We start from the raw sequence: 72,089 nt of genomic DNA, 5'->3' as shown, positions 1-72,089 counted from the left end.
TGTGCCTTTGAGAAAGCGTTCCTCAGTATTGCCATTTATCAGATCTCTTGCTCTTATGCCTTGACTTTGCTCCTCTGCCACCTGCCTACTGAATTCCTGCTTTGTTTTGACTACGCTACTGTGCCGCCTGCCCTGACCTTCTGCTATCCTGACTATGAGCTGCCTTATCCCTCCTGTGCCTCGCATCTCCTCAGCCGCCTGTGCGGTTGAGCCGTGCCAGGGGTAGCGACCCGGGTGCCACCTGCCGCAGCAAGTCTATCCTGCTTTGCAGAGGGCTCTGGTGAAAACCAGCACACCTTAGACTCCACTCCCTGGTACGGTCCAAGTCATCTGCCACACAGGTCCAGCGGATCCACACCCACGGGGTTTCCTGTCTTCAGAAACATGAGTGTTACATGTAGTGTAGGAAAGTACCTGAAACATGCTAGTAAAACATTCTGTTGTATACACAATTGTGCATATTTATTTCAGCAGGGAGAAGGGACGAAGCTGCTATTAGATAATTCTTATAAATATCTGGGTAGGATCCCATTCTTATGATTTCATCATCTGAACCCAATAAAATCATCAGGATCGGCCAACATATATCTAATATGACCAGGGTTAGAGAAAGCCACACTCAGTCATTCATTATTGATTATAGGGTGGGGAGTTTTAAGCTGGACAAATAAAGTCAAAGCCCTGGATTCCCAGAATCAAAAATTCCAGCTGAACCAGTATTACCAAGCTTATTTTGAGCCTTTTGTTAAGTCTTCTTCAAGATATCAAATAATGTATTCAAAAAGAGAAAGATGGAGTCTACAACCACTAAAATGAGTATACTTTATTAAATAACAAAAATAGTTAAAAACAGTACCTGTATCAGAGGTGTTCAGAAATTGCCCCAAGGTAAACACCAAACAGCTCTCAGAAACACTATAGCATCTCACTTTAAAGCAATAATAAATCACAATGAATACAATGATAGGTTACAGTGTAACATAGTCACTTAAAGAGAATCTGACATCTAGTTCACCCACACAAAACAGTGTGCAGATGAACAGCTGTTCAATAAGATGTTACTCACTGAAATCCATGGCTTCTGTGGAGAGTTATGCTTGTAAATCAATTTATTCCTAATGCTCCCCAGCGTGCATTGGAGGCAGGGAGCAGGCTAGCTGAGCTCCCCTGCCTCATCTATATTTACTCAATGGCCCGCCCCTGGCTTTATTATTCAAATTCTTCCACTCTCACGTCACTAGGACATGAGAGACCACGGGCAGAGGTGAATTGTTCTCCATGAGCCACTGAAGCCACGCTACACCCAAGTCAGTGAGCAGAGCACTCACCTCCCCCCACCGGCTCTCAAGTCCTAGTGACATGAGAGTGAAGAATTCAAATAATGAAGCCAGGGCGGAACAGAAAGTGAATCTAGATGAGGCAGGGGAGCTCGGCCAGCCGGCTGCTGCATCCAATGCGTGCTGGGGCGCATTAGGAATAAAACTATTTACAAGCATACTTTTGCACAGAAGCCACAGATTTCAGTGAGTAACCCCTTATTTTACAGCTATTCACCCGCACTTTAACCCAGTATAGTGGGTTTAGTGTGGGTGAACTAGCTTTCAGATTCTCTGTAATGAATGTTTCAAAGAATACCCCTGAAAACCTAGGTATCAATTCCAAAACTACCTAATACATAGGCAATACATTGAGTAAAAATTACTGCTATACATCAACTACCTATTCCACACGAATTATATATGTTCTGTGAATGTTTTATGCAGATGATTTGTTTGTAGTGCATTTTCTGCTGGTAAATCAATGATATAATCTGCTTCAGAAAATCTTTAGTAGACAATCTGCAGCATATAAAGTAAATAAATAATATTGCCATAAAGTGAATAAAAATACTACAGGAAGTCTGCATGACATAATGCCCCCTTATATAGCATCTGTCAGAGTGTAATTTTATTTATTTTTATTTCCCTTGCCCATACAGGGTACTGCAGTCCATATTATAACCAACTAATCTGTGCCATCCAGGAGTTGGTGACTTGCACATTAGGCCCAACTTCAGCAACTCATAAGTACTGAAAGGATTAAGATTTTTTTAATAGAAGTAATTTACAAATCTGTTTTACTTTCTGGAGCCAGTTGATATATAAAAAAAAAGTTTTTTCCTGGATAACCCCTTTAAGACTGTCATTTGACTTTCTGCTTATCAGCAGATTCTGCCAGTGGAAACTGCATTTGCCGCAGGGAAAATGTTTTGCAGGGTGGCCACTAAGATGAATGGCTATCTATGATATATACGGATGTTTTTAGATTCAGCCATACAATGTATACGCCTTGATAGGGCACATGGGCAGAGGTTGTCTAATACTATTAGTAGGTATATTATTTAAAACAAATTAACGTTATGTAGTACAAATTAACCACAGATATCTTCAACATTTGTTAGCTCTCCTTACATGTCCATTTTACTAAGAGTTTCCCAACCAGGATGTATCCAGCTGTTTTGAAAGTACAACTCCCAGCATGCCCAGACAGCCAAAGGCTGTCTGGGCATGCTGGGAGTTGTAGTTTTAAAACAACTGAAGACACCCTGGTTGGGAAAACTGTATTTACTACTTGTATTCACCCAAAAATAACAATAAAAAAACCATTGCATTGCACCATTCTTTAGTCCTACTTGACATTTTTAAATAATTTTTATAATTGACAACTGGGTGTTCCTATTCTCTGTGTCAAAGGGGTGTGTCCCTATTTGATCCAGCACTGTTTGCACTGATTGGACTGTGTCAGACTGTGTGGGGACACCCTCAGTTGTCAAATTGTCAATACATTTCCAGGAGAAATAATAAAGGAATATCACAAAATAAAAATATAAGGGCACCATATCTTATTAGTTTACAGGCTCTCCTAAGGTCTCAATTACTGTAATAACTATCCTTCTACTACATGTTTTTATAACCTTTAAAACGCAACTCCAATGATGTTGTAGTGGAAGAATACATGTTAAAAATTGCTGGCAACTCAGTAGCCCGCAATCTGCCTGCTGCTAAAGTGAGTGGTCTATGGATTTGCATAGGTAGCCAAATTAACCTTTTCAGGACGTGGGGTGTATGTATACGCCCTGCATCCCAAGTCCTTAAGGGCGTAGGGCGTATGCATACGCCCGTGGGAATTCCGGTCCCCGCCGCCAGCCGGTTGGGGACCGGACCGGGATGCCTGCTGGAATCATTCAGCAGGCATCCCGGCACATCGCCGAGGGGGGGTCCTGAGACCCCCCCCATGTCGGCAATTGCAGAAAATCGCATGTCAATCCAGACATGCGATTTTCTGCTATTCCGGGCTAATCGGGTCTCTGGTGACCTGATCACCCGGAAAATAGGGATGATCGGAGCTATATTTACTGCTGCCCTTCCTAGTGGTTGCCAAACTGCAACTCCCAGCATGCCGGGACAGCCAAAGGCTGTCTGGGCATGCTGGGAATAGTAGTTTTGCAACATCTGGAGGGTCACAGTTTGGAGACCACTGTTACAGTGGTGCTCAAACCGTAGCCCTCCAGATGTTGCCAAACTACAACTCTCAGCATGCCTAGACTGCCCAAGCATGCTTGCTGGGAGTTGTAGTTCTGTAAGATTTGTTCCTTCAGATTTTGCAATTTTCATGACATTTTTGAAAATTGCTGCTCTACTTTGAAGCCCTCTAATTTTTTCAAAAAGTAAAAATATGTCCATTTTATGATGCCAACATAAAGTGGACATATTGTATTTGTGAATAAAAATAAAATGTATTTGGAATATCCATTGTCCTTACAAGTAGAGAGCTTCAAAGTTAGAAAAATGCTAAATTTTCATGAAATTTGGGGATTTTTCACCAAAAAAGGATGCAAGTAACAACGAAAATTTACCACCATAATAAAGTAGAATATGTCACGAAAAAACAATCTCAGAATCAGAATATTCGGTAAAAGCGTTTTAGAGTTATTAATGCATAAATTGACGGTGGTCAGAATTGCGAAAAAGGGCTCAGTCCTTAAGGTGAAAAAGGGCTGCGTCCTTAAGGGGTTAAAGACTGGGCATTTATATGGAGGAAACGCCACTAGAAATCTCTGTTGACAATAAAAAGTACAGTGGGGAGAACAAGTATTTGATACACTGCCGATTTTGCTGGTTTTCCCACCTACAAAGCATGTAGAGGTCTGTAATTTTAATCATAGGTACTCTTCAACTGTGAAAGACGGAATCTAAATCAAAAATTCAGAAAATCACATTGTATGATTTTTAAATAATTCTTTTGCTTTTTATTGCATGATGCATCAGAAAAACATCACTTAGGCTAGGTTCACACTGTGGAATTTCTGGGCAGAATTTCTGCCGGAGATTGAGCCGGCGGCATTAGGATCGCACGGACTACATTTCCGTTCCCATAGATGGCAATGCATTTCTGAGCAGATCTCCCAAAAGATCCACCCAGAAATGCATTGCAGTCTATGGGGGCAGCAATGTAGTCTGCTCGGTCCTAGCGCCGCTGGCTCAATCTCCGGCAGAAATTCTACAGTGTGAACCTAGCCTTAATATTTGGAACAGAAACTTTTGTTTGCAATTACACAGATCAAACGTTTCCTAAAGTTCTTAACCAGGTTAGTAGACACTGCAGCAGAGATTTTGTCCCACTCCTTCATACAGACCTTCTTCAGATCCTTGAGGTTTCGGGGCTGTCACTGGGCAATACGGACTTTCAGCTCCCTACAAAGATTTTCTATTGGGTTCAGGTCTGGAGACTGGCTAGGCCACTCAAGGACCTTGAGATGCTTCTAACAGAGCCACTCCTTAGTTGCCCTGGGTGTGTGTTTCGGGTTGTTGTCATCTTTAATGCTCTTACCGAGGGAAGGAGGTTGTTGACCACCAAGGATTCGCGATACATGGCCCCATGTATCCACCCCTAAATACAGTGCAGTCGTCTTGTCATCTTTGCAGAAAAGCAGCCCTAAAAAATTATCCACCTCCATGCTTCACGGTTGGGATGGTGTTCTTGGCATTGTACTAATCCTCCTTCTTCGGCGAAAAACACAGCCAGTGGGCTGATCCCTCACCTTACTCATGATCATTGATGCCCCATGAGGTGATATCTTGCATGGAGCCCCAGACTGAAGGAGATTGACCATCATCTTAAACTTCTTCCATTTTCTACTAATTGCGCCAACAGTTGTTGCCTTCACTCCAAGCTGCTTGCCTATTGTCCTGTAGCCTATCCCAGCCTTTTGCAGGTCTACAATTTTATCCCTGATGTCCTTACACAGCTCTCTTTCCCATTGTTGAGAGGTTGGAGTCTGATTGAGTGTGTGGACAGGTGTCTTTTATACAGATAATGAGTTCAAACAGGTGCAGTTAATGCAGGTAATGAGTGAAGAACAGGAGGGCTTCTTAAAGAAAAAAATATAGGTCTGTGAGAATTCTTACTGGTTGATAGGTGATCAAATACTTATGTTATGCACTGTGATTTTCTGGATTTTTGTTTTAGATTCCGTCTCTCACAGTTGAAGAGTACCTATGATATAAATTACAGACCTCTACATGCTTTGTAAGTAGGAAAACCTGCAAAATTGGCAGTGTATCAAATACTTTCTCTCCCCACTGTATGTGCTCCTTTATAGATCATTAAAGGGGTATTCCAGGATTTTTTTTTATTTGGCTGTGCTACAGGGGCTGTAAAGTTATTGTAGTTCAGAATATAGGCCCTTATTTACTAAGAGTGTTGTGTAGGTTTCTTTGTGGGTTTTAATGCCCTACAATTTATTTACCATGGTATTTACTAAGGTTTCCCTACATTTTCCACTTTCCCTACACTTTCCTTTTTTTACACATGTTCTGATCTGTAGGGTTTTCCTCAGTTCAAATCCACCACATTTTATGTGGAAACCTTAGTAAATATGTAGTTTTTTTGTGAAAATGTTGGGGACATGCCACTTTTCAGAGACCACGCCACCTTTCCCCAGCGGCCACGTCCCTTTTCGGGTTTTCTTAGTAAAATGGAGAGTTAGTTGGGTTTTTTTTCAATTCTGGCGCGAATTCTGGCACAAAATCTGGCGCAGACAGAATTTCTGGCGCAATGCGACAGAATCTGGCCCACAACCCGACAAAACATGTCGGGTTTGCAATAGTAAATTAGAGCCATAGTGTCTGTACCTGTGTTTGATGGTGGTCTCTCTATTCTTATGTGATTTTTGCCCCAATGTTTATTTTTTACAGCATACAAAATCACTGTTATCTTGCCTTGGTTTTCCCAGGTTGCAGTGCAGCCCGACACAATACATTGATGAAAGGGAGCCTGTCTTTGCTTCAATGGGTGAGAGGGAGATTATTCTCCAAGTAATTGTAGTTTTGCAACAGTTGATTGCAAGGAAGGGAGCACAGATCTGTTACAAGGGGTGGGATGGCTGATGTGTGGGAAGGAGAAAAGTGACCTCACACTTACAAACAAGGAATCATGGGACTTGTTGAACTCCAACTGAAAATAGCCAATTTACAAAAAGAAAGCTACAGTGTTATGGTAATCACACAACATTTAGCCCTAGGACAAGCACAGGTCCTTCCTAAGCATGTCCATTACTCTCTGGCAGGTAATCACCTTATGGTGACTAACCATGTCATATCATTGATAAAATCTCTGAGATGAGTAGAGGCATAACTTTAAGCTACATGACATTGGCCACCAGTCGAGGTAAAATAGCGATTGTGCTGCAAGTTCACTGTTTCCATAAGGAAAAACAATATGTAAGCAACATTGCAAACATACCAATGTAAGACAGCATCTGATGGAAAATGCTGCAAAATTTTTCTGTCAAATTCATAATCAGAATTGAAACCAAACATAGGTACAAGAGGGCCCCATGGAAGTCTATGGATGTCCTGTTATGGCTCCATTCAACTAGTTTGTACAGAGTCATAATATGTTTATGTACATGAGGGCATGTGGGAATGTTTTATAGCTAAGATTTTAATTTTAAAAGAAAATATTTTGAATACTCTTCTATGATTGTCTACAGCAGTGATCTCCAACATCTCCAGATTTTGCAAGACTACAACTCTAAGCAAAGCCCTAACAGCTGTAGTAGCTGGAAAGGCACCGTTTGAAGATCACTATAACTTTGGTTTACATATACTTTCAATATAGTTTATCCTCTAGGCTTAAATGGAATGGAACAAAAAATACTCTTGTTGAGAACTTGAAGAAAAGTGACATGGGTAAGGTGCCCATAAACCCTATAATAAAGCTGGCCCAACCCTCCAGGTGGGTTCAGCTGACTGTCTAAGGTATATGGTCCCGACTCTCATCATATGTTGGTGGAGAAAATGGTTGGATGTGTTGGATATTTAACACCCAACTCTCTAGTTCTCAGAGAGATAAGCCAGTGCTAGAGCTGTCTGGCTGCAGCTTACCACTCCCCTCCCTACTGAGGACACAAGAACATTTGGTCATGTATAGGGAGAGATGTAAAAAAAAAAAAAGAAAAGAAAAATGTATAGCAGCCTTTATACTCTGTTTGCACTGCCATCATGGCTTTAGTTACAACACAAACAAGACAGCAGTTCCAGACCTATTGAACAACGGACAATTACTGTGAACAAAGTCTAATCCTTGGATTATTTTTTAAGCAGCAGGTCTGCCTCTTTTAAAAAAAAAATATTTCCAGACAACCCTTTTAATGGCATATGCATAGGATATTCCATCATTTAAAACAAATGTGACCTGGGACCTGCAGCTATCTCAAGGACAAGGGTCTCCTGACCCGAATCATACCATATTCTGTGTATATGCCAGGAAGTCTAAGGTGCTTTCAACATTACTTCATTATGGTCACCCGAACCACTGGACACATTCTACATATAAACAACCATTGTAAGATACATAAAATTGTCACAGGTGCTCATGTCACACTACCTACTAAGTACATTATAGATCTCAGATCAGCTTTCTTTTGACCGATGGTTACTCCTGAAGAGTCACACTTTCTGTTGAGGAAAAGCCTAGTCTTCAATATGGCTAGCTTACTACATTCACAGCAGCCCCAATACACATTGCTGAAAATCTGGACAATCCCACCAATTGTAGTAGGTCCGACCATCTAATGGGGGCCTACCAACTTTACAGGAAAGAAGAATCAGGCATGTTGGATTCAACTGCATAACACTTTTGTTTTTAAAAATTTAAGCTGATAGTTACCGTTGCTTTCCTCCCCTCTTCCCATTTAGAAAACCTGGACACTTGGCAGAGCCCTCCGATCACGTGTATAGGGTATACAGAAGAGATATCTCTCAGCTGTATGGATATGGGCACCTTTACAGTTGTTCAAATTGCTCAAACAATCATTCTGGGAACGTTTGAAGAATATTCAATTCCAAAAGTTTGTTCGGAGGAGAAAGATTTTTCTTGAAGTAAAGATTTTTCATCGCACCATCAGAATTTTTTTTAAACACAACTAACTTCTTTGTAGACTATGATAATCTGTCATCTTTTGGCTAACTCTGCAAGGGATTGTTCTAATTAATAATGTCCTCTTTCATGAATTTTAATCTAATTTGTATGGGCACCATCAGGTAGCTTTTGGCCTAAAGCTTTCCTATTATTCTTGTCTCCTCAATAGACTTCTGGTAGTGTCTTATCTAATGTTGAAACAATAGATCAAACCTGTGAAGATGCAACGTACCTGGTCTTTCTTTATCCTGACAACTGTCAGTGGGGACAAGTCATACAAATAGTTGGCCAATCCTGCTGATATTGGTGTGTTCGGCCAACTTTCCTCTACTGTAGGCACACGTTATTTTAGACCGCTGTCCCTCAATATCCCTCAATAGACTCAGCTGTCCACTGAGTGTTCTGAATGGAGAGAAGAGATGTTAGCCACTACCAGACTTCTAAAACAAAAGGATCAGGCAATTGAAATCCAACATGACCAAACTATAAAATCAGCACGCTTGGGCCACTTTTTTGTAATGTGTATGGGAGCACCGAAGCAGAACACCTATATGAGCAAGCCCTAAGCAGTCTTTTGTCTAAAACTATTAATTTAGACAGACGTCTAGTCCCTAGTAATGACCCTGACTATAAGTGATGCAACACCTACAAAATCCTCCTAAACACTCCAATATCTGTCACAGTTTATTAATTATGACTGCATCAAACACATTGTAAAGGACACTCATACCAAAAATATTCTGTCATTGACTAAACAGAGAGGGTGTAGCAAGTAATTATTAAATGTGATGCCGCTTTATATGTATATAAAATGACTGGAATCCTCCTTACTATTTTTACTTAGCTGAAGTTGAATCAGGAAAAATTGCAAATGTTTGGCAGCTGCATTTTTGCATCAGTATTGCAGCCACATTATCCATTCCTCAAATATTGCTACTGAACCAAACTTAGATTACTATGGGGTTCTATGGTGATATAAGCCTAGTGGCTTTTACATAGCATAGTAATATAGTAATTCAGCAGCTCTACTATGCTTTAAATTGGAAAACCATTATTTATAGATATTAAGGAAATATCTACTCATATTTACTATGACATTGTCACATACACATAGGGCCACAGTCAGGGGGGTAATCAGTAAGGGTGCCTGGACCCACGCTGCATTCTCCTGCAGCAGTCCCAGCACAGAAGCAGAAGACCGCTGTATAAATAGTGTCCTCCTGCTTCCAGGACCTCATTTAACTATAAGGGCATGTTATAGATGCACCTATAGTTAAATGCGGCACTCGGTTGATTGACAGTGAAGAGCCTTTGGCTCCTTGCCCTGTCAATCACTCTTGTGGCTGCCTGCAATATGCAGGCAGCCACAAGAGGCCCAGGCATTCTTCCTCTGCATTCTGTGCTCTGGCACATGAGTGATGTCATCATGAGGAGGAGAAGAGGAAAAGAGAGGGTATGCTATGTTGAAGCCAGGTCCACAGGTAAGTATTTTACGATTTGTGCAAAAACATGGTATCCAGATCCCAGTAAAGAAAATATATTAAAAGTCCAAAATTTTAATGAATCATCTTAAAAACTTCAAAAAGACAAACATAAGGGATATAAAAGTCACAGAAAGCTGATGCGTTTGGAACCAAATGGTTCTTAGTCATGGCAATATATGAAGTGACATGCTACTACTTAAATATCATGTAAAAGTACCGCCAGAACAAAATGGAGAATCACGCTCCCATTGTTTATCACATGATGATTAATTGTAAAAAATTTTGCTCTATAGCAAATGGTAACACTTACCCGATTAAAACCTTCATTAATTGCGAAACCCCACATGTTGTGTATTAGGCAGTTTGTAGGATGTGCAGTCTATAATATATAGGATTCACGCAGGGCCGCCATCATGAATTTCGGGGCCCCATAGAGTCATAGTGTCTGGACCCCCCCCCCCCCCCCTAGTCTTTAGCCCTAGTCCAGGAGAGGCATAATCTGTAGTGTCAGGTCTGTCCTAAATGAGGTACCTTGGTGGGATAGTACACAATATTTAGCCAAATGGTTTACTAAGAACCTCTCTCTTCTCTCTATAGCAGTAATACAATTTAAAATGTGTTATATAAATTATATATGTTAGCGCTAGCAGTGAGCTGCTCTAATTCTCTTGTTTATAGTATAGTCAGTGAGACTGTCACAGGCAGGCTGAAGTATATGTTGGCATACCTTTGTACAGGTTATACTATATAGCAAAAATGAGATGTGCATGGGGCCTATAACAGGACGCTGAACAGGCTTGTATAGATCAGCAGGGAGAGAAAGGAATGTGCATATGAACTGCTCCACAGTTATCCCAATGAAGGGGCAAAACACTTATGAGGAAGGCAGATAATGCCTTTCTATATTATTATTTAACCAGCCTAAAAAGAAAAAAAAAATTACACTATAAACCATTTTTGGTACACCGCCTTCTATGTTTAGTATGTTCGCTGAAAGATCCGACTTTTCTTGAGCATTGATTCATTAAAGGGTACTCCTCTGCCCCAGCAATAGGAACATTTTGTTCCAAACGCTTGGAGCTGGCGGCAGGGTCGTGACCTCACGGCCACGCCCCTTGTGAAGTCATGCCCCTCCCCCTCAATGCAAGTCTATAGGAGGGGGGCGTGCCGCCGTATATTTCTTTGCAGATGCCATCCAGAACTGGAAGTTACAAGATGGGTCGGGAGTGAGTATCTTAGATGACAAATCTAAATTTCAGGTATGCCTTTAAAGAGCAACTGTCACCTCCGTATAGGTACTGAGGTGCAGTTACCATTACATAGAGCAGAATGTGAAGTAAAAGCGGGCCAAAGTCAGATGGGCCGGCCGACTCCCACGCGGCAGAACCCCTCCCCACCTCTTCTACGCTCCTAGCATGGAGAGCACATCAATCATGCTCTATTTAATGGTAACTGCACCTCCGTACCTGTGTGGAGGTGACAGTTTCGCTTTAAACACCAAAAAGATATAAATACACATGTATCAACACAAAGGTTACCTTTTTTCTGAATGTTGTATAATATATACAGGGACATCAATTTGAAATAAAATCATTGATATGGGTATAAAGGGACTGACCCCTTATCTATGCAAGAATGGAGTACGGATGAAAGCCTTTGAAAGATATATGTTTTCTGAAGATACATATTTATAAGATAGTTATAAGGATTGATAATGTTATGGTAGCAGTACTAGTGAATTAGTCTATGACTCTCATATTTAGTGAGTGTTAACCCCTTCATGACCCAGCCCATTTTCACCTTCATGACCTGGGCATTTTTTGAAAATCTAACCACTGTCACTTTAAACATTAATAACTTTGGAATGCTTTTACTTATCATTCTGATTCCGAGGTTGTTTTTTCGTGACATATTCTACTTTATGTTATTGGTAAAATTTCACTGATATTTGTATCCTTTCTTGGTAAAAAATCTAAAAATTTCATGAAAATTTTGAAAATTTAGCATTTTTCTAACTTTGAAAGTCTCTGCATGAAAGGAAAATGGATATTCCAAATAAATTACATATTGATTCACATATACAATATGTCTACTTTGTGTTTGTATAAAAAAATTGACAAGTTTTTACTTTTGGAAGACACCAGAGGGCTTCAAAGTTCCGCAGCAATTTTCCAATTTTTCTCAAGATTTTCAAAATCGTAATTTTTCAGGGCCCAGTTCAGATTGGAAGTGGATTTTAAGGGTCTTCATATTAGAAATAACCCATTATAAAAACTGCACCCCCCAAAGTATTCAAAATGACATTCAGTAAGTGTTTTAACCCTTTAGGTGTTTCACAGGAATAGCAACAAAGTGAAGGAGAAAATTCTAAATCTTCATTTTTTACACTCGCATTTTCTTGTAGACCCAATTTTTGCATTTTTACAAGGGGTAAAAGGAGAGAAATCACCCTAAAATTTGTAACCCAATTTCTCTTGAGTAAGGAAATACCTCATATGCGTATGTAAAGTGTTCGGCGGGCGCAGTAGAGGGCTCAGAAGGGAAGGAGCGACAATGGGATTTTGGAGAGTGAGTTTTTTTGGGGGGCATGTCCCATTTAGGAAGCCCCTATGGTGCCAGAACAGTGGACAGTGCACTGGCGTTTGACAGATATTTGAAACAGTGGACTGTGCAAATCAAAAATTTTATTTTTCATTTTCACAGACCACTGTTCCAAAAATCTGTCATACACCAGTGGGGTGTAAATGCTCACTGCACCCCTTATTAAATTCCGTGAGGGGTGTAGTTTCCAAAATGGGGTCACATATGGATATTTATTGTTTTGCGTTTGTCAGAACTGCTGTAACAATCAGCCACCCCTGTGCAAATCGCCTCAAATGTACATGGCGCACTCTCCCTTCTGGGCCTTGTTGTGCGCCCCCAGAGCACTTTGCGCCCACATATGGGGTATCTCCGTAGTCGGGAGAAATTGCGTTACAAATTTTGGGGGTCTTTTTTCCCTTTTACCTCTTGTGAAAATGAAAAGTATAGGGCAACACCAGCATGTCAGTGTAAAAAATTTTTTTTTTTTACACTAACATGCTGGTATAGACCCCAACTTCACCTTTTCATAAGGGGTTAAAGAAGAAAAAGCCCCCCATAATTTTTAAGGCAATTTCTCCCGAGTACGGCGATACCCCATATGTGTCCCAAAACTGTTGCCCTGAAATATGACAGGGCTCCAAAGTGAGAGAGCGCCATGCGCATTTGAGGCCTGAATTTGGGATTTGCATAGGGGTATTCTATGCCAATGATTCCCAAACAGGGTGCCTCCAGCTGTTGCAAAACTCCCAGCATGCCTGGTCAGTCAATGGCTGTCCGGCAATACTGGGAGTTATTATTTTGCAACAGCTGGAGGCTCTGTTTTGGAAACAGTAGCGTACCAGACGTTTTTCATTTTTTGGGGGGAGGGGGCCTGTGTAGGGGTATGTGTATATGTAGTGTTTTTTACTTTTTATTTTAGGTTAGTGTCAGTGTAGTGTAGTGTTTTTAGGGTACAGTCACATGGGCAGAGGTTCACAGCAAGTTTGCCGCTGGAAGTTTGAGCTGCAGCGCAAAATTTGCGCCATCTCAAACTTGCAGCACTCACTGTAAACCTCCGCCCATGTGAGTGTACCCTGTACATTCACATTGGGGGGGGGGGGGCAAACATCCAGCTGTTGCAAACTCCGAGCATGCCCTTTGGCTGTCCGTGCATGCTGGGAGTTGTAGTTTTGCAACAGCTGGAGGAACGCTGGTTTGGAAACACTAAGTTAAGTAATAAACTTTCAAGTGTTTTGCAACCAAACTTAGTGTTTCCAAACCAGTTTGCCTCTAGCTGTTGCAAAACTACAACTCCCAGCATGCATGGTCTGTCAGTGCATGCTGGGAGTTATAGTTTTGCAACAATTGCAACAGCTGGAGGCACTGAGGTAGGAAACGGACACTGTTTCCCAACTAGTGTGCCTCCAGTTGTTGCAAAACTACAACTCCCAGCATGCCCAGACTGCCCAGGCATGCTGGAAGTTGTAGTTTGGCAATATCTGAAGGATCAGATGTTGCCGAACTACAACTTCCAGCATGCTTGGGCAGTCTGGGCATGCTGGGAGTTGTAGTTTTGCAATATCTAGAGGTCCACAGTTTGGAGCCAATGTATAATGGTCTCCTATCTGTGCTCTTCCAGATGTTAGAGAACTACAACTCCCAGCATGCCTGGACAGACTGAGCATGCTGAGATTTGTAGTTTTGCAACATCTGGAAGAGCACAGATTGGAGACCATTATACAGTGGTCTCCAAACTGTGGGCCTCCAGATGTTGCAAAACTACAACTCCCAGCATGCCCAGAAAGCCAAAGGCTGTCTGGGCATGCTGGGAGTTGCAGTTTTGAAACTCTCAGAGGCAGCAATGAGATCGCTTTACGGCGATCTCACTGCTGCCAATGAAGATGCCGCACTGCTGCTGCAAACTCACCTCCAGGACGCAGCGCCGCCGGGACCGCATGGAGGACGCCGGGACCGCCGGGACCGCTCGGGACACCGCTCGGACGGGTAAGTGACGCCGGGGGACGGGTCAGGGACACTTAGCAGAGCGGTGTGTGAGTCCCGATCCCCGTGATCCGGACTCACACACCTAAGTATTCTCATAGCGAAACGCTGCTATCAGCTAGTCAGATTTGACCAGCTGATAGCAGCGATCGCTGGGGGGGGGGGGGGGGATGAAACCCCCCGTGGTCGCACGGTAAGATGGCTGGCTATCAGTGATAGCCACCATCTTTCCGGGCGCTGCGGGGTGCCGCGAGTAGCGGCAGTAATGTTCATGACGTACCTGTATGTCATGGGCCGGGAACACCTTGCCACCCATGACGTACAGGTATGTCATAGGTCGGGAAGGGGTTAAAGGGTACCTCTCATCAAAAAAACTTTTGATATATTATAGATTAATGTATGCAGAATAACTTTACAATTGCATGTTATTAAAAAAAATATGCTTCTTTCTATTTAATTTTCCACTTTGAAGAAATGACCACTAGGGGTCTCCCTACCAGTCCTGGCAGCAAGCATTTCAGACTCATGCTGGAGTCCTAAACACTACGAGCTGCCAGTCTGCTTTGTTCACAAAGGAGAACACTCAGAGCTGCCAGCCTGCTTTGTTCACAGCCTGTTTGGCTGTGAACAAAGCAGGCTGGCAGCTCTGAGTGTTTAGGACTCCAGCATCAGTCAGAAATGCTTGCTGACAGGACTGCTCGGGAAAAATACAATAGAAAGAAGCATATTTTTCATTAACATGCTATTGGAAAGTTATTCAACATTCATTAATCTAATATATATCAAAAGTTTATTTGATGAGAGGTACCCTTTAATAAAGATAATAAGCACACATAAATAGTACACACTAAGAAAACTCAAGGATGCAATCCACCAATGTATGATGCATTTACTACCTACTTGTAATTTGTTCTTTGTTTTATTTATACATACCTTTTTTTTTTTGCTGTAATTTATGTATTGTTTACTCAAAAATTCTATAAAAATCATTTAAACAGAACTGGAAGTTACATCACTCAGTTTCACTGCTGGGATAAGACTGGATCACCAAGCATAACATTCCTCATTTGTATCAGTTCCCTTTAGAATTCTTCACACACAGAGCAATCTTTCAGTAGATTTCTAGCATACGCCAATAGTCTTTAGACTTGTAGAGAGAAGTGAACTTTGCATGTACATTTCAATTTACCACGTGTATGGCCAACTTAAATAGCTCTTAGAAAAGTGCGGCGGTTCTGCTTTTCAATGGTAAATCACAGCATTCTCTCTACTGACTAGAGACTTGTTACTGCCAAAATGTGTCTATAAATAGGTAATTCATTTTGGATCAAGATTAGGTATTCTGACTAGAGAGTACAGGCTGAAATAGAAATACTGGGTGTAGAATTTACAAAAATTATCAGAGAATAATAAACTGTTCTATGGAGACCACGTTTTGTACCACATAACAATTCTGGGAACCATTTAAATAAAGTTTAAAGTTTCTAGAACACGGTTCAGTGAGCAATAGAATAAAATGTGTATGCTGGCCTACCTGTGATAGGGGAAGTAAACTAATAATAGAAAACTGGCTGCACACATTAGATTGTCATCAGATACCCAAATTTTGGGTGGTTTCCATGAACAATCTAATCTAACGCCATTTGTTTCATTTTAACTTCACCAGTAGGATTTAAAGCTAATGTATCACCTACATTCTATTGTTTGGTGGGGGGTCTGAATGCCCAGATCCTGACTGTCCCTAAGGGGAATGTGGCATCTGAAAATGAATGTTAAGCATATTGGGGGAGATTCATCGAAACCTGTGTAGAGGAAAAGTTGACTAGTTGTCCATAGTAACCAATTAGATTTTTTCTTTCATTTTTAATAAGGCCTCAAAAAAAGTGCTCTGATTGGTTGCTATAGGCAACTGGTCAACTTTTCTCTGCACAGGTATTGATAAATCTCCCCCATTAGTTTTTCTTTCTAAATATTCAGTATGCAGTATTCAGTCTGGCTACTAAGCCTAATAATAGTCTGAGACATTCTGCTCTGTACTGATCACTTCCCAGCAGTGATAATTTTTTATATCTGACAGAAGGGGTATATTAAAAAAAATAAAAAAAATATAAAACTTTGGCTGCAAAACCCCTTTAATTTTTGATGACACTTTCCCTTTAGGCTAGGATTCCACTTGGGTTTTTTTCTGGCAGTTTTTGGAAAACTGCCACTGCAGTTTTTGAGCCAAAGCCAGAAGTGTATTCAAAAGGAATAGGACATATAAAGGAAGGACTTATACTTCTCCTCCCTTATGGATCCACTTCTGACTTTGGCTCAAAAACTTCAGTGGCATTTTTCCAAAAACTGCCAGAAAAAAAAACAAGTGGAATCCTAGCCTTAAAAAGGGTTATTCAGGTTTAAAAAAAAAAGTTGGGTCCCAAACACATTAAAACAACAACCCAACCTCTCCGATCCAGCAATGTCAGGGTAGACACACATGTGTTGTTTCCTGCATAGACAGTACAGCAGGTTGAAGTCAATTCACTGAAAATGTTATGGATTATTAAAGGGTTACTATCATTTGAAAATGGCGCATGGCTCCAAGCAGCATGTCCTTTCATTTCCACTCTGCTTAGCTAAATAGTATATGGAATTGCTGGAGTTGCTAAGACTTAGAGTTTGGAGCCGTGCATCGTTTTCCAATGATAGTTACCCTTTAATGTCCTCAGACAACGATAGAGTACAGTCCTCCCCAAGACACCAAGATACATACAGAGCCTTAATTGTGTGTTGTAGATTGTTGCTATAATACCTTATCCAGACCTTTATAAGGACAATAGAGCTGTGCATACACATTAAATTGAAAGAGTTTTCTCAAGAATAAAACATATCCTGTATCCACAGGATCTAGCTGATCAGTTTGGGTGCCGGTGGTAGGTGTCCCATGGGCAGGATGTACTGTCAACAGCTGATTACAGTAAAGGGCCACAAACCGATCCAGCAATCATTCATGTAGCCTTCCCCACCCAAGACTTGAGCCATGTTCAAACTATGACGTTTCCTTGTGGTATGTCTGCATGGATCTGTACCAATATGGACATCAGCTTCATTGTTCATGAGAACAAAAAGTTAAATCCTACATGCCCGACCCTTATCTCGGAAAGGTCATCAAACGTATTAGATAGTTGGCCATACCTGTTGAAATTGACACTCTCAGCCATCTTTTTATGTGTATATCATTACAGCTAGGGAGAGTTTTAATGGTTGGTCAAAAGAAGAGTCAACAATTGCTTGTCTTTGGTCCACTTTCTTTACGAAATCTAGCTTAATCCAAGATTTAAACTTATGTTATGATCCTCAGAACAAGTCCCAGGCTACTATAATTCTGAAAGAAAATCCAATAAGATTCTGCCTATGATTTGTGGGAGGAAATTGAAAATAAAAAGGCATGTTTCCTACTTTTCTGAGGTTTTGCTTTTACGCAGTGCCCTTTATAAGAAAAGGGGACAATCAGTGGCCGGAGGTAAATATGGGCATTCTAGACTGCATTTTAATTAATCGCTAGCTCCCACCCACCTTGAAATCCTGCTACGGGGGGAGTTTGCGATGAGTCAACTGGGATAGCTAGGGACCATCATTGTAGGCTTTAGATGCATTGATCAGCATTGATCAAAGTGTCTAAAGTTATTGTCTTAGTTCCTGAGCTTGCTTCAAAGTCCTTTAATACACCCAGGGCATACATATACTCGCTGTGTCGTTAAATGGGCACTGTCAGGTACAAAAACTTTTTATATGTTGTACATCTTGGCAAAACATTAAAGAGGTACTCCGCTCAGCGTTTGGAACACGCCCCCCCATAGACTTGCATTGAGGAGGCGGGGTGTGATGTCACAAGGGGGAGGAGCCATGACATCCCGAGCCCCTGGCACCGGCTCTAAGCGCTCGGAACATTTTGTTCCGAACGCTGAGAACCTGAGTAACCCTTTAACCTTTCTTATATACTTCATGAGAATTTTTTTTTTCCTTTTTATAGAAATCATGACTTAGAAAATCATGGCTTTGTCCAAGCTGATGCACAGGCATGGACAAACAGGACAGGAGAGAGCACAGATGAGTCCTATCAGACAGGAGAGAGCACAGATGAGTCCTATCAGACAGGAGAGAGCACAGAGGAGTTCTATCAGACAGGAGAGAGTACATATCAGACAGGAGAGAGTACAGAGGAGTCCTATCAAACAGGAGAGAGCACAGAGGAATCCTTTTCAGACAGTAGAGAGCACAGAGGAGTCCTGTCAGACAGGAGAGAGCACAGAGGAGTCCTATCAGACAGGAGAGAGCACAGAGGAGTACTATCAGACAAGAGAGAGCACAGAAGAGTGCTATTAGACAGGAGAGAGCACAGAGGAGTCTTATCAGACAGGAAAGAGCACAGAGGAGTCCTATCAGACAGGAGAGAGCACAGAGGAGTACTATCAGACAGGAGAGAGCACAAATGAGTACTATCCCACAGGAGAAAGCACAGAGGAGTTCTATCAGACAGGAGAGAGCACAGAGGAGTCCTGTCATAAATATAAAAAGTTTTTGAATCTCACAGTGCCCATTTAAATAGCAGACGATAAGGGTGTACATGTACGCCCAATGTCAGGGTTAAAATAACGCCCATATTTGCAATGTTGGAATTATGCACATTTTTGTACACAGTGGGGGAGGATTCAAGAAAAGTGGAGGAGGAAAATGTGCTTTTACCCCATTACTTCATGTGGTGGAAACTGTGTACCTGCACCAAATTTATAACATGGTGCAGGGCATGTGATAAATCTGGTGCTGAACCCATATCTTACATCAGTACTCCACTTTGTATGGTGATTTCAATGCGACTTTTTGCGCAACTTTTTAACCCGTGAGACAAATGTGCTACTTTCTATTAATGCTGTCCACAGTCAGTTTAACTGAGAACTGGTGTAGATTAACGCCTCAGTTAGCACAGTTGCGCCAAACGCTGCGACAAACTGAAAAGTCGCAAATCATATGTTTCTGACCACTGCATGATTTCAACTGAAATCACGACTTCCAACGTCACTTTGAAATTTGATTTGTGGCAAAACTTTGAGGGGTATGTATAAAACTTTGTACTCCATTATTTTGGCTGTAGTTTGTCTCTATTTTGGGTGCAGTTGCTTTTTAGAGACAAAGTTTTGCAACAAATCAAATATAAAAAAAATTTTCAAAGTGACATTGGAATTTATGATTTGCCACTTTTCAGTTTGTCGCATATATTGGTGCAACTTTGCTTATTTACACCAGTCCTCAGTTGGCTTAGAAACATGCTGTGGACAGCATTATTAAAAAGTCACACATTAGTCGCACAGGTTAAAAAGTCACACAAAAAGTCGCAAAGAAATGTGATCAGCACCAGATTCATCACATGCCCTGTGCCGTGTAATAAATTTGGTGCAGGTACACAGTTTCCAACACGAGAAGTAATGGAGTAAAAAGACGTTCACCTCCTCCACTTTTCATGCATACCCACCCTTGGTCTCTAAAAACAACTGCATCAGAAAAAGAGACAAAAAACAGCCAAAATAATGGAAAAAGGTTTTATAAATCCCCCCCCCCCCCCCTCTCACACACTTTTAAAAAGGACACTATTGGATTTAAAACCTGTAGAAGGAGAGAAAAAAAAAGAGGCGAGGACAGCGCCTCGTGTATTATCCTAGACACCAGGGTCCCAGCCGGGACTAGAGTAGCGAGGTCTCTTTAAATTAGTCGCTCACCAGATGTGGAGAAGGAGCGAACTGCAAAGCTCAAGGTCCAATAGGAGAGGATAGAATCTGCCAATCTGAGGAAGGAGGAAATACCCTCCGAAACGCGTTATTGGAAGTTTGTTAATAAATATAGTGTCTCCTGACACTTTTCTCTGACACAATTGTGTTTGAATACTATTGGATTTACGCCATGTTCACAGGGCAGAATTTCCAAATTCTGCATAAGAATTTGACATGGGATTCTGCTGCAGCAGAGTCCCATTTATTTCCATGGGATTCTGCTCCACTGTTCACACAGTCTCATAGACGGCAATGCATTTCCTTGTGGAATCCACAGAAAGAGTAGACATGTCTCTTCTTTCTGTGGACACTGGAATTGGAATTCCTGCAGCAGAAACTTCGGGCGCAGGAATTGTACAGTGTATTTTGCGTATTTCCGAGCGGTCCTAGCGCCCGCTGGATTATTCAAATGTGCGGAATGTCATTCTGCACATTTTCCACCATGTGTAATAAAGCTGCACAAACCTAATTTTTTACTTGTAATCGACTTTACGCTCGTATTTTTCTTTTGATCTTACAATGTGTGAACCCAGTCTCAATGTGACAGGTTCCCTTTAAGAGTTGTCCTGTAACAATGTTTTGATAAAGTCTACTTTGTACACATTGCACATCCCCCTCCTCTTGCTGGATGCACATGTGAAGTAGAGATGTAGGTTTCTAGACAGGTAGGACTGAGTAGCCATTAGGATCACTTATGGCTGCATGTCCCACATGTCTCACATGCCCCCACCCCATGTCAGCCCAGATAATGCTCTGTCTTGTATAGCTAAACAGATGCAATGTAATCAAGTTTCAAAGGGGTTTTCTCATTTTATAAAGTAATGGCATATCTTTAGAAGTTTGTTTTGGTGTTGATCAGATATCTGTCTAATTTACAAACCTGTATAACTTTCTGGCAACAGTTGATTTGAAAAAAGTTTTTCCTCTGGAGTACCCCTTTAACATAGAATACAATAAGAAAGCATGTAAACAATGCCCAATCAACAATAGAGCTTGATTTCGCCTTTGTCATTTAATTTCTAAATAACAAAAGGAAAAAAAGCAAATAGAGAGCTGATTTCATTTGATGACTTTGAGACTGAGGTTGACAATGGGGCAGACAACAAATTGAGTCCAGAGAGTCTCTGAATCTCCAGAGTGAGCAATTTTTAGTATGAGGGAGGTAAATCATATTTATAGGTCCCCAAACAATATAAAAATGCCAGCTGAACTCAGCAATTGTTGGCATTTAATATGTATGGGGACCTCCCAACTCCCCTCCCCCCTACAGATATTTACAGGAAAGAGAAGGATCAGCCATGTTGGATTCTGACTGCCCAATTTTGATCGTCCAGGATCTGGGTGCTTCTATAGACGTCTTGTGCAGTAAGCAGCAAGACTTGGAGCAAAGCACTTTTGTGCTTTTGTGTTCTAGCTCTAGATTGATGGGGGTCTCAGCACCTGGATTCCAACCAATCAAAATTTGTGACATGTCTATTTAACACGTCAAAAAATTTTTGTTTGGTTTTTTAAATGACAGTAACACTGTAAGACATAATTGCTGTTCCTAAGGGATTACGCTGGCTAAGCACATTCAGGTTTGGTGGGATGGGCTGACAATCTAATAGGTATGGGGCAGTCTGACTTTTCACTATTGGCAGGCGTTCAGGAGCCAAAAAGTTGGAGATAAAATTGGGAAATAGTTACGTTTCTGTCTTTTTAACATCTAAAGTATATGGAGATCTTTAGGTAATAAAGGGGTTTCTAAGTGCAGGTTCATGTCTATTAGCTCAACATGCACTTATAGGCCTTATGCTAAAGCTGGCCCTCTAAAATGTTATGGTTAGAAACAGTTATAATAAACTTGTAACATGACAAAAACGTGGTTCTTATTCAACATATTTCCAGCTAAACCAGAATTTCTGACTTATTTTGTATATTACACAGCAATCTTCACATATTGCATCATGCAACTTCCACAATTCTCATAGAACAACAAAGGCATCTGGGTAACAGCAAACATGTCCATATGCAAAAATGGTCAATTTCATATTGAGATCCAGACATTTATCGCTTATATATCAGCATATCAGTCCATTTAGAGTTATGCAAAACTGTAGAAAATAGCAAAACACTATAAAGTGCACATCTTTATCAATATGATTCAAAAAGCTATATTAGAAAATGACACATAAGATAATCAAATAAAAACACATTTTTAAACATTTCGAAAGTTTTGTACCAGTGCCTGCGGATATTTCTAAGTAACACTGCGCTCTGCGCATGCGCTCAGTGAGAGCCCGCACTACACAGTTTGTGTACGTAAAGCCCCTTTTCAAAGTGGTCTTGCACTCTATGCATGCGCTCAGTAAGAACCCATGGGGGGGGATTTATTAAAACCTGAGTAGAGGGAAAGTGGGGTAATTGCCTATGGCAACCAATCAGATTTTTCTTTCATTTTTAAAAAGGCCTCTAAAATATCTCCCTAAATTTGTGGATGTAAATTCTTATTCACAACCACTCTGTGTGCATCCAAAAGAGAATGCACAGGTCATCTTAAGCCAGATCCCATGCACAGGAAGTAACAGGTACCGTAGTTTTCGCCGTATAAGACGCACTTTTTCTTCCCCAAGAAAAAGGGGGGGGGAGTTGGTGCGTCTTATACGGCGAATACACACCTATCGTGGCGGTCCCTGCGGCCATCAAGGGCCGGGTCCCGCGGCTAATATAGGACATCACCGATCGCAGTGATGCCCTGTATTAACCCTCCAGACGCGGCGATCAAAGCTGACCGCCGCGTCTGAAGCGAAAGTGACACTAACCCGGCTGCTCAGTCGGGCTATTCAGGACCGTCGTGGTGAAATCGCGGCCTCCCGAACAGCTTACAGGACACCGGGAGGGACCTTACCTGCCTCCTAGGTGTCTGCACCGTGCCGGGATCCCCTGCATGGCCGGCACTCTCCTTCGACGTCATCACGTCATCGCGCACGCCTTCCCGTCATCCAATAGGAGCAGCATGCGTAGCGACGTGATGGCAGCGACGGAGAGCGTGGATCCCAGGGAAGAAGACGTCCGGAGCGCCGGGGACACCGATGGAGCGACATCCAGGGCAGCGGTGACGAGCGATGACGGGTCCGGAGCGGCGGGGACACGTGAGTATTACCTCCTATACCAGTGGTCTTCAACCTGCGGACCTCCAGATGTTGCAAAACTACAACTCCCAGCATGCCCGGACAGCCAACGGCTGTCCGGGCATGCTGGGAGTTGTAGTTTTGCAACATCTGGAGGTCCGCAGGTTGAAGATCACTGTTGGGTTCAGAATCTTTTTTTTCTAGATTTTACACCTTTAAAATTGGGTGCGTCTTATATGCCGATGCATCCTATAGGGCGAAAAATACGGTAAGTATCTGGGCAACCACATAATGTATATCAGAAATAAGCATCTCTCATGGATATATGATACAGACATAAACATACATGTACAGGCAAAGATACGCATGGGTAAATGAATATATAAGCATACAAAAATAGGTGTATAACATATAGAGACAAATAGTGAGTAAACTATAAACATGCAATAAAAAGCACATAAGTATACTGTATAGATAAAAGGTACAAGAAAATGGTGCAAGAAAGTGATACAAAAAATATTAAAATGTAAAAATAAATAAATAAATAGAAACATAGAATGTGTCTGCACGATATTTTGAATACGGTACTTATGAATCATACCTTGTCCCTACCTTATTTGAAAGATAGCCTTATGCCTATCTATATCTTATATGAAAAATAGTCTTATACCTATCTCTATCTTATATGAAGGATAGACTTATACCTATCTCTATCTTATATGAAGGATAGCCTTATACCTATCTCTATCTTATATGAAGGATAGCCTTATACCTATCTCTATCTTATATGAAGGATAGCCTTATGCCTATCCCATGTATGCTTAAACTCCTTTACTGTACTTGCAGCTACCACTTCTGCAGGAAGGCTATTCCATCGGTGATCCGTATGGAAGGTCGCTCCCCTTCTTTATCATCCAATACTTGATGCCTAAAATACTAATGGGACACTGCCAATGAACCCCATAACTATAAAGGCTCACATTGCTGTTGTGCTGCACTAAATGGATCTCCATTGGCCAGTCCGTAGGGAGTTGTAGGGAGTTGATCGGAGAAAAAAATAGCATGCACATAGTATTTTTTTTCTCTGCTCAACTCCTGTAATATAGCATATCCCCGATGGACCCCATTCAAGTCAATGGGATCTGTCAGGACCTGGCTATGTTATTTGTGCTCCAAGTTGTTATAGGTCTGTTCAGCGAAAGAAAAAAAAAACAGAGCGGCTCCAGAATGGTGCAGTCTCCCATGCCCTCCAACCTCACCTAGCCAGACCAGTGTCAACTATCAAATAATAAGCCAAGTAATGCAAAAAGCATATAATCAGCAATTTCAATTGGAAAGCAGGTTCATACACAAAAAAAAAAAAGTAACCTAGTAAGTGCACTATGCAATGCACAATCTTTATATAACAATCTAAGTCACCTGTATCAAAGTCCCAAAGGTAGAACAGAAAAAAAGTCCCTCATATGTGTAGGGCAATCAAAATGTCCTATTTAAGGTCGATCAGTGAACTTAATAATTCTCAGCCCAATAAGTGTGGATATTGTCCTAGGGAATACTGTATAGTATCACAAGCAATCCAGAAAAATGTAGGGAGACCAACAATATTTTCCATAACTATGAGATTAATCATCTCCAATTGGAATCTTAATAATGATGGATTAAGATGCGGCATGTACTGGAATGTCTACGTAACATGTTATTATGATATCCTGACTATACACACACACACACACACATATATATATATATATATATATATATATATATATATAAAATTACATTTGGCGTGTTGAGCTCTTTATAACAAAAATGTCAAGGACAACTGTATACTGAGTTGTTTGTATTATACTCTGAATGTTTTACAATAGCAGGTTTGTAGGTCAAGGCTAAGCATTATGTAATATATTTTCACATCTGCGTCAAAGACGCTGTCAAATATCACAGGAATGATAAACCCCCAACCCAACAGCCCCATTGCAAGTCAATTGGGTCCATCGGGCATCGGTGGTATCCCATGTGTGTCAGATGCAAATATTTATATAGAAGCTACAACGTAAGTGTGAACAGAACCTTACATTACATAGGTTATAAAAGCATATATGACTGCGTAGGGTGGTCTATAAATGTTTTCATTGATAATAGTGCAAAGTTACAGGTTGGCTGAGCTTGTAAAGCTGGCGATAGAATAAAGATTACAGATGGCTATTCTCTGACCAACTTTTTAGGCTGTAGAGCAGTGTTTCAAACCAGGGTGCCTCCAGCTGTTCCAAAATTACAACTACCAGCATGCCTGGCTTGTTTTTCGTTTTTCCAGAGCAGCCTAAGAAATGAGTGTGGATTGGTTGTTATGGGCAACAACCATTTTGTTTCAGATGCTTTCGAGATTTGGCCTATACATAGGTGAATAAAAATTAGGTGAAAATATACAATAGGCGAAAAAATTAGCTTTTTCCCTACTACCCACATAGTGCACTCCCAAAAATCACTATGTAATCATTTTGTAGCTTTCTTTTTATTGTAGGGTGTTTGTGTGTGTGTTTTCTTTTTAAGCAATTACTTTTTAAAGTGACCAGGCTTTGTTCTTGTGTTTGTTGTTCCTTGTGGTTGGACCCCCTACTTTTATATGTATTTATTTTTATAGAACACAAAAGGACAAAGTGCTGGGGAATAGTTGTACTGTACACCAATGGTGTTACAAAAAATATGTATATATGGTACTATCTAGTGATACCCCAGTTCAAAGTATGGGCCGTATATTTATGAACTCCAATCTAAAATATCAAAAAAACAAAAGAGCACAACGGAGAATAAATTTTTTTATAAAAGGAGTACCCGGTATGTCTCCGAAAGACACAAATTGTATTATTTCCGTAGAAAAAGACAATGCAATGGTAAAAAACACATACAGTAACCCCCCGACCTACGATGGCCCCGACATATGATAAAATCGACATACGATGCTTTTATATGTCGGGGCCATCGCATTAACTGCTATCCGACAGCGCAAAATGCTTAAGCTGCTGTCGGATAGCAGTGTAATGTGCCCCAGCAGGTTCACTTACCTATGCCCGCTGCTCCGGGTCCACTTCGTGATCCTCCGGTGTCTTGCGCATCTTCTCCAGGGTCCGGGCCTTGCTTTCCGGCGTCGTTATTACGTCACTACGCACGCCGCACCGGCGCAGCAGCGTAATAACGTCACCAGAAAGCGAGGCCCGGACCCTGCAGAAGATGCGCAAGACACCAGAGGATTGCGAAGAAGACACCGGAGCAGCGGGACAGCATCGGGAGCCCCTGGAACAGCAGCGGGAGCGGTGAGGACCTGGTCCGGAGCGACGGGGACAGGTGAGTACAGATGTCTATACTTTACATTGCACGGATCCCTCAACATACGATGGATTCGACAAACGATGAGTCGTTTGGAAAGAATTACCATCGTATGTTGAGGGACCACTGTATATTGAAAAGAGGAATACAACAAAAAACTGTGGTATCGCCGGCTCTGCACAGATGATAAGAACAATAATTATGGTTATATAAATATAGGGTATATCCCAAGATAAATGTAAGAATTATGTAAACATTAAGAGAGGTGGCAGTAGCACACCTATTGCACATACAGAAAGTTACTGCGCCGCACTGATTGCATATAATCCTAGATTATGTGCAATCAGTGCGGCACAGTAACTTTCTGTATGTGCAATAGGTGTGCTACTGCCACCTCTCAAGGGGGAGACTTATCAAAACCTGTCCAGAGTAAAAGTTGCTGAGTTGCCCATAGCAACCAATCAGATCTCTTCTTTCATGTTTAACAAGGCCTGTGCAAAATGAAAGAAGCGATCTGATTGGTTGCTATGGGCAACTCAGCAACTTTTCCTCTGGACAGGTTTTGATAAATCTCCCCCCTAATGTTTACATAATTCTTACATTTATCTTGGGATATATATATATATATATATATATATACATATATATATATATATATATAATAACCATAATTATTGTTCTTACCATCTGAGCGGAGCCGGTGATACCACCGTTTTTTGTTGTATTCCTCTTTTCAATATATGTGTTTTTTTTACCATTACATTGTCTTTTTCTACGGAAATAATAAAATGTGTGTCTTTCGGACACATACTCCTTTTATAAAAATGACTTTGTTGTGCTCTTTTGGTTTTTTGGTATTTATTTTTATACCTAAATTTTTATTCTTGGGATATATCGCCTTGATAGCCCATACTAGGCTCAAGATCAAGGCTGAAATTTTGTCCGGTCTCACATGGGGACAATAAGGCTGTATTTTTGCATTTATATTATGGCCACAAGTCCCAGCATGAACGTGGATCTGATGACCCAAACGGGTTAGCCACTCTATAATAACATTTCCTAACACTACTTTGGTGAGTAACATTAAAGTATACAATCCATTAACCTTTACTTTACTGGGTGTTTCTGGGTGTTTCTCTTAAAGGGTACCTCTCAGCAAATAAACTTTTGATATATTTTAGATTAATGAATGTTGAATAACTTTCCAATAGCGTGTTAATGAAAAATATGCTTCTTTCTATTGTATTTTTCCCTTTCAGTCCTGTCAGCAAGCATTTCTGACTCATGCTAGAGTCCTAAACACTCAGAGCTGCCAGCCTGCTTTGTTCACAGCCAAACAAGCTGTGAACAAAGCAGGCTGGCAGCTCTGAGTGTTCTCCTTTGTGAACAAAGCTGACTGGCAGCTCGTAGTGTTTAGGACTCCAGCATGAGTCTGAAATGCTTGCTGCCAGGACTGGTAGGGAGACCCCTAGTGGTCATTTCTTCAAAGTGGAAAATTAAATAGAAAGAAGCATATTTTTTAATAACATGCAATTGTAAAGTTATTCAGCATACATTAATCTATAATATATCAAAAGTTTTTTTTGATGAGAGGTACCCTTTAAGACCCCCTGCTAACCATGAATGAATTGATAGGAGATACATTTAAGGGGCTGGAATGCCTCCTTTGGGAAGCCATACACTTATTTGCCCGACAGCTATATCGCCCAATTGGCCTGTTGGCTGAAAAGTTCAAGGTTTTTGCTAGCACTTGGAATGTTTTTGAGCATTTTTTGACTTTTTTCACAGAACTTTCATGTATTTTTTTCTTGTAACAACCAATTACAGCAGTTTTAGTTCATTCTGCTTTATTTGTCCATAGCCACCAGCCAGTAGAGCTAATATTTCAAATGTGTTTGTTGCCGATAGAAACAAATCAGCATTGCTTTTGTTTGATATTTTAGTTTGTTGCCCATAGCAACCAATTAGCACCAGTTTCACTTCGTTTTTCATTTGTTGCCCATAGCAACCAGAGCGTTTTTATTTCATTTGTTGCCCATACAAACTGAACAATGCTGCTTTTATTTCATATTCTTAATTTGTCGCCTATAGCAACCAATAAACACTGCTTTATTGGATATTCTGGTCCGTCGCCCATAGCAACCAATCACAGCGCTGCTTGCCTTTTTCAAGAGCGGAATGTGAAATGAAAGTAGCACCGTGATTGGTTGCTCCGGTCAACAAACTAAACTATGAAATAAGAGCTGCGCTGATTGGTTGCTGTGGGCCTCACGGGGTGTTTCCTTTATCTCTCTAGCTCTCCTATTGTGTGTAAGTGAAAAGTGCTCTTTTAGACCAGTAGTCAGCAGTCTCGCACGATACGGTCGCGCACGGGATAACCGCGACTTTCCTGCGACAACTACAAGCGCTTAGCTAACCGCCTCCAATTCCCGCCTCTCGCCTCAGCAAGCGCGCAGGCGCAGGAACGGCTGCCTGGTCGTGAGACGCCGAGTGACGTCAGGGCAGCGGTGGGCGGTTCCTCGGAGGAGCTGTTCTCCGTCACTCCCGGAGCGGGCTGCAGTAGTCTGGAGGGAGCGTACCGGGGAGGCCGGGGCTGACCTTCCCTCCTCCTCCCTCACCTTCACGGATACTCCGTGTCTATACGTCCGGTGTTTGGCAGGTAAGGCGCCGCTGCTCGTCGCTTCTCGGGAAATGTCGCTGGTTCCCCTTTCTTTGGGGCCTGTTCAACATGGCTCCCGGTACCGGCTCGCTGGCCTATCGTAGTGCGTGATTCCCGCCGGCGGAGGACGACGTTTATTCTGGGTTGGGGGATTAATACCGGGTGACCTGACACCTGCGCCCTCCCGCCATTACCCGTTACACCTTTATCGGCCGACCTGGTTGTATCAGAGATTATCGTTCTAAAAAGGCAAACTGCTCTTTAATGAGAAGACATGGTGCTTAAGTGATGGGGAAGAAGGGGCCCTGCATTGTGTCTTAACAGTGACGAGCTATGAGGGTCCCTTTGTTCCGGTGGTCGATGGGGGTCTCAGCTGTTGCAAAACTACAGCTCCCAGTATTCCTCCTTGACGACCTGGGGGGGGGGGGGGGGGGGGTCTTCAATCTGTGACCTCCATTTCAGGTAAACCTGGTTGCCATTGGTTACACACTGACAAATACAATGTCGCAGTTTTGTTGTTTGCATTCCATTGAGGCAACATCTTTATAAACAGTGATCCTCCTCCGGGCATGCTGGGAGTTGTAGTTTTGCATCAGTTTAAGGACCACTGGTATAAAGAATAGATTCTCTGATTTGTGTCGGTGAATAGAAACCTTTTTATTGTATGTATTGGTAGTGGATAACTAATGACAATCAGTGGGAGAGAGAAGGGTGTCAGTCACTCTTTGCATTCACTGACAGCAAGCAAAGATCCTACAGTGGTTAGGCTACCTAGATCAGTGTTTCCCAACCAGGGTGCCTCCAGCTGTGGCCAAACTACAACTCCCAGCATGCCCAGACAGCCAAAGGCTGTCTGGGCATGCTGGGAGTTGTAGTTTGGCCACAGCTGGAGGCACCCTGGTTGGGAAACACTGACCTAAATACTTGATTCTGTTTCATTGCCCAGTGAAGTTCAGCTCATTATGCCAAGTTTATGTAGACAAGACTGTCTGCATTCACTGACAGCAATCAAAGATCTTACGATGATTAGCCTACCTATGCACTTTAGTTTATAAGTGTATCAAAACTCTTGTACCAAGTCGCAGATGGTATTGCATTCACTGACAACAAGCAGAGATCTTACAATAATTCGGCAACCTATATTGTACAGGGATATCCCAGCTCATTACCATGTATCAAAGCCCTCTCTTCTATCAAGTCATAGATGCCCAATGACAATCAGTGGGAGAAATATGGGGGTCTCTGACTGATTGCATTCACTGACAGTAAGCACAGATCCTACAGTGGTTAGGCTACCTATATACTTGATTCTGTTTCATTGCCCAGTGATGTCCAACTCATTACTGTATAAAAACCCTCCCTTATACCAAGTCATTGATGTGGGCAAGACTGTTTGCATTCACTGACTGCAAGCAAAGATCCTACAATGGCTAGGCAACCTATATACTTCGGTTATATTGCATAGTGATGTCCAGCTGATAAGTCTATCAGAGCCCTATCTTGTCTACAACCATGAATTGCCTTGTTACAACTGTTTGCGTTCGCTGACCACAAGCAGAGATCTTATAGTGCTTAGGCTACCAGTTTATTTATGTCCCAGCCCATTACATTGTATCAAAGGAGTCTCTTATATCAAGTCATTGATGCAGACAAGAGTGACTGTATTCACTGACAGCAAGCAAGTAGCCTAAAATTCTTAGTCTACAAACTTAATTTCATTCATTGTACAGCAGTGGTCTCAAACTGTGACCCTCCAGATGTTGCAAAACTTAAACTCCCATGCCTGGAGTTGAAGTTTTGCAACATCTGGAGGGTCACAGTTTGAGACCACTGCTGTACAGTGATGCTCTCTCTATTACAGTGGTCTCCAAGCTGTGGACCTCCACGTGCTGCTAAACTACCATTGGCGCTCCAGGCATGCTGGGAGTTGCAACATGTGGAGGTCCACAGTTTGGGGCCCACTGCTCTATTGTAACATGAATGTAGACAACCGTTTGCATTCACTGACAACAAGCAAAGATCTTTACAGTGGTAAAGGAAGAATATATAGAGAAGTAACTTTTGCTTGTACAATAATACTAATCTGAAAAGTGTATCAGACCTCCCTATTTTAACAAGCTGAGGCTGCGTTCACACGGCCGTCAAGACCTGTCCCGTTCTTTTCCCGTCCAAAAAAAAAAAAATGGACAATAACATATGCAAACAGATGTTATATGTTTGGATCCGTTATTGTTCAGTTAATAAACCAAAAAAAATATTTTTTGATTTGTTCTGAGCATGCCCAGAAGTCAAAACGGATCAAAAAAACGGATTGAAATAATGGATGCAAACGGATGGCATCAAAGGCTCATCTGTTTTCCATAGACTTCAATGTTGAATTTATTGTATCCGTTTTTTTTTCCGTTTTTTTTTTACGGAAGAAAAATACTGTGTGCCATTTTTTCTGCTGTCAAAAAAACGGAAATGAATGCAGGCGGGTACAAACAGATGTAAACGGATTGTAAAAAAAAAAATGCCATTGACATGAATGGGATTTTTTTAAAACCGTTTTTAATCCGTTTGCAGCCTGCAAGAACGGAACCGAAACGGGGATAAATAAAACTGGGACAGACGGCCGTGTGAACGCACCCTAAGTCATAGGTGTGGACATTGCTTTGTAGTCACTGACAACATGCAAAGATCTTAACAATGGTAACAAAAATAAATAAAAAGATATATATCATTTTTTTTTCCAATATAAATGTATACACTGTAATAAGGTGCACATATTTGTACTAAAAAATGCCAATACATGCTAAAATCTCTTACCATTGTTAAGACCTTTGCCTGTTGTCAGTCAATACAAACAGAATTGTCTACATCCATGACTCGACGCGTTACGAGAGGGATTTCGATAGATTATCAGCCAGATATTCACAAGAATGTACTTGCTTCAGCAAGCAGAGATCTTACAACATTTAGAACATTAAGGGGGAGATATATCAAGACCTGTCCAGAGGAAAAGTTGCCCATAGCAACCAATCAGATCGCTTCTTTCATTTTTAACAAGGCCTCTGCTAAATGAAAAGTGATCTGATTGGTTGTTATGGGCAACTTTTCCTTTGCACAGGTTTTGATCTCCCCCTAAGGGTTTAACTGTTCATTGTACAGTAGTCCCGGCTCATTCCAATGTATCAGTCTCCTATTATAGTCATGGATGTACATGTGACTGTTTGCATTAATGGGCAATTTATTCCAAAAACTGCACCACCATCTGTCCTCAGGTTGTGTGAGGTATTGCAGCTCAGTTCCATTGGGGTGATTGGAGCCAAGTTGTAATATCCCACAGATATCCAGGAGATATCCAGTGGTGAACAACTTATCCCCTATCCTAAGGATAGGGGATAAGTTGCAGATCGCGGGGAGTCCGACCGCTGGGCCCCCCTCAATCTCCTGTACGGGGCCCCGACAGCCCGCGGGAAGGGTGCATGTCGACCCCCGCACGAAGCTGCGGCCGACACGCCCCCCTCAATACAACTCTATGGCAGAGCCGGAGCGCTGCCTTCGTCAATCTCCGGCTCAGCCATAGCGATGTATTGAGGGGGCGTATCAGCCGCCGCTTCGTGCGGTGGTCGACACCCGATATCTGTCCGGAGAGCCTGGCCCCCGTACAGAGAGATCGTAGGGGGCCCCAGCGGTCGGACCCCCGCGATCTCAAACTTATCCCCTATCCTTAGGATAGGGGATAAGTTTTTCACCACTGGACTACCCCTTTAAGCTAGCAGAGATTGCCATGGTAGGAAAGTAAATTATTCACGGACAACAAGCAAAGATCCTTCAATGGTTAGGAAATAAAGTACATGGGTAACTTTTTATTGTACACTGATGCCTGGCTCATTATAATGTATCAAATCAAGGGATTAAGGTGTATAGATTACCTTTTATTCTGCAATGATTCAGCCTTGTCTATGTGTAAGGCAGTTTTTCCCAACCAGTGTGCCTCCAGCAGTTGCAAAACTACGACTCCCAGCATGCCTGGACAGCCAAAGGCTAAATAGCTGATAACTTATACCGGAATATCGGTTTACATGGTATATATACTTATATACATCACTGAGGTGTACAGCACATGGTATATATACTTGTATAGATCACTGAGGTGTACAGCAAAAACATAGTCCATGGTGTGTGTGTGTGTGTATATATATATATATATATATATATATCTCACTGAGGTGTTGAGCACATTGTAAATGGTATTCATATATACTTGTATTATATACATCACTGAAGCGTACAGCACATTGTACATGGTATATATACACTTATATACATCAGAGGTGTGCAGCACATTGGATAAATAGCCGATAACTTATACCGGAATATTGGTATAAGTTATCGGCTATCGGCCTTAACCTCCACAGAGTATCGGTATCGGCCCTAAAAAAACGATATAGGTCGATCCCTAATATATATATATATTTATATACATCACTGAGGTGTACAGCACATTGTACATGGTGTGTATATACTTATATACATCACTGAGGTGTACAGCACATTGTACATGGTGTATATATACTTATATACATCACTGAGGTGTACAGCACATTGTACATGGTGTGTATATACTTATATACATCACTGAGGTGTACAGCACATTGTACATGGTGTATATATCCTTATATACATCACTGAGGTGTACAGCACATTGTACATGGTGTGTATATACTTATATACATCACTGAGGTGTACAGCACATTGTACATGGTGTATATATACTTATATACATCACTGAGGTGTACAGCACATTGTACATGGTGTGTATATATTTATATACATCACTGAGGTGTACAGCACATTGTACATGGTGTGTATATATTTATATACATCACTGAGGTGTACAGCACATTGTACATGGTGTATATATACTTATATACATCACTGAGGTGTACAGCACATTGTACATGGTGTGTATATATTTATATACATCACTGAGGTGTACAGCACATTGTACATGGTGTGTATATACTTATATACATCACTGAGGTGTACAGCACATTGTACATGGTGTGTATATACTTATATACATCACTGAGGTGTACAGCACATTGTACATGGTGTGTATATACTTATATACATCACTGAGGTGTACAGCACATTGTACATGGTGTGTATATACTTATATACATCACTGAGGTGTACAGCACATTGTACATGGTGTATATATACTTATATACATCACTGAGGTGTACAGCACATTGTACATGGTGTGTATATATTTATATACATCACTGAGGTGTACAGCACATTGTACATGGTGTATGTATACTTATATACATCACTGAGGTGTACAGCACATTGTACATGGTATATATACTTATATACATCACTGAGGTGTACAGCACATTGTACATGGTGTATGTATACTTATATACATCACTGAGGTGTACAGCACATTGTACATGGTGTGTATATACTTATATACATCACTGAGGTGTACAGCACATTGTACATGGTGTGTATATATTTATATACATCACTGAGGTGTACAGCACATTGTACATGGTGTGTATATATTTATATACATCACTGAGGTGTACAGCACATTGTACATGGTGTATGTATACTTATATACATCACTGAGGTGTACAGCACATTGTACATGGTATATATACTTATATACATCACTGAGGTGTACATCACATTGTACATGGTGTATGTATACTTATATACATCACTGAGGTGTACAGCACATTGTACATGGTATATATACTTATATACATCACTGAGGTGTACAGCACATTGTACATGGTATACATATATACTTGTACATTATATGCTTCGATCTTAGTGCCTCATCATATGATTATGCGCTGATGGAATGAGTCACCCTCCCTGCCCTTTCAAGGGTTAATGAAGGACACCTCTCCCCCCCCCTCCCATAGTGTAAACACATTGTTTGGGTCAGGAGAGGATGGAGGGGGGAGGCTGCTGTACATTTACATTCCCCGATCCTGTCCCCCTCCCCCATCAGTACAAGGAGCTGATGCAATCTGACAGTGTGAAACGGGTTCTACAGCTCATCATTTGGAGACACTCCTCTCCCCCCCCTTGTGTCATCTGCGAGCAGCATCTCTCCGCCTCCTTCTGCTGGTCATCAGCAGCACCACCACCCCCTGTCCCTGGTGTACAGGAGGAGGGGCCGCATTGCCATCAGACATTTTGTATGTGTGTTATTCCCTGGCATGTTGAGTTCACGTGAGGTGAAAGCGAGGAATGAGGTACAGGAAAGGGGGATAGAACCCACTCATGATGGAGACGCAGCCATGTAGTTCCTGTCCTCTCTTGGTCATGCTGTACTACACGAATGTAGCAGCGTCTTTATGTAAATCATCCTAATGTGTTTTCTGTGTGAATTTTGCATGGGACTGCAGGTGAATTAGGACAGCTGTACAGTATTCTGTCATGCTAAATCTTCATGATTAGTGGTATGGCCAAATGCAGTGCATGCTAACCATGGTGCCTCCAGCTGTTCAAAACTACAACTCTCATCATGCTAAAGCATGCTTTGTCGATCATGGCATCATGAGCATTGTAGTTCTGCAGCAGCTGAAGTGTCGTAGGTTGGAATACACAGGACTAATGTTCAAAAAAAAAAAAGCAGTCTCCCGCAATGCCTCTGGCATGCACTGGGTGTGTGTGTGTAAGAGATATGTACCTTCCCCAAGTTGCAGCCGTTGGAGTAAAGTGTTGGGTCCTTGCATCAGGTTTATGAATAAGCCCTGAGGCCCCAGCTCTGGGGAATCCTACTGGGATAGTGGAAAACGCTCAGTTTGGCTGTCTGGGCATGCTGGGAGTTGGAGTCTTGCAACAGCTGAAGGCACACTTGTTGGAAAAACACTGAAATAGAGTCTTAAAGGGGTACTCCGGTGAAAACCTTTTTTCTTTTAAATCAACTGGTGGCAAAAAGTTAAACATATTTGTAAATTACTTCTATTAAAAAATCTTAATCCTTCCAGTACTTATTAGCTGCTGAATGCTACAGAGGAAATTTCTTTCTTTTTGGTACACTGATGACATCACGAGCACAGTGCTCTCTGCTGACATCTCTGTCCATTTTAGCAACCATACATAGCAGATGCATAGCAGATGTATGCTAAGGGTAGCATGGTGGCTCAGTGGTTAGCACTGCTGCCTTGCAGTGCTGGGGACTTGGGTTCAAATCCCACTAAGGACAACAATAAATAAAGCATTATTATTATTATGTCAGCAGAGAGAACGGTGTTCGTGATGTCATCAGAGAGCATTCCAAAAAGAAAATAATTTCCTCTGTAATATTCAGCAGCTAAGTACAGGAAGGATGAAGATTTTTTAATAGAAGTAATTTACAAATATGTTTAACTTTCTGCCACCAGTTGATTTAAAAGAAAAAAGGTTTTCACCGGAGTACCCCTTTAATACCTCACACCTCGTCTGAACATCCAATGAAGGACTTCAGCGACCCACCCATAGGACTGCAGAGTGAAATGTAGACAGCCAATGTGTCTATGCGGCATCCAAAGACGCCTTGGCCCAGACTTATCAATCTGCCTGAAACATAACAGCCAATCAGAGCCATTGGCTTTGCATTCACTCTGATCAACCTTTTTCCACCCCATGAAGCAACCTGCAATGTTATTTAAAAGAGAACTCCAGAATATAAAAATTGTCCCCCATACTGCCGGCAGAAAAAAAATAAAGATGTACATACCTTCGCTCCCCCCCCGGGGCCTCCGATAACCGGCTTCAGTCTCCGCCGCGATCCTCTTCCTGGTTGCCGGTGGTCGGCGAGTCATACTGCGCTCAGCCAATCACCGGCCGCAGCAAAGTCCCAACTCGGCAGTGTGAGAACGCCTCAAGACACAAAATCCTTCACTACATCGGCACCTACTGCCGGGGCCGAAAACGTCACACTGTCGCTCAGCCTATCGCTGGCCGAGCCGGGACTTCACTGCGGCCGGTGATTGGCTGAGCCCAGTGTGACTCGCCGACCACCGGCAACCAGGAAGAGGATTGCGGTGGAGACCGAAGGGAACAAAGGAAGGTATGTACATCTTTATTTACTGCCGGCAGTATGGGGGAAAATACTGTGGAACCGCCATAACTTACAAAAATACCGTGATACACATTTTTGGTCATACCGTCCATCTCTATGTACAATGGAATAGAGCAGCAGTGCTCATGTCTGACTCAATCCAATGAGGGGCAGTGGGGACTCTTGATCTCATGATTGGTGGGGGGTCCCAACAGTTGTAACCACTCCCAATGGGTCACCTATCCTGTGGATGTCATTTTGCGGGAAAACTCTATTAATATAGTTGTCACCATTATCACTTAGAGGAGAGTGGGTTCCCCAAAGCTACCAACATCATACACCAATCCTCTATCGTTTGGTTAGGGCAGTGTTTCCCAACCAGGGGGCCTCCAGCTGTTGCAAAACTACAACTTCCAGCATGCTCGGACATCCTTTGGCTGTCCGAGCATGTTGGGAGTTGTAATTTTGCAGCAGCTGGAGGCCTCCTGGTTGGGAAACACTGCATTAGGGCATACTAAAATATAATAAAGGCAAAATATACAGTGGTTTGGTATTTGGCATGTTTTGTTTGTACTTCTATAGGCTACTCCTATTGGATTTAAAAATAAGTAAATAAATAAAAAACAGAAAAATCATGTTAAAAATATTTATGCAATAATTTAAAGTTGTTGACAAAAGGTGTCAAGTAGCCCTTTCATATGTTAGGGTACGGTCTCTTGTAGAGCTATAAACTGCATGGGCTGGGTGTTCTCTGCAGTTTTTGTGACATCCAGTTTTGTAAGTAAATAGCACTGCCTTTCCTAAAAAAAAAAAAAATAGCGTAACCGTTGTTGCACAGCATAAGCATGTTTCTTGCATACCCTAAAGCTGTGTTCACATGACGGAAATGTATTTTCTGGGTAATAGAATGCAGCGCCACCTATAGGCTGAGAGTCACTGTAGGTGACATTTGGTTCATTTGTTATAAAGTAAAGTAATAGACATGCCATACATTTCACATGTTATACAGTTGTTTAGCTGCTTACGATCTCTCCCTATTCCCCTCCTGCATGCTCGGCTCTGCTGATTCTGAATGGGGCGAAAGCTGCTGACAGGTTTTTCTTGTGGCAGCTTATCTTCCTGAGAATTAAAGGATGGGGTATGTTGAAGTCCAATTTGGCTGACCATTTGCTTGTTGTGGCAGATTATCTACTTCCATTGTGTATGGCAGTCTTTGGCTGGATTGAGAGGGGAAAATTAGAAATCTGTACATTTATAGCGGTCTGGCGGCGGTGGTTATGTCACGACTTGGCGTCCGTCCATTGTTAGTCTTGTGGGTTCGTAATTACATGCTCTATTGATTTGTCCCACAACACACATTAGAGCAGTGTTTCCCAACCAGGGTGCCTCCAGCTGTTGCAAAACCACAACTCCCTGCATGCCCGGACAGCCGAAGGCTGTCAGGGCATGCTGAGAGTTGTAGTTTTGCAACAACTGGAGGTGCCCTGGTTGGGAAACAGTGGATTAGAGGTCACTTACCTGCACCATTGCTGTGGTGTGCAGTAACTGGTTGGATCAATGACAAGTTCCTGGTTTGTATGCTTATAGAACACATGGCTTACATAAGAACGGAGTGCAGATCCTATTTTTTTAGTGTGCAGATCTGTGACCTACATACAGGTTACTTGTGCTATTTTTACCTCCATAATTACATATAAGCTTTCTTTAGCTTTGCCCGTACCCTTGGCAGCTGATGGTTTCCTGGCATATTCTGCTTATCATGGGGGAGTTACAAAGCAACACGTGCGCTGGATGGACCATCATAACCCAACATTTTGCAATACTTCAACACTTAGGGCGTCCTGATGTCTGCTGTTAGTACCACACATGAAAGTAATGCTGCCCCCATTTCTGATCCATTATGTGCAGTTTCTGTGTAAATGTTGGAAAGGTATCATTGTAGCAGTATGCAGGACTTTTCAGCTTATTAATCTATTTTTTTTCTTCCCATACATATGCACACGATCTACAGCTGAGCATGCATGTTTTTTCATCCATTGAGGACAACCTCTTTATGGCTCTGTTCACACTGCATTATTTGAAAACATTTAGCATTCGCTCTGGGAAATCCCTAGCACACACAGCAAAGATACTCATAGGGTCCCATGTACTTGACGTCCAGGTGCCTGGAAAAGATGGACTGAAGACTGTCATCCCAGACTTTTCCAGACAACCGGGACTTTTTGGAAACTGAACTCATTTATGCAGACTAAAGCGTTCAACAGACCTGTGAGGTTCAACTTTGGGTGAACTTACTGTAAGTTTGCTCAACTAGTCATGAGTGTCGGCTGTGCTTTCCTTTACTGAGACGTACAATAAAGAAATGATATAGAATCAGTATGTGTATAATATATAGGCTTTGTTCAGCATTATATGTCATGTGTGCATTGGAGTTATGTTCTGAATGTATACCTCCGATGGAAGGAACAAAGTCTAACACTTACTGAATTTGCATGATACTCCTATAGACCCATCATATGTTTATATGCATGTTGGTAGTATATGTGCTTAGCCTTTCCTAATCCTCTATTAATTCTGTTTTCCAGGTCCTGCCATAGAGGTAACCCTTCTGTCAATGTGAAAAGAGCACATCTTCATGTGTGTCCACCTAGTAAGATGTATGTCGTCAGTCATGCCTGAGGAATGAGAAGTCTCTTGAAGACTAAATGTCAGCAATGGTAAATGATCTTCCTGGCATTGAAGTGTTTCACCAGATTCCTGGAATGAAGATCCCTTCCACCTTCTAAAGCAACATCCTACCAAAAATGCTTCATATTCTAGGGATGCCAACTACCTAGATTCATGCGCCCTATCTGTACAGCTGTGGATGGTTTACCATCAGAAGGCATCTTAAGCTCTTTTCCTGGCCCCCTTTCTGTCTTTGAAATGTCGATGCTTCGTGCTTTAGACCCAGTCCAGACATGGCTGGGGCAAGAGCTGGAGAAATGTGGTATTGATGCCATGATATACACTAGATATGTCTTAAGTCTTCTGCTGCATGACAGCTATGACTACGACCTTCAAGAACAGGTATGACGGCTGATGGTTTTTGTGGTTATTTTGTTCCCTTTTTTTTTTTTTTTGTTTTTTTTTTGTAGTTGTTGTATTCACTTAGGTGCTGTTCACATCGGTGTGACAATAAGCTTGACTAAGAGCTGGATCCCTCCCATGACAGACACTAACAAAGTATAATAGACACCATTGACTTCTAAAGGGAACCGCTGGGTTCCTTTGTGGTCTGTCAATTTGACAGGAAGAATAAGGCTGCATGCTGCACTATTATTCCTGTAAAATGTGACCAGATCTGTGACTGAGCCTCTAAAGCGAATGTAGACGGAGCCTAGCCTGCATAGTCGTTAAAGGAAACCTGTCATTCCTTTCATGCTCCCTGAACCACAAGTTACTGGGATGTTCCCTGATTGCTTCTACTTGCTGTGATGGCATTGATTTATCGATCTCTCTCTATACAAAAACAGGGAGATATCTATCAATAATGGGTGATCGGGCAGTGAAAAGCCACTGGAGGATCACCCTGATGACTCGTGGATCAGGCCGCATTAAAGTGATCATAGGTTCTCTTTAAAGTATTTAGACAACGCCAATATCTAAAACTAAATGACCACAATCTTTAACAAAGTGCAGCAGCCGTTCCAGAGAATCTATAAAACTATACTTCCCTCAGCTAGGTATTGTGATACCTTTCAGTGCAGTCATCTTTTCGTTGCAATTCCATGACAATGATTGAAAGAAGCATTGAGATTTGCATTGTCTGTGGTCACTTTTTTAGTCATTGGAGTTCGCTCTGTGATGAGACATTACTGCCTTATGCCATAAGGGTTTATCAAGACAAAAATTGGTCCATGATTTTGCTCTGTTCAGCAACACTAACAAGTTTTTCCATGGAGGTAATTATGTTATGTTATGTTACAGTAGGCTAGAATTGTATGGGTATATGTTAAAATTGTCCAGTAATACTCCAACCAATAAAAATGGTTACTGACCAGTGCCCACCATGGTTAACCCCCTTAAATTCTGATTAAAGAAGGGTTGGGGATCATGGCTTTAGTAGATGGTGCAATCTGTGCCTACACAATGCACAATTATGTCAAGTACAGTTATAACATTTCGCTGTAGTGTTAAGTGAGAGACTTAAAGGGGTAGTACATTATAAGATGGCTTATCCCCTATCTGCAGGATAAGTTTTAGATTACAGGGGGTCCGACTGCTGGCCCCCCCCCCCCCCCATGATCCCCTGCACGGCACCCTGGCTCTCCCATGCACTGAGCTGTGTTGACCGTCGCAAGAAGTGGAGGGCGACAAGTCCCCTCCATGCATCTCTTTAGGAGAGCTGGAGATAAGCGTTCATGTTTCTCCGGCTCTCTCAAAGAGATACATGGAGGGGATGTTTCAGCATCAGCTTCGTGCAGGGGGGGTTGAAACTCACAACGGTTGGACCCCCCCCCCCCCCCCTCAATCTAAAGCTTATCCCCCTGTCCTTTGGATAGAGAATACGTTTACCGGACTGCACTGGAGTATTTCTTTAATGGGATAACAGGGATGTGGAAATCCGATCGCCCGACGCCCGGGACATGCAGGGGGGGGGGGGGGGGGGGGGCGGGCAATCCACTGTAGAGAAAGCCGGAGGGCTTACCTCTGCTTCCCTGGTGTCTGTGGCTCTGTCATTGATAGAGCCTAGATGGACTAGGCTCTATCAACGGAGCGCAGAGCACACAGATCAATGGAGTTCAATTTAACTCTATTGATCTGTATGAGGAATCTAATGATTCCTCCTAAAAATCCCCTAAGGGACTAATAGTGTGAAAAAACATTTTTAACAAAAGTTTAAAAGACACACATTAAACCCTTCAACATTAAAAGTTCAAATCATCCCCTTTTCCTATATAAAAACATGTAAAAATTATAAAAAATAAACACATTTGGTATGGCAGCGTGCGTGACTGTACAAACAGTTCAAATATAACATTGTGTCCCATACAGTAAATAACTTACAGCCTTGTATGCGGGAAAAAAAAAAAAAAAAAAAAAGATACAGGGGTCAGAAAGAGGCAGTCAAAATAAATTTGAAAAGGTTCAGAATTTATTTTTATTTTTTTTAATTAGTAAAACATGACAAACTATACAAATCTGGTATTGCTGTAATCAGGCGGCTTGAAGTATCAAAATAACAAGTTAGTTGACCACAAGGTAAGTGGCGTAGAAAAGAAAACCACTAAACTTGCTAAATTATCTTTTACTATTTCAATTTCACTTCACCAATTTTTTGTTGTTATTATTTCGGAGCATATGTTATGGAAAAACTAAAAGGTATCATTATAGTAGTTACTTATGGCTATTATAGGGCGAGGAAGAAAAACGAGTGTGTGTAAAAGCGAAAATTGCCCAGGACAAGTGGATCATCCTGAGTGACAAGTAGATTTTCCTCTGTTTTAGTCCCGTGGATAAGTAGTTTTTTTAATTTCCAAATTTTTGGATAAATTTGAAGCTTAAAGTTTAAAGTTGTAAATTCTGCAGTTGTAAATTTGAAGCTGTAAAATCTGCAATTCTGGATTTTACAAGGCAATACTTATGTATATTTGACTGCTTTGTAAAATCCGCAACTACCGTTCTGGTGTGTGAATACACTGATAAAATACAAGGAAATGAGTAAACATTATGATTATTTTGTTTCATTTATTGAATAAATTTTCCCCCCCATATTTTAGGAAAATGACATCTTTGCGGGCTGGGAAAAGGGAGCTTGCAAGAAGTGGGGGAAAGGCAAGAAAAAGAGTTCAGATCTTTCCATGGAAGAAATGAAGAAACAGGCTGCAGTTCAGTGTCTGCTTTCAGCTTCTGATGAAGTAAGTGCTGTCCCCACTGCCCCACTTATTTCTATGGGACGCTCCTCACTTGTTTTTGAATCAGAGCCATTATCCAGATGCAAAATGTAATTTTGTAAGTAGTTGTAATGCCTTTGTGAAGAAAAGAGCTTTCAGACCCAATGTGCAGCTTTTCCTTATATTGGGGGTAATAGGCCTCATTGAAATGGCAGCATCTTGGGGTCCAGGTTGCAAACTCTCATCCCATTCTGACGGCAGGTCTAGTGATCCAAACATACAGCATCATAGTTGGGATTTGTATTCATATTATAGATGTTAAAATGTGGAAGTCTGAGTAGGGCCTTATAGACCTTTTTCATTAGGCAGCAACATTTATATTTCATGTCTTTTTACTGATTGTGCCAAGCTACCATCCATATATATCATGAACCATGATCCTGAGTATATCCCAAGCATGGTAGTGAATGGCTATACTTTGGTACAAATCTAAATTTGAGGAGGCAACTGGAACTTTGTCTTCTTTAGAAATTTCCTTTAAAGGACAACTGCAGCACAATATACACTTATCCCCTATGTGCAAGATAGGGGATAAGTGTTTGATCGCGGGGGGGTCCGACCGCTGGGACCCCTCGACCTCTCTAACAGGGCGCCGCCATTAGCGCTCATAGTGAGTGCTGAAGGCGCGTATTGTCGACCTAGAGGTCGACGGTGATGCCCCGTCTCCTCCCCGTCCCAATACAGTTCTATGGGGGAGACGGGGAGGCAGGAACACTGCCTCCCCGCCTCTCCCATAGAGATGTATGGAGGAGGCGTGCCGGCTGCAACGTCATGCTGCGGCTGGCACGCTCCCTGCATGGGAGAGCCACGGCATAGCCCAGATGCATTGTGAGCACATAGCAAGGCTGCGTTCCTGCTTAAGATCTTCAGATGAGGCATATTGATAATCAGGCATATTAATCCGCTAAGTTATATTTACCTGGGTGTAGAGATGTTGGTTTAGAGGGAACCTGTCGCCACTTTCATGCTACCTGAACCACTTTGTGATTGGTGCCCCACCAGCCTTAATTGATCATCCCTTATGAGTCTAGGGACAGATCAGTGAAGGTTGGTAGTGCAGGGAAAAGCCACAGGGTTCTGCTCTGATAAATTGTGTTTTGGGCAGCATGAAAGTGATGACAGGTCCCCTTTAAAGTGTTATTAGTAGGCAACCTGATGGCTATGACGTCAGGAAGTTTAAAGGTCTGAGATGCCAAGTGCTTGTAGCAATGTTTCCCCATCAGGGTGCTGGGAGTTGTAGGTTTGCAACAGTTGGAGGCACCCTGGTTTGGAAACACTGGCTTTTAGAGTAGTGATTCAGGAGAGCCTGAAAGCTACTTGTGAATGGTTATCCTACTGCATGTGTGACACTTACAAAAATTTGTCACAGTCGTCATATTCTAAGTGGTGTTATTTATAGGAGTTTTAGGGTGGTGGTGTTCTACTGGGAATTGTGGCCCTTTGGTTCCTCAGCCCCTGCAATCTCTTTGCTCTGCTTTACCTTCTGTCTGAGCCACTATTCTAGGATGTTACAATGCATGTGGGTCAGCCTATGTACAACAGGGCACTATGACTCCCTGCGTTTTGGCATAGGTAGGTATTGAGTATTCACATGTCTATGAACAGTTGGGTGCAATCTCTGGGACCCCCAATGATCCTTTTTAGACTTTTCTTATAACTTTAATCTCTTAAGGACCCATTACGTACGCGTTTTGGTTTTCAATTTTGTCTCACAATGATTTTTTTTTTTCCGTTTCGCGGTAGATTTTGGGGTAAAATGACTGACGTCATTACAAAGTAGAATTGGTGGCGCAAAAAATAAGCCCTCACATGGATTTTTAGGTGCAAAATTTAGAGTTATGATTTTTTAAAGGTAAGGAGGAAAAAACAAAAATGCAAAAGGGGAAAAACCCTGGGTCCTTAAGGGGTTAATGGGGCAGCACTGTAGTTCCCTGCACCGCTGGCTATGAGCTGCTCTGCATGGGGGGGGACAAAGTGAACAAGGGCAAAACACTGAATCTTCTTCATTCTTACAATTGGAGACCTATCCTACACACTTTACACTTATTGTTTTTTGGCTAGGAAGGCTTAGAGTACACGGATAACTTTTATTTGTGTTTTTTTTATTTTTTTTTATTTTTTTTTGAGAAGCCTGGTGATGAACTACATTTTAGTGCCCAAGTTTTGTGTCAAACTTTTACATGGAATGAGATTTAGCGGGCACAGTGTGCGTCTTTAAAAAAAAATAATAATAATAATTTTACTGCGTCCTGTAATGGGGGAACTCAGAGATTGTTATTGTTCGTTTTTTTTTTTTTTGTTTTTTTTTTTGCTGCCCTGTTACATGTTGGTAAAGTATCTGGCAGTAGTTTCTACTTTGGAACATCGCCTGGGCATTTTTTAAGTTATATTTAGAGCGAACCTTAAGTCAAAGAAGCAGTCATATGATTGTCTGTGGGTTGTATGTATTCACATGCACTGCTCAAGGTGTCTGGAACTACAAGCCCCAGAATGGACCTTTTTAAATGCTGCAGCTTAGAATCCAGTGCATAAACTTTGATCCTCAGCAGAACAGTGCATGGGGGTTATGATGTTTAGTAGATGTAACTTTTTAATGGCCATTGCTGCAAGCTACGCTCCTAAGTATCTTGTGTTGCCTGTGTGAGCTTAGCATGCTGTTGCAGCCTACTACAACTTAGACAGGAGATGCAGTGTGTTATTGGGAGGCAGTGGTTTTTGGCTCCCAACTACAGGCAGTGCATGTCCCTGTGTAGTCCAGGATTTATGATGTTGCAGTATTCATTCATTTCATGCTTTGCTAAGAGTGGTGCATTTCTGTAATAATCATGTGGTTTATTAAGGTCAGAATTAGAGGTCAGACTGAGAAAAAAAAATCCACTTTTAATGGAGCTAACCGTCCCAAAAAATGCACAAAAAAAGTTCCTATGCTGAGGGAAGAGGTTAAAAGGGAATGTTTGCTATCTGAGAGCCCAACCCAGGGCTGAGGTTTCAGGAGGATTTCTCGTGTAATCTGGGATGTTGTAACTTGTCATAGTGTCATCCTGGTTACAGATAGTCGGCCGGATCGCTCTCCCATTTGTTATTCTTGCATTTAAAGTGGAAATGTATGTGGTGAAATAAAAGTGCAGGGTGAATCACTCTGTGCGGGGCTCACGTGGCCGGGCAGCTGACTCGCACACAACAGCTGCCTAATCCTTCACTGTGACAGCCCACATTCCAGGAAAGGCAATCCGATGCAGGGCCGGCCCTGACAGAAACTCTCTGTGCTCCTCTCTTCTGATCTGCACTTCAGCAGGTGATTCTGAGCTCGCCCATTGCTAGAAAGAATTAGGGCATTCATTTTGGGAACTGGCCCATGGAATGTGCTTTTTAGTATTTTGTATAGCAAGAATAACGTTAATTATTCACTCCTGCCTGTTGTGGTACTACAGGTTCCAGTCAGCCTCAGCTGCCATACACTACAGTATACTTTCATAAGTAATGCCAAGTCCCTGGTGGACCCTATTGAATTCAGTAAGGTCCATCAACATTAATGTGAATCTAGGGCTGCAACTAATAAATATTTGTTAAATCAATTCGTTGACCGATTATTGGTTCGATTAATCGGATAAAAAATGGGATTGGGGGACTGTGAAAGATTTAACGAAAGGAAATGGAGAACACAGTGAAGGGTTAACAGGTGGAAAAGAGGTGGACAGCACTTGAAGGGTTAACAGGGGAAGAGCGAAGGTACAGGGTTAACAAGGGAGAAAGAGGAGGGGACAGAACATGAAGGGTTAACCTATGAGCCTTACTACAGGGGATGAGGAGCAGAGGGGCTCCCGCAATGATAGGACCACAGGCTTCTTGTAACCGGAGGTGCTGATGACAAGGAGGGCGTGCTGACTGGCAGACTACACTCCAGGTCTGTGCTGGATGTAGGCCGCAGATGTTGCAGGCCAGCAGCATCTTCAAAAAGGCACTTGAGGGTGAAGGGGGCATTTAAGGACAAACTGGGGGACTCACATGCAGGGAAAGTAGTAACAATAGTAGGTATACTATTACTAGGCCACACCCCCTGAAGATGTTACTAATAGGGCTGGGCGGTATGACCAAATATGTGTATCACGGTATATATATATATATATATATATATATATATATATATATATATATATATATTTTTTTTTTTTACTTACGGCGGTTCCACGGTATATAATGGTATTTTCAACCCCCCCCCCCCCCAATCATGTGACCCGCCAGCACTGTTCTGCTCCCCCCAATTAATGATCAGCCCAGTGGGGTACTACTCACAGATGACGCCTTCAAGCACTGCCCTCCTCCTCTTTGTTGGGGGCTGCTGGTGATGGACTTCACTGTACACCAGTGGTCTCCAACCTGCGGACCTCTAGTTGTTGCAAAACTACAATTCCCAGCATGCCCGGACAGCCAACGGCTGCTGGGAGTTGTTGTTTTGCAACAGCTGAGGTTCGCGGGTTGGAGACCACTGGTGTACGCTGTATCCCTATGCCCGGGCTGCAAAAGATACAGAAAATAAATTGTAACTCACCTACGTCGGCCTTACGCTGGGGACTGGAACGTCGGACAGCCGTCGGCCTATCACCGGCCGTAGCGATGCCCCGCCCCGGCCAGTGATAGGCTGAGCCCACTGTCATGTAAGAAGCTCTGGCCGGGGCGGGACATCGCTCCGGCCGGTGATAGGCTGATGGCTGTCCGACGTTCCCGTCCCCAGCGTGTGGCCGACGTAGGTGAGCTGTTATTTTCTCTATCTTTTGCAGCCTGGGCATAGGGATACAGCGTACAGCAGTGGTCTTTAACCTGCGTACCTCCAGCTGTTGCAAAACTACAACTTCCAGCATGCTGGGAGTTTTAGTTTTGCAACATCTGGAGGTCTGCAGGTTGGAGACCACTGGCGTACAGTATAGAGTTCCAGCGCCGGTGTCGGCCCGCAACAAAGAGGAGGAGGGCAGTGCTTTACATATGTGAGTAGTACCTCGCTGGGCTGATAATTAATTGAGGGGGGGGGGGCAGAACAGTGCTGGCGGGTAACATAGGATTAGTTCCCCGATGACAGTGCTGGGCTGATAACACATTCCCGAGGGGGAGGGGCCCAACCGGTATTGCGGTATGGGGGAAAATTTATATCGTGCAGCCCAAAAAATTCGGTATTCTGTATGAACCGGTATACCGCCCAGCCCTAGGCCACACACGCTGAAGAAAAGGTCATGCCCCCTAACAAGCGATTAATCAATGATTAAAATCGTTGTCAATGATTTCCATTATCGACTTTTATTGATTAAATGTTCCAGCCATATGTGGATCAGAAGAGGGCTCTGATTTAACTGGTAGCTGTGAGGTTAATGTAAACAGGGCCTAAAAGGGGTACTCCACTGAAAACATCTTATCCCCCTATGCAAAGATCTCTGTTGCGGAACCCCTGTCATTTGGTGCACAGAACTCTGCTCGGTGCCCGATGACTGGCAAACACAGCCGCCACACCCCCTCCATTTATGTTTATGGGAGGAGGCGTCATTGCTTTGTACTAGCCAGCACGCTCCCTCTCATAGACATGAATGCTGTGACATCACAAACGCGGAAGAACCAAACTTCTGTGTTCCACTCGCTGCTGCTCCTGCCCTGAGATCGCGGGGGTCCCCATGCGGCGGGACCCCCGCGATTACATTTTATCCCCTAGCCGATGTTTTCAATGGAGTACCCCTTTAAATATTCATTTCTATATGCATGTGTCTGGTTTTGTCTAGATCTTTTTAAGGGGTCTGAGAGAATTTGCTGTAAGGGTGTATTTCCTTCGGATAGGGGCTAAGTTTTTGTTTGTTATACTAGCGGATCCTGTGTGTGTGTGTGTGTGTGTGTGTGTGTGTGTGTGAATACACACTTAGGCTAAGTTCACATTGTGCTCTGTCCCGTTCATCGTTGGAGCACAATGGACTCCAACGGATCCCATTAACTTGAATGGGGAGATCTGGTAGTTTACTAGAGAAAAAAAATTGAAGACCACTGCATAGGAGGTAATACTGACGTGTCACCGCTGCCCTGGATGTCGCTCCATCGCTGTCGCCGTGTCCCCGTCGCTCCGGAGCGCCTCTGCTGCCGGCCGGGTATCCTCGCTCTCAGTCGCTACCATCATGTCGTTACGCACGCCGCCGGCGGTCCCGAACAGCCCGACTGAACAGCCGGGTTAGTGTCACTTTCCCTTGACGCGTCGGTCAGCTTTGATCGCCGCGTCTGAAGGGTTAATACAGGGCATCACCGCGATCGGTGATATCCTGTATTAGCCGTGGGTACCAGCCGTTGATGGCCGCAGGGACCGCCGCGATAGGGGTGTATTCGCCGTATAAGACGCACCGACTTTTTTCCCCCCAAAAAAATGAAGAAAAAAGGGAAGAAAAAGGTGCGTCTTATACGGCGAAAAATACGGTAGTCCCCTATGGAGACATAAAGTGTAAAAAAAAAAAAAAGTGAAAAGTCCTACCCCAATAAAAAATTTAAATGCCCTCACCCCCCCCCCCCCCCCCCATTTTACCCCTAAAAAGTGTAAACAAAAAAAAAATTTAAATTTTCTAAAGTTCACAGTTCACATACACTTAGCGATTATCACTATGTATATATGTAGTCTGTTTAGTGAAGAGGGGCCAGCACACCCCATCTTCTGCTTCCTGCATCTCCTTTCTGCAGCTATTGTGAGTCCTCCATTGTCGGGCTCTGTGCTGAAGACCTGACTTGCAATAGTTCCAGAGAGAAGATTCAGGAAGTGGAAGATTGTTTTTTTTGTCCCCCTCTTCACTAAATAGGCTGCTGGGGGCACGTAGGTTGGGCAACCAGGGAATGTGCTGCCCCTCCTATCTGGCCACAGGTTAGAGTAGGTATAGCCCTTACAACGAAAAAAATATATATATTTAAAAGAATTATATGTATTTAAATATTGTAATAAGCTACTCCGCTCAGCATCTAGCCGACCCCACAAACTCTTAATACACAATGCAGTCCTTACCTAAAGCACACAGAAGATCTTCAGTCTGATCCTCTCCCCTCATTAACTCCCTCCCTTATCTAACCAACAAATATAAATAAATATATATATATATATATATATATATATATATATATATATATATATATATATATATAATCAACAGAAGAATACAGCAGCACACTGCCAGCACAAAGATATAGATGAAACATGAATATGCAGTTAAAACATGGAGAGCTATACAGCTATGGTGTAATAGATGCAAATGTGAAACTATGAGATAGTGAGGCACTTAGCTCGCAAATTTGTCTCCGCCGACGGTCAAATAGCTTGGACTGTCCCACCGCGATAAGGTGGCCTCCTTGGGACGGACCCTACACTGTGAATATGCCTCTGTGTGAACAGTTCAGTTTGGTATAAACTAAAGAGCTGGCTGATTTATTCTTTGTCTGTATTGCACATACAGGGGAGTGGCTACCCCCATGTTGGCCTTGCACCCCACCCACCTCTATCAGGTGTATATAAGGTGTCTTGGATGTTCCAGATCCTGCCATGCTTACTGAACTGTTCACACAGAGGCATATTCACAGTGTAGGGTCCGTCCCAGGAGGCCACCTTATCGCGGTGGGACGGTCCAAGCTATTTGACCGCCGGCGGAGACATATTTGCGAGCTAAGTGCCTCACTATTTCATAGTTTCACATTTGCATCTATTACACCATAGCTGTATAGCTCTCCATGTTTTAACTGCATTTTCATGTTTCATCTATATCCTTGTGCTGGCAGTGTGCTGCTGCATTCTTCTGTTGCTGTATATCTAGCCTAGTAGCGTGCACCTGTAGGCCGGGTCCATATAATAGTTTGGTATCAACTAAAGTGCTGGCTGACTTATTCTTTGTCTATAATATATATATATTTATAAAAAAAAGGGAGATCAGGGCAGCACTCCAATGGTGTGAAAAAAAGATAAAATTTATTCCATCAAAACAATGTGCAAAACAGCAGCGACGTTTCGATCCTCTCCAGGATCTTTTTCAAGCTGAAAAAGATCCTGGAGAGGATCGAAACGTCGCTACTGTTTTGCACATTGTTTTGATGGAATAAATTTTATCTTTTTTTCACACCATTGGAGTGCTGCCCTGATCTCCCTTTTTTTGTACATTTGGATGGATCGTTGGACTTGATCCTTTTACAGGTTGCCTGCACCTTTTCTTAAAAATCGTTTGGACTTTTTGAGTGCTGTTGCCCTTTTGTTTATATATATATATATATATATATATATATATATATATAATAAATATATATATATATATATATATATATATATATATTAATATATATTTTTTTTTTATTTATATATATCTGGCTTCAGGTGTCACTCCTGTGTGTTCCTCCTTTTTCTCTGGATGTGTGTTTATGGCTTCCTGTAGGTGCACACACTACAAGCCATGTGAAAGTGGCCTCATATATAAAAAGTTCTAGAAGTAGTTTTACTTTACAGAATAGTGACCACTGTGGGTTGCATGTTCACGACTTCTAGGCCTGCAGATGGTAATACCTTGTACCATATACTGAATGCTCCTCTGTGACAGGAGGTCCCCAGGGACAGGCATTTGCCAGTAGCTGGGATTGTGGGTGGTGACTATGTTCCCTCATTTGTGTTACCGTGCCTTTCCGTATTTATAGCCTGTGCTTCAATTTCCTGGCATATCCTGAACCCGGGGTGAGAAATGTGGAGCAAGCTGAAGGCTCAGATTTTCCGTCTCCTGGTAATGGGCCGGCTTCTCGGTGGTCCGGAATGATCTCATTGGTCGTGTCCTGTGTTTGGGAGTAGGCGGACCAACTTGTTTCTCCAGGGTCTTGCTTTATCTGTCACAGACAGAAGAGGTGACATGTCATCGTGTGCCCTACTACAACATTTATTTTCCACTGGTCTGCCGTGTGTGTGTTTCACCCTGCTCAGCTGAGCTTCACTTAACTCTGCCGCAAGATGCTACAGTGATCTCTTGGGGGTTGGTACGCTGCGCTCTGAGCTGCCTCCCTACCCCCCTCCCTTTGCACTGCCTGCTATGTACCGCTCAGCACAACAGCATGCAGAATGTCAGCTGGTGTAAGACGTGCCTGATCCAGGAACAAATTGTTTGCTTCCGAAACTACACTCCTTGAGCCATGGTAAGATGACGGTGCAGGAACTGGCAGGTCAGGGGAATGGGACTGAGGCCTTGGTTTACTTTTGTTGTCATCCCAGGGGCCATAGAAATAAGTCACGGCCCATGTTTAGGTGTCATGCAGGTTATGGGGTTAATCTGCTTAGTCATTCAGCAAAGGTTTAATAGTCGGGCTCTGCGGACTCATGGTGTCTGGATGCACTTTAGCACTTGTGATGTGGAGTTTATAGATGCAACAGGAAAGAAGACTGTATAGGAAGTGGAGAAGTCACGTTAGTTAGTGTCCTGAGTCATGGCCATGGCTGTGTCAGCATACGAAATGGTGATGGGGTTAATACTGGATAGATGTGTATGATGCCTCTGTATTGAGGCCCAGCTGGTGTCTGTCTCCACCAGGTTCGCATTGTTAACATTTGGTGCCGCCTTGCCTCTTATACAGATGCAGCATAATGAATAATGGAACTTGTCCTAATGCAGAGGCCATTAGACAGCACTTCTCTTTGGTGTCCGTAGTTTCACATAGATATATAATATGAGAGATTTTTTTGTGCCTGCTGCTACTAGACACTTAGGGGGACATGTATCATTGTAGTTATACCTTTTTTTTTAATTTATTTTATTTTTTTATTATATATCTTTTTCTGTCTGTACATTTGTCATGATTGCGCAGACAGCAACTTTTTAACATTAGCCCTTTCTACAAAAGTTCTGTTTATAACACGGTTTCCCAGCCAGGGTGCCTCCAGCTGTTGCAAAACTACAACTCCCAGCATGCTCGGACAGCCAACGGCTGTCCGGGCATGCTGGGAGTTGTAGTTTTGCAACAGCTGGAGGCACCCTGGCTGGGAAACACTGATCTATAAAGTCAAATGTGTTTTTTGCTTTTTCAAGTGGATACTGGTTTATTATATGGGACTTTAAAAAATAATTAATTTAAAATGCAAAAATGACTACAAATTTATGCACAAATTCCATCCCATACAACACTTTGAAACTTGCTTAGATCTGTGCTATTTATGAATGTGTAGCTTTTTTTTATTTGGTGAAGGTACACATTGCATTTCCTTGGCAAACAGGGTTAAAAAATCATTTTATTTAACAAACAGTGATAAATTCCCCCTTAGGCCCCGTTCACACTATGGAATTGTCGCGGAACATTAGTGTGAACAGGTCTACACTGCAGAATTTCAGCGGCGGACATTTCCACCGCTGAAAGTGTTCCGCGCAAAGAAAGCAAATGTTCATTCTTTGCGCGGATTCCACGTGCGGACCATAGCCGTCCATAGCTGTCCAGGCACGCTGGGAGTTGTAGCTTTTGAAACATTTGGAGGTCCACAGTTTGTAGACCACTGTGGTAGAGAGTTCTGATTAGTAAACGTTTTTATATTAGTTGCAATCACAATGGACAATACTGTATTTGGCGTCCTTTCTTTTATAGATAGATAGATAGATAGATAGATATATCTATCTATCTATCTATCTATCTATCTATCTATCTATCTCTCTATCTATCTATCTCTCTATCTATCTAATTAATATCTCTCTCTCTCTCTCTCTCTCTCTCTCGACATAATTGTATTACTGACGTTAGTGTCTACACTAGAGATGAGCGAACTTACAGTTAATTCGATTCCTCACGAACTTCTCGGCTCGGCGGTTGCTGACTTTTCCTGCATAAATTAGTTCAGCTTTCAGGTGCTCCGGTGGGCTGGAAAAGGTGGATACAGTCCTAGGAGACTCTTTCCTAGGAATGTATCCACCTTTTCCAGCCCACCGGAGCACCTGAAGGCTGAACTAATTTACGCAGGAAAAGTCATCAACTGCCGAGAAGTTCGTGAGGAATCGAATTTACTGTAAGTTCGCTCATCTCTAGTCCATACAGATGTCAAACGTTTACCTGGCACTTTCAAACAGCACATTCTATTAAAACTGCCAAGTAAATATTTGCTGCATCTGTATGTAAATTCATCTTCACAAAACTTCCATAATTTTACATTCCAAAAAGTTTGCACGTTCACCTCTACATGGCCATTCATTTGATTTGGCACCATATAATGCTACATGTAGAGGCTGCACAGATATATCTGCTGATCGCTGGGATGAGCTTGGGAATTGCCCTTCCCTGGTTGTCCTTGGAATAAATCATAAATCTTGTTTGTTTTATAGAGTTCTGGAATTGAAACTTTAGTGGAAGAGCTCTGCTCCAAACTGAAAGATCTCCAGAGTAGCCAAGGTGATCAGCTACCCACAAATAAAGGTAATTTTCTCTATTTATTTTTTATTTTTTTCTGCTTTTCACTACAGCAGTGCATTCTGTGGACCAAACAAAATTTTTAATATATTGTTCCTTGTAATTAGACACTTTGCTATTTACTTGCTGTTTACAATTCTCAACCCTTTATATTTTTTTTTATGTGGTTAAAAAAAAAACGGCCACTAGGTGGCTCTGTTCCCTGACGCAACTCAGTTAGTTTGGTCTCCTCCCAGCCTGGCAGGAGACCATACTCGGGAAGTGTGTGCGGGGCACAGCTCTCACAGGCTTCAGCGACGTCAACCCTGCTGGGGAACGCCCACTTTCTCCTGGGAGCTCACACAATGGCCCTGATTTACTATTGTAAACCCGACATACTTTGTCGGGGTTGTGCCCCAGATTCTGGCGCATTGCGCCAGTAATTGTCTGCGCCGGAATTTGCACCAGAATTCTGTCTCATTGCGCCAGAAATGAAAAACCCGACCAACTCTCCATTTTACTGAGAGAACCCGAAAAAGGGGCATGGTCACAGAAAAAGGGAATGTTCCTGACATTCTCACAAAAACCCAACATATTTACTAAAGTTTCCTCAGAAAATGTGGTGGATTTGTGCTGAGGAAAACCCGACAGATCAGAGCATGTGTAAAAAAATGTAGGGAATAGTGCAAAATGTAGGGAAACCTTAACAAATACGGTGGAAAAAAATTGTAGTGAATTAAAACTCACAAAGAAACCTACACAACACTCATAGTAAATCAGGGCCAATGTGAGCAAGGGGAATGGTATGATACACAGCTTTTTAAAGCTTGGAAAAAATTTTAAGGGCAGAAGTGGTGTTAGAGGAGTTAGGAAATGTAATCTAAATTAGATTACAAAATTATGGTTTGATGACAGGTACATATACAGCGCAGCCTTGCGGCAGGTCTATGAAGTGAGCTCAGAAGCTGAGCTCTCTTCATATCCTTTTGGTCCTAGCTGCTATCAGCAGCCAGGACCCGCGGTTAATGCCGCATACCGTCCATCGGGCTGATTCCTGGCATTAACCCTTTAGACGCCGCGATCAAAGTTGATTGCGGCGTCTAAAATGCCAAAAATGCAATGCTTGGCAGCTCAACGGAGCTGTTCGGGAAATTGTGGCATCCCGATCAGCTGAGCACGGCAAGAGGACGTTTACCTGCCTCCTCACCGTCCAATCGACTCTCCACGGCTCCTGTCAGCCTCAGCAGGCTGGAGCAATGGAGTACTGATAACACTGAACTATGCTGTGGCATAGCATTGAACAGTGTATGTAATCTAATGACTGCATGTAATAGTTTCCTATGGAGACAAAAAAAAGTTTAAAAAAAATTGTTAATAAATGTGATTTATCCCCTTCTCTAATGAAAGTTTGAATCACACCCCTTTACATATACTATAAAGTATATGTAAACAAATATCGCCACGTGCATAGATGTCCAAACTATAAAAATATAAAGTTCATTAAACCGCATGGTATATGGCATATGCGTTAAAAAAATAAATATTTACATAAGTCCTGAATTGCGCATTCTTTGGTAACTTTGTATGCCCTAAAAAAAAAATTCATAAAAACCAATCAAAAAGTCCCATCTAACCAAAAATGGTAAAGATAACAACTACAGACCTTGGTACAAAAAATGAGCTGTCATATAGCCCCTTTTTACAGAAAAAAAAAAAGTTACAGGGGTCAGAAAAGGACATTTTTAAACATGCTGACTTTCTTATCAAAAGTTATAATTCTTTAAAAGAAGTAAAACAAAATAAAACCCATATAAGTTTGGTATCATTTTAATTGTATCGACCTACAGAAGAAAGAGAAGGTGTCATTTTTACTGAAAAGTGCCCTGTGTAGAATTGGAAGCCCCCCCCCCAATTTATTTTTTATTTTTTTTGCATTTGTGCCCCACAAATTATTTTTGTTTCGCCATAGATTTTGTGGTGAAATGATTGATGTAATTACAAAGTACAATTGGTGGTGCAAAAAACAAGCCTTCATCTAGGTCTGTAGTTGGAAAATTAAAAGCCTTTAGTTTTTTCCACCTCAACTTTTAAAAAACATAAGTGCAAAAATGAAGAAAACCCTGTGTTTAAAAGGAAGAAAAAACTAAGAGATAATAAACCTGGTAAATAGGAAACTTATGAAGTCATTGTGGCTCCATCTAAGGATCATATATTTTAGCTTTGAGACCTTTATGCCAAGAGAATTGTGATTATTAGTTTGAACAATGAAACGTGCAAAGTAAAATATAATTTTTATATATTCCAATTAAAGAGGTTATCCATGATTAGAAAAGCATAGCTGCTCTTTTTAAAAAAAAAACAAAAAAACTGTATTACTGAAGTGGAATACCACACCCAAACTGAGGACAAGGGAGGTGCTGTTTCTGGAAGAAAGCAGCCATTTTTATTCTATTCCACATAACCTTTTTTAATGTATGAATTGAGGTTTTCAGCCCAACCCCTTTGTCTAAATGCAGATCCATATGTCACTACCAGTCTGGAAGATCTTGCCTGTAAACCACCCCTCAGGTAATATCTGTTTGTCTTAATGGGGCATATAGGAAGAAGCTTGTCCTAATGGGCTGACTTTTAGGGTGTGTTCACATGTTCAGGTTTTTTATTGCAATTATTAAATTAAAATAAAGGAACAGATCATAAATAGTGGACACTTATAAGGATACAGTCGCACAGGCTGCTTTGGAAGATGATTTGCAGCAAGTCTCCTGCTGCTAATTTGAGCTGCAGCGGAAAACCCGCTCAAACTCTGCAAACTTTCTTCTTATGCCACCTGTGTGAACTTATCCTTTAAAGAGTACCTATCATCAAACCATCTTTTCTAAACTCAGAATATATTCCCCTACTACTCCTAAACACCCCTCCTGCCCTTAAAAAAAAAAATAATTCTGAACTTTAAAAAGCTCTGTATCATACTCGGCTCTGTAATTGGTGTCATTGGGGGCGATTTATCAAAACCTGTGTAGAGAAAGAGTGGTGCAGTTCCCCATAGCGTCCAATCAGATCGCTTCTTTCATTTTTTAAAAAGCCTTTGAAAAATTAAAGAAGCAATCTGGTTGCTATGGGCACCTGCACCTCTCTTCCTCTACACAGGTTTTGATAAATCTCCCCCATTGTGTGAGCTCCCAGTAGGAGAAAGTGGGTGTTCCCCAGCAGGCGCGACATCACTGAAGCATGGGAGAGCGGTTCCTCGCCGTGCCCTGCACGCATTTCCTGAGGTTGTTCTCCTGCCAGGTCGGGAGGAGACCAAACTGTTTAACTTGCGCAGGGAACAGAACAGAGACACCTAGTGGCAGTTTTTTCAATCACATTAAAAACATATAAAGGTTGAGAATTTTAACAGAATGTAAATTGCAAAGGAACATATAATTACATAACGACCAATATATTAATATATAAGGAACAATATATAAAGTTTTTGGTTTTGTGACAGGTACTCTTTTAAATGTGCACTGTCAAATCCAAAAGCTTTTTGTGTTACTGATGAAAATTAAAGACCATTTTTTATGATTGTTTAAAATTTTTTAAATATTTAATAAAGAAAATGGTTCCTGAAAATACCACCATTAGGGGTCCCCATACCTACTGGGACACTAACCATCCCCATACCTACTGGGCACTAACCAGTCCTGCAGCAGAATCAGACTTGTCCATGAGTCATGGACAAGGCTGCATGAGCAGCTACACAAATTACCTCCCACCACAAGGGAAGGACACGCCCCCTTCCCCCGAGAGGATTTCTAACACTGTGGGCTAATAGAAAGAGGTATTTATATACTAAATCTAGGTGATAGAGGCATAACAATTAGATGTACATGGTTAGGATAAGGTACTGAGTAAAGGTGGGTTCACACTCTGGTTTGAAGATACGGACACCGGATCCGGCTGGGGGGGGGGGGGGTGGAGTGAAAGCCGAGTGCTCCCGTATCCCAGCTGGACCCGGCCCATATCTCATTCCACGGTTTTAGGTCCGGTCACAAAAAAAAAAAAACGGATACAAGGCATAAATAAGGGGACCGGAGTCACTATCTGACTCCTGTCGGCTCATTTAAATGAATCGTATATGGGCCGGGTCCAGCTGGGATACGGGAGAACCCAGATTTCACTCCCCCCAGCCGGATCCGGTGACAGTATCTTCAAAACGTAGTGTGGACCCACCCTAACATATTAGGTTTGCTTTAGGTACTGAGTAACTTAAAAGGTTAGCTTTAAAGGGGAACTCCACTGGAAAACTTTTTTATTTATTTATTTAAAACAACTGGTGCCAGAAAGTTAAACAGATTTGTAAATTACTTATATTAAAAAAAAATCTTAATCCTTCCAGTATTTATCAGCTGCTGTATGATCCACAGGAAGTGCTTTATTTATTTATTTATTATTTTTTTTGAGATTTACTTTCTGCCTGACCACAGTGCTCTCTGCTGACACCTCAGTCCATTTTAGGAACTGTCCAGAGTAGGAGCAAATCCCCATAGAAAACCTATCTTGCTATGGACAGAGGTGTCAGCAGAGAGCACTGTGGTCCGGCAGAAAGGAAATTCAAAAAGCAAAGAACTTCCTGTGGATCATAACAGTAGCTAAGTACTGGAAGGATTAAGATTTTTTTAATAGAAGTAATTTACAAATCTGTTTAACTTTCTGGAGCCAGTAGAGTTAAAAAAAAAAAAAAAAAAAAAAAAAAGTTTTCTAGTGGAGTGCCCCTTTTTAAGTAGTTTGTGTCATATAAAAATGTTTTGGTGCCAACATGGTCCAATAGCTTTCCCCCTGCTTGAAGGGCACTGGTTGTGTCGCTGTATGTAGGGTTTAGGTTGCTCTGTAAAATCATGCAGGCATTGGCCAATGCACACAAGTGTGGTTATGCTCACATGCAGCGGTCACAACCTAGACCCTTCAAGCAGGCAGAAAGTTATAGGACTCTGTTGGCAGCATAACAAAAGTTGTGCTTGCCAGGAGCAAAGTTGGTTATAGCTTTTTGTGGCCTTGAACAACCCCTTTTGAATTTACCTGTGGGTGTTTGGTATTTAAAAAATCAATCAATAATTTCTACAGAAGGAGTCTTTAGAATGGATATTAAACTTGGGTCTAACATGATATGTTAGTAAACATCTCTATAGCTGGATTTCCACTTGCCATTTTTGAGAAAGCTGCCACTACAGTTTTGTGTCAAATCCAGAAGTGGATTCAATAGAAATGGGAAATACAAAGGAAGAATTTATACTTCTCCTTCCTACTACTTCTCCACTTCTATCTGGTTTAAAAACTGCAGGGGCAGCTTTAAAAAAAAAAAAAAAAAAAAAAATAACTACAAAGTGTAAACACAGCCTAAGTGTTGACTTGCTACAGTGGTGACCCTTTTAAGATGTTTGTGGTTCTCTTCTTGCTTCCCCTTCCTAATCGACTATTTCTAACATTTCGCAGAAGACAAAAGTAACAAAAAAATAGATGGATCGCTGTCACCGGAAGTTACTTCATCTCCAGCCAGAAAGGATCAGGCCGAAATGTAAGTTTTGCTTCCACCCCTACTATAAAACGCATGCATGGAGGCTAAAACAGGACACATGTGAAAGGGGAAATTTCTAGTATCAGAACAGCTGAAACTTAAAGGGTGATTTGGCCTTCATAGCCTTTAGGCATCTTTTGGCTGCAGCATCTGTATTTATACCAAAGGTAAAATCTACTTTTTATATGGCAGAAATTGTTATTCAGTGGAGCTAATCCTATGTATTTTCATCAGAGATAAATGTACTTCTTATTTCTGCTGTGAAGTTTTTCCACAGCGACAAAATTTCATGCCGCAATTTTCCATTGCGTATGAACAAGTTTGTTTTGGTTTCATTAGGATATGTTCGCATGGCTTTCACATGGATTTTGGCACATATTCCACAACAAAATTTAAGGATTCGTTTCCACGGGCAGATTTAATTGAGAGATAGCGGCATGTTTCCTGTTACGAGTTTGAACCAGAGCAGACTCCCCCTGGCAGATATTCTGCAGCGGAATTTCCACAGCAAATTACAATGACTTCAGTGGGGTCTGCTGCAGAGTGCCCACCCTGGTTCAAACTAGCAGCGGATAACATTCTGCTGTCTGTTATATCCACCTGTGAGAATATATGCAGGATACTCTGTGTGAATGGACCCTTTTAAAGTGGATTTTGAGGAAAATGCTAAATGTGGTTGTAATAAGCCTTAGGCCCTAAGCACACCTGTTGGATCTGAGGTGGATTTCATACCTCCTGGTGCGTTGAAATGGGTTTCTTTAATCCTGTTCGCGATCATTTGAAAATTCAAGCACGTAGTTTTGACAGTGCTACCGAAAAGGGGCATGGTACTCATTTCTGTGAAATATGAGAAAGCAGAGTATTAACCCACTGCTCCAAATGATCGCGAACCGGATTAAAGAAACCCATTTCAACGCACCAGGAGGTATGAAATCCACCTCAGATCCAACAGGTGTGCTTAGGGCCTAAGGCTTATTAGACAAATGAAAAAATGTGTAAACTTTTTTTTTTTCTTTTTTTGTATATTAGGTATTATGAAGCTTTTCCACCACTTTCAGAAAAGCCCATTTGCCTGCAAGAAATAATGACCGTATGGAACAAGTCAAAAATCTGCTCTTATTCTAGCTCCTCCTCATCTTCCACTGCCCCACAAACAAGCACCGAAACTCCATCACCAAAGAATTGCCATAGTGAAAGTGAAGCAGTAACGACCATCAAGAGTAACAGAGCTTCTAACACTGTACAGGGAAAGAACCAACAAAGGAAAAGCAAAAATGAGAAAGAGAACAAGTTTAGCAATGGTGCAGTCGATGAGAAAACAAATATTACAAAAACTGCGAGGCACAAGTCAAATGGAAAGATCCGCCCTCGATCCTGGTCATCTGGTTCAAGCGAAGCAGGCTCAAGTTCTAGTGGTAACCAGGATGAAATGAAAACAAGATTCTTCAAAGTAAGGCATAAAGTTAGGGAGGTCCGGAACAAAAAGGGGAAAACTGCTCCAAAAGTTCCATCCAAGTACAGCGAGAAGAAAAATGTGGTAGTGGGCAGCAGTGCAGGATCTGTGAAGCCACTCTGCAAGAAAGTAAAACGGCAAGTAAAAGAATATGCGTATAAAGAAATGTATAATGAAGGAAACTTCTTTAAAGAGAGGAAAAAAGAAACAGAATTCAGAGAGGAGCCATTGTGGTATACAGAGCCAATAACAGAATACTTTATTCCTCTGAATGGTAAAAGTAAATTGGAGACTGCGTATAGAAAAAATCACAATTGGCATAACACATCTGAAGACATAGAAGAGTTGTCAGAGTTTATAAAAGATCTTCATCTTAACACCCATAATATCCAAGAAACATACCTCGCAGCGGGAACCTTCATCGAGGGGCACTTTGTAGAAATGCCTGCAGTTGTAACCGAGACAAGAGATCACACAGGGACCTCAAACTGTTCTCTCCTGGAGGACAATTATCTGGATGATGTTCATCCTGTAGAACTCACGCACTTCTATGAAGTCGAAATTGATCAATCCATGTTGGATCCAGGTGCCTCAGAGAAAACGAAAGGTGAAAGTCGTATCTTGAATATGATTCGACAAAAAAGGAACGCAAAAAGCGATTTCGAGGCTGAATCTTGCAAAGAGTTAGACGATAAGGAGTTGCAAGGGGAGAGTGCAATATGGACAGAATCAACCAGTTCTATTGGTGCTGAAGGTTTTTTCTTGCAAGATCATAGTAAACTAGCTCAATTTTGGGAGTCCTGTTCACCTTCAAGCTCAGCTGATGCAGACGGGGAGAGTTTAGGAGGGGACTCCCCGAGTACATTCTCCCCATTTTTCGACAGCACAAAGCTCAATACACACATGCACGCAGGCAATCAAGATTTATTTTTTGATGGAAAGAACTCTTATTTTTCAGTGTTTGAAGTACAGTGCAGTAATTCTGTATTCTCTATGCCCAGGGAAAGGGTGTTCAATGAGAAGGATAAAGCAGAGTCTTCTTCCAGCATGAATGGGTTTGGGAAAACTCAGTCGCGATTACTTATATGGACCAAAAATAGTGCCTTTGAAGAAAATGAACAGTGTTCGAACCTTTCAACCAGAACATGCAGTCCATGGTCGCATTCAGATGGAACCAGATCAGATACAGAGGCTCTAAATAGTCACCTTGAAGATTATGCTCAATTGAACACAGAAGATCCAAATTATATTATCCCCACAGTTACTTTAACTTTCCAAGATGAGATCCCCGGTATTACATCACAAAATTCGTTCCTAAAGAACAGGTCTTTAGGAGAGGAGCCTATGCTGGTATTGGGCAAGAAATCAAAGTTAGAGTCACTTTGCGGCATTCAGCTAGAACAGGAAAATGAAGAAATATCTGACACTACAGAGGTTAAACCTGAAAGCAGCCTTCGTAAACATGGCTACAGCTCAAGGGTCATCAAAGATTTATGGACAAATGCAGAAGAAGATTCGCTGTTTCCCCTCAATGTAAATAACTACGATGCAGAAGAAGTAAATTTTCAAGAGCCCAGTAAGGCTGTGCAAAGATCCGAATACCATCTTTGGGAAAGTCAAAGGAACTCTGCAGAAAAGCGTGCGTTTCTCACCTGTGAGTCTTTGAAAGTTGACGGCGGAGATTACATGACTCCCTCGAAACCTTGGGATATAAACAACGTGAAAGAGAATTCATTCATTCTTGGAGGAGTTTATGGGGAATTTGGAAGCTTTAATGGTGAGGATGAGTGGGCCGTGGTGCCACAAAGTCCAGCAAAACCAAGCTTGTTAGAAGGTGCCTCCTCGGATGTTGTTACAATAGCTGGCACTGATGTGTTCATGACACCAGGGAATAGCATTGCTCCTGGACATCGCCAGCCATGGAGGCCATTTGTTTCTTTTGAAGAAAATGAGCAGAATGGAGATAAAGGCTCAAGCAAGGGTTTTTCATTTATATTGCATGAGAATCTGCTTGGTACATGTGATAATTTTCAAATGGAGGAGCCAGGCATGGGCTACTCCTTTTCCTCTTTTGAGTTAAACAATAGATTCTCTCAAGTTCTTCATGTCGAGTGCTCCTTTGAACCTGGAAATATTGTTAGCAGTAGTCCTAGTTTTAAACCCAAAGCTTTGTGCTCAGATTCAGAGGGCGACATTAGCCATCCAAGGATTTGTGGCGTGGACCGAACACAGTACAGATCAATAAGAATTTCTCCACGCACTCACTTCCGCCCAATCTCTGCATCTGAGCTGTCTCCAGTTCTATGTAGCGAGTCTGACTTTGAGTCTGAAAAAGACGAGGTAGTCGTCCCCACTCTTTCCGAAGGTGAGGTGTTTGAAGATCCGCAGGATGATCTCAAACCTCTCGAAGAAGATGCAGAGAAGGATGGTCATTTTTATGGAAAGTCTGAGCTCGAATCCGGGAAGTTTCTTCCTAGGCTACAGAAATCTGGCATGGAGAAAAGTGCACAGACTTCTTTGGATGGTCAAGAAGAATCATTTGCCGCGTTGCCTCAGGAGATACCGGATCACTTAGACTTTAGGATTATCGAGTCATTCGAAAGTGATGTGACTGCGAACTCCAAAAAAAGCTGCAAAATGTTGGAGTTAAAAAGTAAAGTGGATGTAAAGGAAAACTTTAATATGGGATGCAACCCTACATCTGAAGAAGCTGGAGAGGTATGTCCACTAAGTACAATGAATTAATTTAAAAATGTATACTATTTTGGAAGATTTTAATTTTTGACTTAAAGGGGTATTATCTTGAAAGATGCTTATCACATATCTACACGTTGGGTCTCATGTCCCCTAAATTTCCGATGATCAGGCTATGGGACAGATAGGGCAGTATAATATTTGGCTATCTTTTTTAGGCCTATATTGTCGAATGAAGCAGCAACACATGTGTCAGACCACTTTTTAAATTACCGCTCATCCTGTGAATAGTTGAAGAATGTCTTTCATAACAAAAAAAAATCCCTGTAATGTAAACCACATGAAAGAGCAGTTAACATATGGTAAACTCGGTTGAAATAGTACTTGGCCTTCAAAGTATACTCCACTATAAAGAATGTCCAAGGCTGAATAACTACAAATACAATACCTACTGAATATAAAACTCCTGAAATGGACAGCAGGGCGGAAATGTCTGCTGCATTGGAAGGAACACAAAAGTGGAGACGGTCTGATCTTAAAGGGTACCTGTAAAGATGAACTCCTTCTTCAGATGGGCATGGGGAGACTCTGGTCCATGCTGAGTGGTCAGGTGGCAGAGGCAGCTGTATGATGTCCATAAAGTTCCATGCACAAGCCCATTTCAGATTAATAAGACATTTAGTTGGTCCAGCATGGGCCTGCATCTGTCCACGCCGATCTGATCAACTCGTGGGAATTCGACTTTACAGATACCCTTAAATAAAATAAAAAATAAAAAGGTACAGCTACACCAGTAATGTGCAACTTTGCTCTTGATAATCAAAGGGGTTTAGACGCTTCCGCATATAACCCACCACCACCTCCACACCCATCGGCTAAGAAGCTGTGCAGAGGACTTGCAGCACAACTGCATTCAAGTGAAAAAAAAAAAAAAAGCTTCAATTCTCCTGCATAGCTTTGTAGCCAGGATCGACTACACAGAGAAAACAGTGAAAGGGCCACAGTGCTAAATTTTTTTCACATACGAGAGGCTGGCCCCCCCACTGGTTATGAAGTGATGGCATATTCTAATGACTGTTTTGAAATGAGAATACCCCTTTAAGAATCAGAGCTGTGAATTACTACTCTATTCTAGATTTTAATCAAATTTTAAAGCAAAAATCCATAAAACTAATGTTCCTATATTTTTTTTATTTTTTTATTTTTTTTTTCGTGCAGTTTCCTCCTCAAAGCATAAACCTACAGGGCGTCAATGCTGTTAAAGAAAAGCAGTGCTGGTGGCAGAAGGCCCTGTACTCTCCATTAATCTCTGGATCCTGTTGTGACTGTAAGGAAACAATTGTTGCTCTTGTGTGTTGTGACTAGCACATAATGCGGAAATGTCAGAACTATTACAATATAATGCTAATTAAACTGAATTGTGTAAATGTAAAAATACCAAATTCCAGAATTACAAATTTATAGTCACTTCATATACCAGGGATACAAAAGTCCCATCAGAACAGAAATGGTACCACTGAAAACTACAGATCACAGCACAGAAAATGAGCCCCCATACAGCCCCACCATAGCCCCTTTTTACAGAATAAGTGTTATAGGGGTCTGAATTTTAAGCATACGCCTTTTCATTCCGAAAGTTATAATATGTAAAAGTGGTAAAATAAAACCAAACCAATAAAAATTGGTTATTGTAATCGTATGGAACTAAAGAATAAAGAGAACATGGGGTGAACTTTGCTGTGTTTTTGCAGCCCAGGGCAACACCCCTTGAGATATCACACCTATAATTGATATACATATTCCAACACTGGAGGGGTCAATTATGAAAAGTATGCACTATTATATGGTCAGAAGCCATTTCCACCTATGTCTTTAGTTTATAAACTACAAAACCTACTGACAAGTTTAATGCATACTAGTGATATATTAATGTATCTTGTCTTTCTATACAGCGCTCTATACAGATGTAAAGGAAGAAAGTTCTGTAGATCTTACAGGTGGAAAGGAGATTCCCTGCGCTGGTTGGCATCCTCTCGAAATTGAGAAAGTAGGTAATATGGGTTTCAGATCACCGTTTCTATATTGTGTGTGCCTCATCCTTTATATTTTTATATAAAAAAAAAAAAAAAAAATGTACCTGTTGCTGGTACATCATTAGGATGACAAACAAAAATGCCTTAAACATTCTCCATGTAAACTCACTTTTCTAATCCCCCAACAATCAGCTGTGATCGCTGACTTAGCAGTTCACCAGCCAAGGATTTCCCCTGCAGTGGCCTCTGATGGAGTAATCTAGTAGCACATGGCAGCCACCCCATGTAATCCATGGTCTGCCAGAGCAGTATCAACTCCTGAAGTATGTTCACATGGGCACAAAAACGCTTTCTGTCTCCCCTGGACTTGAATGGGGAGTGTTCATGTGAAACATCAGAGTTGTTCTCATTATAAGCTCACATTGAAATCAACTGGAGCTTTGTCTGAAAAGCCACATGAAAAACATTAAAATTGGCACCAAAAGCCACACCGTAAAGTCCACAGCAATTTTGAGGTCTGCCAATGTGAACATACCCTTACACACAAGCTCTCTGTTCTGAATCACAGAGAGGTGTCCTGAACCGCTCAGTGAAGGTCTGACCCACAACTGGGGGGCCTTCTTGTACATTATGATGTGGCTGAGCTTTAGTTCTAGGCACAGCTGTGTACAAGGTGCTGTGCCTGGATAAAAACAAAATTTTGGTCATATAAATTAGAGTAAAATTTGCTCCCTCCTCCACTTATTTTAAAAGTTTGACTAAAGATTATAGAGGTTATTTGACTAATAAAAAAAAAAAAAAGTTTCCCCTATCCACAGCATATGGCATGTGTCTGAGGGGGTTGTCCGACCCCTTAGCCCACCCTGGGATCTCCAGAAGGGGGACCACCTCACTGAGCTCTCCAGCTTCCACCTTCTGAGTCGTATTAGTCAATTAGGGGTCACTGCAGAGGCCAATTTGTCTCCATAGGCTTGGGGCTGAATGCTCTGAAATAAATGACTAGCCTTGTTCTAGTGATCATGCAGGGTCCCAGTGGTCAGACCTCCTGCGATCACACCCCTATCATGTGGATAGGAGAGATGTTTATATTAACCAAATAAACCCTTGTAATGTACTTAATTCATTCTTATAAAGAGGAAAAAAGCTGATCATTAATATATAACTTTATTTATTTTTCTTAGACCTCTGCATGTAACAAAGCGAATATCACCATTGGATTCAGTGGCGGGGTGACATCCAGTTGCTTCAGGAAGAAGATCTATTCAAGCAACAGTTCCAGCTCTGACACGGCTTCTGAGGGAGGACATGAATGGGCCGACATATGCAGAGAGGAACTTTTCTCTCGCACTCAGCTGTGAACTGGCGTATTTAGCTGTAGTTCTGTGAGATCCAGGTGTTGATGAGATACCTAGCCCTCATTTGCCTGTTTCCTCTAGAGCCTGCGGCTCTAGAACTCTTTAGTTACCACTTTAGATGTCTGTGTGCTTTTTCTTTTTTCTTTCCTTTTCTTCCTTGCAGTTTAGGTAGGGTAACATTTTTTTTTCCCCTTAGTTCTCTGACATACTGATATACTTTGCTTAGTCTAGCTAGATTAAATTATGTTGTCAGATGAAGAATGGATGTGCTTGTGTTTGTAGAAATCCTGCATCCAGTTTGCATTACCCTCCCTTTCTACTTTAGAGCTGTAGCTAGATTTGCCATCTGGAAGTTGTAGAGCCTACAGCTACTTCTGCCATTCAGAGACTTCTGGAGTCTTTGGCAATATTCTCTTAAAAATCTAGGAGATAAATCTGTAACACTGTAATCAGTCAGTGCCTTTCTGAATGCAGGAGAGTAGCATGAATGACTTGCCCAGTCTTCATTTGAAAACAGAAAAAAAAAAGGAAAAAAAAGTGAATATATATAAAAATATATAAAAAAAAGTATCCTAAGTAGAAGCAATGAGATTGTGCTTAGAGACTTAAAGAATACTGTGTTTTCTATCCTATGATATTTTGCGCCGCCAACGGAGGAGAAAATTATTTCATATTATTGCTAATGGCAGTAGCCCCAGGTTAAAGGTTAAGTTTGTGTGCATGGGAAATAACTAAGATGGCGCCACGGATTCATTTTTTAACCCTTTTTATATGCGATTATAAAAAATAATTCCAGACACTGACCTGCAGCCGGATTAAAATTCCCATCTTATAGCTTGTAGAAATCTGGTATAGTGTGTGTGTGTGTGTGTGATAGATTTATTTATATATATATATATATATATATATATATATATATATATATATATATATATATTATATTTTTATTTTTTTTTTTTTTTTTTATTAATGTTATATGGTTTGGATGATCGTGTGTTCTTGCTGAAAATTAATAATGGGGCAGATTTGTTGTTGTCCTAAAGTGAGACTACATAGAACTAGCCATGCAGGCTGAAACTGGGAAAAACTTGTCGTAAGGATGGACACCTTTCTAGACAATTCTTCCCTTTACTATAATATTTTGCACCCCTTAGACAGGTACACCCCATTAAAATATAGTGTTTTATGATTTACCTACAGTTCCTTTTCCAGATAACTTTTTAACACTGTTTAGTGAGACATGAAAGTGTATCAGACAATACACTTGGCTTACAGCATGCTGCAATTGTGGCAATTTTTGCCCAAGGGGTTTACAGAGTGGTGGCCGTTTGCTGGCCTTGGGTGTCAGACCGTACTAAAGCCTGCACTTAAAGTATGGATTGTCTAATGTTACAGCGGCAAATGATTTTGCAAAAACATTAAAAGCCGCCAATAACCTTATTGTGTATAGTGACCTGTTGAATTTTCCCCAACAGCAACTGTTGGGGAAGAGAAGGATTGGCAGTTGTATTGTAACATGCCTAATCGTTTTGTTTCCAGGGAAGCCATTGCCTGAAGAGTCTGGCATTGGCTTACTGCCCTTTCCCTCTTCAGAACACATGCTTGACCAGGCTGAATGGAGTTATTGGGTGCGAGATACCTGTTAGACGACAGCTTTCTAAAGTGTGTGGCCAGCTTTAGTTCCGTAGATAAAGAGTGAATCTTCACTGGAACTGGGACCTGAAGGTTACTAAATAGTAAATGCCACAGAGGCCATTTTGGATTCCTAGGGTCATCCCAATTATGTTGGGAGCATTTTGGGTTTGCTGCATTTGGTCATGATCCTGGATTATGGCCAATCTCAAAGACCATTAAAGGGGTACTCCACTTTGGATAGGGGATAAGATGTCTAGGGGTGGAATTACCCCTTTAAGGGGTCAAGTAAGTTACCATTCACATTACTTTTGGGGGGGGCAATTTCTTGAGGTTTGTCAGCATGTTCTCCCATGTACTCCAACTTAATCTAAAATCCTGCGGCTTTTGCCATAACTTTTTTTTTTTTCTTGTCGCTGTTATTTAGTCTAGTAGTTTAATAACATTGTACTATGAAAGGATGTGATGGGCAAGTATGTGCGTGCAATGGTGAATAACGTGTTTAGTAATTTTTTTCAACATACGCGTGGCTGATATTACAATTGATTCTTGTATCCTTTTGTTCAACTCTGCACATGTCAGCGAAATTGTTCAGAGCTATCAAACTCTTTGTGCTTCTAACACTTTCATGCAGATTTGTTCAAGCACAGTAAGAGCAATATTTCAAAAAACAATTTACCAAAAGAAACCTATAAATATACTTAAAAAAAAATAGCATGCTTAGAACACCAGGAAATGCAAAAAAGTTTTAACATCGCTTCAGGACAACAGCGTGACCATTAAGGCAATACAAATTGGGATTGGAACAGTGTCAATGTCCTGTCTCCTGGATATATGTGCTGTGGTTGCTTTGTTTGTTTTAATATTTAATTTTTTTTTATTTTTTTTTTTCATCTTTCATCCTAAGTAAAAGGGCAAAAACTATTTTTGGAATAGTTATGTTACAGGTTTGCAGCTTGCAAAAGTGGGTGCAGAACCCAAACAGAAGTATCACGTTTTTCAATTGTAATTTTTCTGAATGGGCATTTATCCCTGTTTTTTTGCATACGAGGCACAAACCACACCTGACTGAGTCTATTTTTTTTTTCTTAATTATAATTATACCATTCTCTCAACACAGTTTGGGTTGTCACCTCTTGACTCTCCCACCACCTGAGCTTGGTTCATATAGCACAACCTTTCCATTACACACATACATATAACTTGGATTTGTGGTATACTTTCTCCTCCTGTTTGTCTGAACATAGTGCGCATAATGTTTTTTTGTTTTTGTATTTTTGGTTTGGAATTCCTGGAGCTTCCTGAAAGGGTTATATAAACCTGCACTGAGTTTAGTGACACGAAAGCCTGGTACCAATGTTACCAGGTACACATTTAAGCTATTGAGCACCTGCAGCGTCTGAGGGCTCAGCAACATAAGTCATCAATACATTTGCATTGATGCTGATCACACACCATGTCCTACATTACATAGCACCCCCTATAGCTAAACAGTCTGATGTTCTTAGCATTGTGCCATTTCAGTTCCTTCAGAGACTGAGGTGACACGTAACACCAAGGCAATAATGCATAGTTTTTTGTTTACTTTGCCATCATAGCCAGCCATGCCATAGACTTTCTGACCTGGAGGTGTGTTTTCCTTTACCATTGCCCCCACTCATCAGGCACTTCTAGATATCTTTTTTGTTTTTAAGTTGGCAAAACGCTGAACGCACCGTGGTATGAAGCGCGTTGCATATCCATCGCACTGAAAATATCAGTTTTCCATTTCCGGGATGTAATTCTGTTTTTACATTTCTTTTCCTGTGTTATTCCCCCACCCCCTTCCCTCAACCCAACTTCCCCCCCCCCCTCTCCCCTTAAGTGGTTGTATTGTTCTGATTTTCATGTACACCAAGAGTAACTTTTTGTTTTCTTGTGAACTTATTTAACACCCAATAAAGAGACAAAAAGCCTTTTTATGTCCGAATGATTTTATGACACGCCACTATAGCAGCTATACTTACATAATCAGTCATTGCAACATACTTTGCATAAATCAATAGTACAAGTGAATGTAAAAAGCTATGTAATCTGATTGGGAAAATGGCTCCTTCCCTGCACTCCCCCCAACCCATGCACCCAAATGAGTACACCCTAAAGTGGAAATGTCCAAATTAGGACCAATTAGCAATTTTCCCTCCCTGGTGTCATGTGACTCGTTAATGTATGAAGTTCTCAGATGTCAATTGGGAGCAAGTGTCTTAAATTTGGTGTTGCTCTCACACTCGAATACTGGTTGCTGGAAGTCCAACACGGCACCTCATGGCAAAGAACATGCTGAGTATCTGAAAAAAAGTAGCACTTCATGAAGATGGCCAAGGCTATAAGAAGATTGCCAAAACCCTGAAACTAATCTGCAGCACGGCGGACATGACCATACAGTGAGATGTTTTACAGTACAGGTTCCACTCGGAACAGGTCTCACTATGGGCGACCAAAGAAGTTGAATGCACATGCTCAGTGTCGTATCAAGAGGTTGTCTTAGGGAAATAGATATATTAGTGCTGCCAGCATTAAGGGGGGGCGCATCAGCCTTTCT

At 41.7% G+C, this 72,089-nt stretch overlaps 1 protein-coding gene across 2 annotated transcripts; it reads left to right on the top strand.

The window, feature by feature from the left end:
- The first annotated feature begins 28,949 nt into the window (after positions 1–28,949).
- KIAA0232 (KIAA0232 ortholog) lies at positions 28,950–68,711 on the top strand. Of its 2 annotated transcripts, none has more exons than XM_056555083.1 (9): positions 28,950–29,058; positions 40,049–40,532; positions 43,226–43,363; positions 54,724–54,814; positions 60,260–60,341; positions 61,371–64,512; positions 65,707–65,815; positions 66,441–66,535; positions 67,703–68,711. In XM_056555083.1, the coding sequence occupies exons 2-9, from the start codon at positions 40,305–40,307 to the stop codon at positions 67,877–67,879; spliced, it is 4,062 nt and encodes a 1,353-aa protein (XP_056411058.1). In that variant the 5' UTR covers positions 28,950–29,058; positions 40,049–40,304; the 3' UTR covers positions 67,880–68,711. The 2 variants fall into 2 exon arrangements, with proteins under 2 accessions (XP_056411058.1, XP_056411057.1); XM_056555082.1 differs by lacking the exon at positions 28,950–29,058 and adding an exon at positions 29,108–29,407.
- The last annotated feature ends 3,378 nt before the right edge of the window (positions 68,712–72,089 follow it).

The sequence above is a fragment of the Hyla sarda genome, chromosome 1 (assembly GCF_029499605.1).
Source record: "Hyla sarda isolate aHylSar1 chromosome 1, aHylSar1.hap1, whole genome shotgun sequence".
NCBI lineage: Eukaryota > Metazoa > Chordata > Amphibia > Anura > Hylidae > Hyla > Hyla sarda.
Note: the sequence above shows the minus strand (reverse complement) of the source record. Positions and strands in the feature narration are given on the sequence as shown.

Coding starts and splice junctions, on each gene's coding strand:
- KIAA0232 (XM_056555083.1), top strand. CDS start 40,305: ATGCGCCCTATCTGTACAGCTGTGGATGGTTTACCATCAGAAGGCATC. Junction 40,533..43,225: donor ACTACGACCTTCAAGAACAG/GTATGACGGCTG, acceptor CCCATATTTTAG/GAAAATGACATCTTTGCGGG. Junction 43,364..54,723: donor TGCTTTCAGCTTCTGATGAA/GTAAGTGCTGTC, acceptor TTTGTTTTATAG/AGTTCTGGAATTGAAACTTT.